Raw genomic sequence first — 62,984 nt, forward strand, 5'->3', positions numbered from 1 at the left:
CTTAGGAAAACCCAGAAATAGGTGTATGCTTGTGATGACTGGCTTGTGACTTCTGAACTCTTAAACTACTTCCTGGCCTAGTTCATACTGTATTTATCTTATATTGCCTCTGATTATAGTCATTTGCTTGTTCTTGTTTTCTTCTCTAGCTTAGTTCTCCAAAGGGGAGGGATCCCAGTTTATATACTCAGAAAGGCTCAATATATATATATATAGCACACTGGAGAAGGAAATAGCTAACCACTCCATTGTCTTTGCCAAGAAAACCCCATGGACAGTATGATCCACGGGGCCACAAAGAATCGGACATGACTGAACAACAAATATATAGCACAAGGACTTAGAGTTAGGAAGGTCTGAATTCAAGCCCCATTTCATACATTTACCAGCTGTGTAACTCTGGGAAGAGTTCTTAACCTGTCTGAGGTTCAGTTTCCTGATTTGTAAAATGGGGAAAATAATAGTACCTACCTATTGGTTGTCTTGAGAATAAAATGACACAAGGTATGTAAATCACTTTGAAAATCTCAAAGTGCTATATAAACATGGCCTATTATTGTCAAATAATGACTGAGAAAAAAGAATATAACCCCCTCACTTCATGCTCACACCACTTACACCTTTGACTTGTGACTTGTATGTAGAGGACATTCAAGGGATAATAATAGAATGGTTGGATGGATGGATGGATGGATGGATGGATGGATGAATAAATGTCTTATTAGAGCTATTACTGAAAATGCTGTTCTGATCAAGAGGCTCCAGACATTTTAGCTCTGAAGGCTAACAGTCCCATTCTAGCACCATTCCTTGAACTGGATATAGATAAATTCTGACGTCATCCTGAAAAACCAGTGGAAAAAAATTGATGCCCTTGGGTTTGATTCCTGACTCTGCTACTTACTGCTGTTATGACCTTGGCCTTAAACTCCTCATTTCTACAACGTGAGTAGATCAGGGATAAGAATAACCAGAGGTTGAGAACTTGGTACACACACACACACACACACACACACACACACACATTATATACAGCATTTCAATATAATTTGCTTCTTTTATAATCCTATATATTTATTTAAAAACATTTAAAAAACATTGTGCATTTAAGAACATTGTTCTGAGAAGGGGTTCGTAGGTTTTTTTCAGACTGCCCAAGGGTCCCATGGTGTTAAAAAATAGGGACTTTTGGTAGATAGTCTCTAAGGTCCCTTCCAGTTCTAAATCCTGTGGTTTTCTGATAAAAGGAAAAGAATAGAAAAGGGTATGGACAGATAATGCTTCTCCCATATGGCCACGAGGTGGCGTCTTTTCCCCATTAATTGCTTTGCTGACCTCAGATTAAAACAGCTCCTTTTGGCATGCCAGACTGAGCTGCTGGTCCTCTGGCTAGCAAAGTGCTTCTCATCTGAGACTCGTGAATTTAGCAGCCAAACAAATGTTGTAGGATTCCCAGCCAGTTCTGCAATGAGGCTAGGGCTGGCCTAGAAGATTGCATGAATCATCTCTGCTCACACATGTTGGTGAAAAGTCTGTTATGGGAGGAAGGCCCTCATTTTTTAATATGATAGGATAATCTATTAGAAGATAAAAAGAGGAACCTCAGGCTTATGACTATACACACTTAATAAAAGTAAAGTTCAAGACATAACTATTAATTTGTTTTACTTGAACTTTTTAACATTTTTAATATATTTTATTTTCCCCAATTACATGATAAAACAATTTTCAACATTTTTTTTTGTTTTGAGTTCCAAATTCTAGCCTTCCCCCCTCCCTGAGACAGTAAACAATCAGATGTAGGTTATACATGTCCAATCATGTAAAACATTTCCATATTAGTCATTATGTACGAGAAGACTCAAATAAAAGGAAAAGAGTGAAAGTGAAAACAGCATGCTTCAGTCTGTATTCAAACAATACCAGTTATTTCTCTGGCGGTGGATAGTAGGCGTCAACATTAGCCCTTTGGGATTGTCTTAGATTATTGTGTTGCTGAAAATAGCTAAGTCATTCACAGTTCTTCATTGTATGGTATATGCTGATACTGTATACAACATTCTCCTGGTTCTGTTCACTTGACTTCACATCAGTTCATGCAAGTCTTTCCAAGTTTTTCTGAAATAATCTTGCTTTTTGTTTCTTATAGCACAATAATATTCCATCACAATCAGCTTGTTTAGCCATCCCCCAATTGATGGGCATCCCTTTAATTTTGAATTCTTAGTCACCACAAGAAGACTTGCTATAAATATTTTTGTACAAATATATCTCTAACAAAGAACTTTATAAATGAAGAACACCATCATTGCCACATTTGCCTTTGTGGAAGATATGTTTTATTTCCCAGACTCCTTATTTATGTCCTCTATCTGTCCATGTGTTCAGTAGTATTATAACAGTAGGTGTTTAGAACAGGTGAGGCTTATGGTATTACTGGGAAGACTGAAAAACTCAAATTCATAGTAATTCTGCCCCTAGAAGTATAGTTATGAAATATATGAATGACTTGTGCTTATGTCTCCAATTACAGAGAAGAAGTTCTAATGATAGTCTGGGGAGTGAGGGGAAGAGTGTTGGGATCCTGGTCTTGCACTAAGAAAGGTAGCAACATCTTGTAAGACTCTCAGAGTTGCCTATACCTTCATGCTTTAAAAAAGGAATTTAAGAACATGCCCAGGACAGGGTCAACAACAAGTGTTTATGAGAAAGATTTGATCAGTTAAATACAATCATTAACAAAATAAAAGTACATGTTTAGAAAGAGGTACCCATCATACCTAGCTGAAGTAAGGCAGGGGAAGGGGATGAGGACTGACTGTCAGCCACTTTCTCCAAATTCCCCACAACAAATCAAACAATGCTCAAGATATTTTTTAGAAAATTCTTATACCTAGCTGCTTGAGAGCTTTTAGCTCTTCTTTCTCCATGGAAACATGGGGTTGAGGAGGAGGAACTGGCAATGATATCTCAGATGTTCCTGCTCCACATGACTGGGGAAAGTACCGTTACCTCTCTCCTCTTGTTTTCTCTTCTTTCCTCTTCTTTTTTGTGGGATATACCACCATCCCAAATCATGTGATATTTCGTTGCCTTGTGATGAATGCGACTGGGGAAGAAGCCAGCACCTTCATGCAGACACTCCAGGTGATACAGGAAGCTACCTACTTCTAGGCAATGCAGGATCTTGGTCCTGGATTCAAGATGCCATCTCAAGGCCATCCTCAAACTGCCAATTCTAGAGTTCTCCAGAGGATAGTCTGTGACAGGTCCTTGGCTTGAGCGAAAGCAGACATTTATTTGAGCTTTTGCTTTTTATTTTTAAACATCGCTGTCATTTTTCAAAATACCCTCTTCCCCATAGATCCTTTCCTTGTAACAAAGAATTATAATTATGCAGAAGAAACTAACACTGACCAAGTCTGATCGCTTATGGCTCATTATGCACTGTTACCCATGACCTCTATCAAAAGGATGTTTCATCATCAGTATTCTGACATCATGGCCTTGATCCGAATTCTGATGTCTGTTACTGTTCTTTCCTTGACTGAATTGTAGTCACTTTGAATATTATTCTCAAACAACAATGACAACAAAAGGAACAAACAAAATATAGTCAATATATAGCTGTTTCTTCACTTTGTAGCAGTTCAAACAAGTCTTCATAACTTTTTCTGAATTCCTCATAGATGTCTGTAATGGGAATGCAAATTTGGAAGATCTTCCCTGCCCCTAGGCTAAAGTGCACCTGAAGCCTGGGGTGGGAGGCTTGTTTTTCAGTAGATATTTTTTGATTGGCCAGTGGGTCCAAAAGGTTGTTACATTCTCTGAGCCAGGAGAAGGCTATATAAGCCCTGATGTGTAGCTTTGTTTTGGGACTCACTTTGAGAAGTGTTCTGTGATTTGATCTGAATTCTGGGAAGCCGTTGTTGAGAGTCTCCCGGCTTTGAAAAACCCAGATGTGGAAACCCAGATGTTGACTGGGTATGGATGTAATGGTTGGACAGTTTGGAAATCTGTCTACTTGATCTGTTTCTGTCTTGATAATTCTGCCTGTATGCTTTGAAGTTCGGGGTGCTGACCTTTTTCCCCTGACCAAGGTAAACGATATATGTCTGACTGATTAAAGTAAGCTTGTTAACCCATTTTGAGTTGTTTTCCTTTAACAAAGCAGATCTAAGAACCTGTATGGGTGGCCACCCTGAGGACGCTTGGGGTGCTTGCCACTACAATGTCACAGGGCCTTAAGCCATAAGGCAGAAGCATCAAACTCCCTACCTAGGGGTGATAAGCTTTGTCAAAACTCCCAATATGGCCTGATTAAAATATCATTGGGAAATGTTTAGCTGAACAAATACAACACAACATAGATAATATTCATCTGTTGTTTTCCAGGTTGATATGCTGTGAGAATCCTTTTCTATCCGATTTTGACACCGCTACCAGAAGGGACTTTCAGTCATTTACTCCAACCCCTCATTTTATAGACGAGGAAATGGAGACCTATGGATTGTCTAAGGTCACGCTCATAGTAACTATCTGTTTCTTCATAATATTCCATTACATTAATACACCATAACTTTTTTAGTTATTCCTTAATCAATGGACTTCTACTTTGTTTTAAATTTTTAGCTGCCACAAAATAAACTGAGCTGAATATTTTGATATATGTAGAACCTTTACCTTTGTCTTTGATCTACTTGGGGCGTGTGCTTTGTAGAAGAATTAGTGGGTCAAAAGGTAAGGGAGATATATTGTTCGTCTTTGTTTCTCTCCTAGTATGGGTGGCTGACCATGGTATATAATAGGAAGAGGATTCATGCTGGAGCTGGAAGAACTTAGATTTAAATCCTGCCCCTGATAGTCATTGCCTGTATGACTGATGGCAAGTCATTTAACCAGTTTCTGCCTCAGTTTCCTCATCTATAAAATAAGAGGGTTAGACTGGATTGCCCCAGAGGCCCCTTCTAGCTCTAGATCTCTGATCCAACACAGGGCCCTATGAATTCAATTCCACAAACATTTAAGTACTTACTGTGCGTAAGGAGCCAGGGATATAAATATGAAACATAGTAGACAGCTAATAAATATTTGTTGAATGAATGAATGAATAAAAATATGCCCTTATACCAAGGATGCCTTTAAGGTCCTTCAAGTGGAGTCAAGACAGAGCAGCCCCTTTGCAATGAGTGGAAGTTGCAGAAGCAGACTGAGGTTTGATATAAGTGAAATTTTTACTGATATTCTTTTCTCTCTAGGTATCTGAGACACTACTCTTTTCTGGTTCTCCTCCAACCTATCTGACCACTCTTTCTCTGTCTCCTTTGCTGGATCCACATCCAGGTCATGTCCTCTAACCACAGGTGTCCCATGGGGCTCTGTGCTGGGCTTTCTTCTCTTCTCCCTTTATAATTCTTCATTTGGTGATCTCATCAGCTCCCATGGATTTAATTACTATATGCTGATGATTTTCAAATCAACCTATCCTGGCTCAACGTCTCTGCTGGCTTCCAGTCTTACATCTCCAAATGCCATTCAAACATTTCAAACTGGATGTCCAGTAGACATCTTAAACTCAATATGTCCAAAAATGAGCTCATTATCTTTCCCCTAAACCAGGGGTGGGGAACCTGCAGCCTCAAGGTGGCCCTCTAGGTCTTCAAGTGTGGCCCTATGACTAAATCTAAACTTCACAGAACAAATCCCCCACCCTTGCCCTAAACCCTGATTCTTACCTTCCCTATCAGTAGGGAAAGTGTAAGGGCAACACCACACTCCCAGTCCTTTCGGCTCTCAATCTAGGTGTCATCCTGGATTCCTTACTATCTGTTATCCTACATCCAACTTGTTGCTAAGGCCTATTGATTTCACCTTCATATCTCTTGAATATGCCCCCTTCTCTCCTTTCATACTGCTACCACTCTAGTGCAGGCCCTCATCACGTCATGCCTGGATTATTGCAATAGCCTGCTGGTGGGTCTGTCTGCCACAAGTCTCTCGCCATTCTAATCCATCCTCTATTCAGTCACCAAAGTAATTTTCCTAAAGTGCAGGTCCCACCATGTCATCCCCTACTTAACAAACTCTAGTGGCTCCCTATCACCTCTAGGACAAAATCCTCTGTTGGGCTTTTAAAACCCTTCATAACCTAGCCCCTTCTCCCCTTTCCAGTCTTTTTATACCTCACTTCCCACCACATCCTCTTCCATCCGTGATGTTGGCCTTCTGGCCATTGCTCAAACAAGACTCTATCTCTCAGCTCTGGGCTGGAACGCTCTTTCTCCTCCACTTTCACTGCTAATCTCCCTGGCTTCCTTTAAGTCCCAACTAGAATCCACCTCCTTCAGGAAGCCCTTCCCAACCCCTCTTTATTTTTTTAATTTATGTAGTATTTCATGTTTCCCTAATTACATGTAAAAATAATTTTTAACATTTATTTTCAAGATTTTGAGGTTCCCAATTCCTCTTAATTCTAGTACCTTTTCTCTTTTAACTATTTCCTATTTATCCTGTGTGTACATACTTGTTTGTACATCACCTCCCCCATTAGACTGTGAGAACCTTGGGACAGGGACTGTCTTTTGTCTCTTTTTGTAACCCCAGCGTTTGGCACAGTGCCTAGCACACAGAAAACACTTAATAAATGCTTACTGAGGGGCGGCTAGGTGGCGCAGTGAATAGAGCACCGGCCCTGGAGTCAGGAGGACCTGAGTTCAAATCAGGCCTCAGACACTTGACACAATTACAATTAAGCTGTGTGACTTTGGGCAAGTCACTTAACCCCAACTGGCCTCCAAAAAGCAAAAAATAAAATAAAATAAATGCTTACTGACTGTCTGATAGAGTGCTTTAAAGTCTGCAAAGGGCCGCAAGTCATTCTTCTCAGACTCGGTTCTTTCTTTACATTTTAAATACATAAGGATGAACCCTTATCTCCCACATATTATTTTAGATAAGATAAAGTAATTTAGTTTTCTCTCTTGCAGAGCATGCTATGAGAGAGGACTAATTACCTCCTCAAGAGTTGTTTCTTCCTCTTTCTAAAGAATTTATGGATTCCTGGGCAAAACCAAAGACTGGAGACCTTTAGATTATTGATGTAAGTTCTGGTAGTTAGGCAGGTTGAGTGATAAAAACGACCTTCTGTCACTCTGTAATTATCTGTATTGAAACCAGGGGAATTTCTTTATAGCCATGTCTAGAACAATGCCACACAGTTGGACAGGCATAAAGGAGATAAAAGCAACTTTCTTTGCCAAATCTGGAGTTTTGCGTCTAGTTTTTGGTATCTGATTTTAGGAAAGATATTGACAAGCTGGAGCAAAGTTATTGTTTTTTTTTAAATTTCAATTCTTCCTTTGAAATATATTTCTAATGGAGGTATTACCAGGAAGATGACACCAATTTATATTGGCAGCCTCAATGTATGACTATTTTCTCACATCTGTTGGTGAATTTTATTCATTTTATTTATTTTTGTTAGTTTAATGAGGGAGGGCTGTTACCTTACTTTAAGTGAGAACCTGTAAAGGCTTTAGCCTAAAAGGGCTGGGGTCTCCCATTGCATCCTGGGTCATCTCCAGGCATCCTGATGAATATCTGGTCACAGGATCCAGGTGACTCTGGAGGAGAAAGTGAGGCTGGTGACCTTGCGCAGCCCTCCCTCACTCAGATCAAAGTCACCTGCAAGTCCTGTCATCATCTCCCTGATGCCGTGGTCCTCTTCAAGATCGAAGGACAAACACAACAACATCCAGTTTAATAATTGGGATGTGGGCTCTCATAATTAGTTTTAGATTGACTTTTCTTAAGGAAAATGAGGCTGGAAATTTTTTCAAGAGGCAGCCAGATGGCCTAGTGGAAAGAGCAATGGACTTGGAGTCAAGAAGTCCTGAGTTCACATTTTGTCTTAGAAACTAACTAGTTGTGTAAACCTAGTTAAATTACTTAATGGTAGGGGCGGCTAGGTGGTGCAGTGAATAGAGCACTGGCCCTGGAGTCAGGAGGACCTGAGTTCAAATTTGGCCTCAGACACTTAATACTTACTAGCCATGTGACCTTGGGCAAATCACTTAACCCCAATTGCCCTACCTTCCCCCCTCCAAAGAAGCAAAAAAACCAAATTACTTAATGGTTCCCAGTCTCAATTTCCTCATCTATAAAATGGGGACATTAATAGCACCTACTTCATGGGGTTGTTGTGAAGATCAAGAGAGATTATATGGAAAGGGCTTTCTAAACCTTAAAGTGCTTTATAAATGCTGGCTATTATCATTAAGTTATTGAGTTCAAATCTGACCTCAGGCATTTACTAGTTGTATGACCCTGGGCAAGTCATTTCACCTTGTTTGCCTCAGTTCCTCATCTATACAATGAGCTAGAGAAAAAAATGGCAGACCACTCCAGTATCTTTGCCAAGAAAACCCCCCAAAATGGGACCATGAAAAGTCAGACATGATTGAAATGACTAAACAGCAATAAATTGTTATTGTTAATTTATTATTTGCATTTCCTTTATGAATTATCAATTCCATATTCCATGATGTTATCTTCATTGGAGACCAGGTTTTACCCTTGTAAATACCTATAAATATGCCTGAAAATTCTTCAAGCCAAGCTTTTATATGATATATTCAATGAAACTACTTCTGCTCTTCTCTCTTGGAACCATTTTGTTGCCTTTCTATTTAAGTTAGCTCTCACTTGCATTGGTACTTCCTCTTGGAGGACAGCTGCTATCTTGAGTTCAAAGAATACTCTGTGGGTCCACCTCCAGACTCCAAAAAACTATAGCTCGTGAACTCCAGCAACAATGCTCACCTTTCATAGTCAGCAAGTGGACAAAATTCACTCAGGGTAAAGGCATTTTCTAAGATGTCAAAACAAAATTTTTAAAAAGCTACACAACATTCCTGGAGTGGACATTTCAACAAATACAGAGCTTCCCTGGGGAGAGCTGAATCAAACTTAGAATACACTGGTAGTGTAGCTCTCTTTCACTACTGGAGGTCATATTCCTTGAAGCGGCTTTGCTTCTGACCTTCTGTGTCTGTTTAAGTTTTTTAATACTATCTTGGGGTGCGGCTTATCCTTGGTCATCCAGTAATAACAATAGCTACCATTTATATAGCAAGATGAACATGTTATGGTAGGGATTCTTTTCTAGTTTTGCTTGGATTTGGTGATATCTGAGGTTCCTTCCAACTTGAAAATCTTGTGATTCTCTGACTCATGAAAGAAAATCGGCTCCAGGTTCAACAAAATTAGGTGTACTTCTTACACTGACCTTGTATGTTTGAAAAAGCAACCTACAATAAGAAACCTATGGCTTAAAGTTTAAGAAAATAATGCCCTAGACACTAAAGCTTTGTGTCCTTCTCCATGAAATGGGATAAGTGATCAGTAATAGACGCATCTGAAAACCTGAGGGCAAGAGGAGAATCACTGTGGGGAGGAGCCTTCTGAAGGCAACTTGACCACAGAAGGGAATCACTTTGAATGTATTTTGCCAAATATCCTAGAATTGTGCCTCAGTTTGTCTTCTTGTTATTTGAAACCTTAGTTTCTCCCACCTATCAGTACAGACACACAGCTCTAGTCAGTGGGCTAAGTGAGTACTTCTCCCTATGGTGTAAGGACCCAGACCTAGGCTACCTGGGGCTTTTCAGGCTCCACAGTAACCAAGTCAGGAGAAAGGAATCTTGGACCTAAGGAACTAAAACCACACTGGCAGATACACCTCCACAAACGACCCTCCCCCCACTATTCTTAAAAGGGACTTAAAAAATAAAAAGGGACTCTAGGCTCACACTGACCTGGATTCATTCTGGGGGAGGGCCTGACCCCCAAAAAAGGGGCCAGGTGTCTTCTTCTCTTTGGCTCTGCCTCCACTCTTGAGCAAAAAACTCTTGAGAAAATCTCTAAAACAAAGCTAGGTGTGCCTACCATCTGGGATTTTACCCAGAGGTGGGATCCTTTCTAGAAAAGATACAATATGGATATCAGATATAGGACAGACAGTGGATTATATCCTTCACCTCAGAAAATGCTTAAGCTACAAAAGGAGGCAAAGGCATGCACGGACAAATACAGACAGGAAACCTTCAGGTGGCTCATTATACTCATTACATTCCCCTGGAAGACAAAAGCCTTTAAAAGGACTGTGACTAGTGGAATAGATATTTTACTTTTGCATCACCTAGGATCTGCCCCAGCCAAACGACTTACAAGATCCAGGAGGAATTCTGGGCTAGGTATTACAGTATAGTTTATAGAATGACTAGAATCTTCTCCTGACTCTCAGTGACCATTCACCTTAGAGACAACCTTCCCTGCCCCCAAGTCATAGAGAGCAATCTATGACTCTATTATTCTAGCAAAGAGAATCTGCTTCAGGAAGGAGCAAGAATGTATATCCAGTCCCATGATGATTATCCTTTCTGATAGCAGTCCATATCCTATAACTTTATCAAGTAGATGGGGGTGGGGCAATTTGACCCCTGCTATACAGAGAGACTTTCTTATATATATACTCATGACCTTCTTGGGAGAAAAAGAAAACACCAAAACCAATTCATAGGCATAACACCGAGGTATGTATTATTCCAGGGCCTAAATTGGGTTGAATGGAGTGAGCCATTAATAAAAATATCTCATGGAGAGCTCTTTTCTTGTAAAGCCACATTCCCCAAGAGCTTTCAGAGGAGAGGTTTAATGGAGAGAGTCCTGAGTAGTTCCTTGTTCTTGAAAGTTTGCAGCTAGATCTTTACATCCTATATTTTTGGGAGAATGTTTCTAGGGGCATGACTAATACTGTGCTCAATGTTGCTGGGTGGATTGAGGATGCCACTCTTGATATCAACCACATTGCCTCCTGGAATTTTTTAGTTCCTCTTTAAATCCAACTCAACAAAAGTATCTCCTATATGTGAGACAGAGTAGTGAGACCATATTTACTGGATGTATCATAGGATCATTGGAAGAGATAGAGGTCATCTAATCCAGTGGTGTCAAACTCAAATAGAAATGGGGGCCTCCAAGCCATATGTAAGGATCCCTTGGGCCCCATATTGACTTAGAAAACCACACATTTATATATTTATTTTTTTTAATTAATACAACACATTAAAATCAAATAGGAACTACATTTCAGTTTGGTTCAGTCTGTACCCAGGAGTGTTGTGGACTGACTGTATAATCTCTGACTTAATCTATTTCTTTCAGAGGAAGCTAGGTGGCACAGTGCAAGGCTGGAGTTAGGAAGCCCTGAGTTCGAAACTGGCTTCAGACCCTTCCTAGCTGTGTGACCCTTAAGTTACTTAACCTCTGCCTCAGTTTCCTCAATTGTAAAATGGGGACAATAACAACACCTACCTCACATAAGCTATTGTGAGGATATTTGTAAAGCACTTGGCATAGTACCCGGCACACAGTAGGTTCTATATAAATTCTGTTCCCCTTTTATTTTACAGATGAGGAGAGGAAAGGTAAGATGACTTGCACAGAGCACCCAAATTGTAAACAGCAGAGCTGAGAGTTGAGTTTAGTTATTGCTAATTCTAGAGACAGCTGGTAGCTCAGTGTATAGAGCACTGGGCCTGGAGTCAAGAAGACCTGAGTTCAAATCCAGCCTCAGACACTTCCTAGCTGTATGACCCTGGGCAAGGAACTGCTGATTACATGACAGAATGGATTCTCTGGAGAAGGAAACAGTAAACCACTCCAGTATCCTTGTGTGATAGTAATGGAATGTGGAGATTCCCCTGTATTGGGCTTGGTTTTCAAATTGATTGTATTAAAACCCAGAGCTTGTTAATCCCACCTGTGGGATGGACTTTTTGATGTGAAAAGAAAGTCCTGACTGGGAGGAGCTGGTGACGTAGATTTGGAGAGACAAGAGAGAGGCGGAAGTTCTTTTTGGAAGCAGCACCTCGTGTAGGGGGAGAGACTAAGAGATTGCTGGTGGCCGCTTTGAATTGCCCTGGACTTTTGAGACCTGCCCCCTGAGCTGCCAAGGACTGAGGAGACATGGCTGTTTTGCTGGTACTTTGTCTGTCTGTTTTGATGTTATTTTGCCAGATTTGTCCACTGGTGAAAGACTGTCCTGTTGAAGAAGTCCTGGAACCTGGCATTTGGTTAAGAAGGCCTGAGACTGTCCTGCAGACAGAGAGTGAATACTGTCCACTGGTGAGGGACAGTACTGTTGTTGCAGGGGTCTGGAGACTGTCCGGCAGACAGAATGAATACTGTCCACTGGTGAAGGACAGTGCTGTTGTTGCAGGGGTCTGGGAGCCTTTCTGTTGGTTCAGAAGCCCTGAAGAAGGATTTTCTTGTTGTATGTTTACAGAAATCCTGGGAGAGGGCTTTGCTAATGTGTTCAGGGGTTCTAGGACTGTTCTACAGACAGAGGATAAATTCATGAAGGGACTGGCAATGTATCTTATGGCCTTGCTAAGCCTTGTCTCCCCAGGAACTAAGATTGCTGAGAACTTGCCTCGTGTCAAGATGAAGAAAAGACCTCCATTTGGGTATTAAGTGCGGTGTTTAAACTTGATGTAACTCTGGGGTAGATTCAATTGTGATCCAGGGGTGGGGAACTTTTGACCTTTTTGTGTTCTATGGTTGAGCAAATGAATGTATTTTACTTATGTTTGGAAACTAATCTCCATTTGAGAAGAGGGGCTTTGTGGTGGACTTAATTAAGGTATAGCCTAGGGGTGGAGAAGTATTTGGAACAGAGACTTTGTAATTGATTGAATGATTGGAAAGTCCTGGGGTGGGGTAGGCCTTGGAGATGATTTAATCACACTTAGTAAATGCTGTATTTTGAATGATGTCATGTTTTGATCTTCTCTGTTCTGGGTTTGTTACTGAATAAAATAGAGAGCACCTATGCTGGTATTTTGAACCTGGGAAGTTGCCTTTGCTTGGTATTACATTACACCTTGCCAAGAAAATCCCAAATGGAATCACAAAGGGTTGTATACCATTGCATAACACAACAACTTCTGACTCTAACTACAAGATCTTACATTAATATCACGGGTGCTTCAAGTTTAGGTCAAGTTACTTAACTAATGCTCATCTCAGAGTCAGGAGATATAATCTCTCTCACTGCATTGTTGTATTTAAACTTCTCATGTAGTTGCGTGTGTGTGTGTGTGTGTGTGTGTGTGTGTGTGATCCTATAATGTTTCAACTTTTGCTGAAAAATCTAAAATGAAACTGTCAAGCTAAATATGAATCTTTCTTTGACAATTGGTAATTTAGGGGCAAGTGATACATAACAAGGTGCTCAAGACCACATCATCTTCTCTCTGGCTGTCAGATCTACCTCTTCCCCACTGGGACCTTACATTCTGCTCCCAGAACCACCCTGGGCTCTGATAAGTGACTTGGGTGCTATATGCTATCTTAATAACTGTTTATTGAATTGAACTCACTTGGGGGGCAGGGGCAGCCTCCTACATATGTTTTTGTCCTATAAGACTATACCTGTAAAAGGGATAGAAAACTGGGCAGAGTTTATATTGATCAGAGGATATTCCCTGGAAAATTAGATAAGTAAAAAAAATCCTGGATAGGGGTTAATTTTATTGTGATTTTTCTTTTTCCTAAAAGAAAGACAGATAATTTCTAATTGTGAAATTTAATTATTGCTCCTAGGATACACTGTTGCTAGGTTCAGTCTACATGTGATATGGAAAAATTATAGTAGAAGGTTCTGACTACCTGAGTTCTAATTAATTTTGTTTTTTGGCACTGCAACCTTTGACCAATATGGACAAGTTGCAGTCTGTGTTGGTGAAAGGAATTCCCACACCAACTAAATCAGATTTTTGACATATGAATGCAGGTTGACTTTCAGATCCAGAAAACAGTGCAAATTCAATTTGGAGACAAGCCAACCTAGGAAATCTAGGCCCAGTTTGTCTATTTCACTCAAACAGAAATCTGTATGGCCTAGTCCCAAACCCTACCCTGCTTAACATGTCTACAATCAAGAAATCAAAAGGCTTATGGGCATGGTATGGGTTGTTTTTGTTTTTTTTCCTCAGGACTACATAACACAGAAAAGTGAAGGTAGCAAGGAATAGTGGAAGAAGGAATTGACTTTGGAGTCAGGAAGACTTGAGTTGAGGCCTTGCATGTACCATATACTTTCCTTCTTCCTCTGTACCTGTGGCCTCCTTCCCTTGGCCACTTCCTCCTGGAAACTCCATTTTGAGGAAGGGTTCAGATCAGTCCTGCTTCTCTCTCTAGATTTTGACACCATGTTTCAGGTGTCTTCTCCCTCTATTCTGGTGGTCCCTTTCTTCCATTGGTGAATTCCTCCCAGAATCTCCATTTTGAGGAAGGGTACAGACCAGCCACCCTTCATACTCTGAACTTCTGCCACCATATCCCCTGCATATGAACCCTCTTCCCCCATTTGAATGCAAGCTCATTAAGGCCAGAGACTTTCTTTTTGTTTGTATTTAATGATTAGTACAGTGCCTGGAACGCAGTAAAAGCTTAATAAGTATTTGTGATTTGACTGGACTGTGTGAGCTTGGGCAAATCACTTAACTTTTTGGTAACCTAGGCAACTTTCAGAGTCTTAAGTTGAAGAGAAGGGCCTTGGTAGATGGAATTTCCTCTATCAAAGAAATAGATCCAGTTAACAAACAAACAACTCCAAAACAAAACAGTGACCACCTTCATGTTCCCTATCTTTGCTTGGACTATATCGGTGGCACAAAGTTGGCTTGGGGAACAGCTTTCTTTCAGTCATTTAAATAGTTTCTTGGGGTCAGCCTTGCCTCCATAGTTATAACTGATTCTCTTTGTGGACCAGAGCTGAGGCATACTGTATGTAGGCTCTTGGGGGTGGGAGTGGGGGTGGGGTGTCTTCCCTTGCTAAGAAGCTGAAACTAAAGCCAAGGGAGATAATTCTTGCACCTAGGAAGGATTGTTGGCCTTCAGCTTATTCTGGGGCTAGTAGTGGGGAGGCAGGGTGGGAAATGGGGGTGGAAACAATAGGGCCCAAGGATGCAGGAAGGCATGGACTGAAGCCGGTGTGAGCGACAATTCTGTTATAAAGCCCGATTCCTCCTAAGCAGCTGTCAAAATATTATCAGGGCTACAGTTTGGAATCGCCACCCTCCCATATTGTGGAAGCATAGGCTGGCTGAGCCGGCCAGATTGTTGGGATGTGTCTTCCTCTTTCAGGCTCCCTGAGTGAAAAAGGATACAAACACTGGCAAGTGGAGAAGCATTAATGACTTTGACAGGATGTAAACTGATTCAGGACTGTTTGGGAAACTCTGGGGCTTTGTGATTAATTTGTATGCTGATTATTTAAGTTGGCTAATTCTGACATTTAAAAGTCACTAGGCCAGGAGCACAGCAGGAATAGCTTTCTTGGAATTCTATGATGGAGCCTAAACTTCAAATGTACAGCTATTTTTAAAAATTGGGATCAAATCCAATACGTGTATGTGACCACAATTTTAACAGGCTCTGGAGGCCCAGGAGATCATAAAAGATAGCACTTTTTATACAATCAGTAATCTCTTCAGATTCAGCCACCAATTCAGTTTAATGCAATTCAGTTGAACACATTTGTTGAGGGCCTACTCAATGTTAGGCACTGTGTGGAGACAAAGACAAAAACAAAAAATGCACCTACACTTGATCTACCCTCAAGCGGCATATACTCTATTGTGGGGGAAGGGAATGGGGGGTTGGGGTCTGAAACTTGTATACCAGCAAAGTAATTTCAAAAGGCAGAAAGTGCTCAATATCCAGGGGCATAGGTGGGAAGCCAGAGCAGTCTACCAGTTTGGCACTTGAGCTGGGGTTTGAAGAGAGCTCAGGATTCTAGGGGACCAACATTTACATAGTGCTTTAAGGTTTGCAAAGGGTTTTACAAACATTATTTAATTTTATCCTATTGTCCTTGTTATAGATGAGAAAACAGAGGAGGCCCCGGGATATTGATTTGGACAAGAAGCATCCAACCAGGAAGGGCAGAAGGTAGGATTTGAATCTAGGTTCCACTTGACTACAAATTCAGTGTTCTTTCCATCCAGTGACTATGGGGAAGGGGTGTGTGTGTGTGTGTGTGTGTGTGTGTGTTGTGTGCCTAGCTGGCCTAAGGCATGAGTAGAGAAGGGAAAGGAAGAAGAAATTGACCAGAGGACAAAGGGATAAAGGGAGGGAAAGAGGAAGAAAATTTACATGAACAAGCACACACCAAAGGTACTGTCTTACTGGGTTCAACTCATAGCCCATTCCATTCAGAATTTTGTTGCCAGGGGCAGTCAGCTGCAAGGAAACTGGCTAGAGGAAGGAATGGTTCTCTTCCCTGCTATCAACTTTAAAGAATAAGTGTGTGTATCCCAACCTCTTGGTGACCCTTTCTGGGTTCTGTCACACCAAATCTAGCCATATCTTTTGGGAATCCATATGCATGTCCACTGGTACCACCTCTTGGTGGTAAGGGATTCCCTAAGTTTATTATCCACAATGTCAAGTGATTCTTTCCATAATTTGAGTTCACCTAGCTCAATCTGAAAGACTGCCACTTTATCAAATTGCTCAAGAATTTGAAGAACAAGATCACTTGGTCTCCATCATTAAAAAAAAGAAAAGACTGGTATGACAGACGAGGCAGGCTACCACTATGATGGAGCTGGAAATTCCCACGCGGCACTAGGAAGCGACAGTTATTATACCCCAGCTGGTGGGCTCCCAGGCACCCAGGGGTGCAGTGTCTGGACCACCTGACAAGATGGCTGATGGATGTTAGGTGTGTGCTGCCTCCATCTGGAAATTTTCAGCGTGCTTTCGCAGGGCAAGAAGCTGCACTCAACATATATCTTTGAGCTACTGCTTGTTCTATCTTTTCAATCAATCATGTGTTACCAAATTCTGGGGATCTGAGTAGGCACTGCCCGATCACATGGCCCGTAATGGCATGAAGCACAGGTAAGGCTATCTCAGGTACCATGCGGAGCTGCTTTGATGGGTTACTTCCCCATTGTTTGACAGATTAATTAGTCCCTTCTCTGTTAAAGACAGTACACAACCTATTAAACATGCGTTCTGAATTAGTTATCTGTTATAATTTATTTTTGGTATTACTGGTGTTGTTTTAAACATTTGTCATGTATTAATGAAGACAGCCTTTGCTCTAAAGGTTTTACAACCTAATTAGGAGAATTACTCATGACAGCCAGCTGGACTTGTTTATATTTTTGGAAATTTCCTGGGCATTCTCTTTGCAAAACTTTTGTTTAAAGGTGAGCACTCTATACTGGCCAGGAGCAGGATGAAGTCCCAGAAATGCTTCAAATACCATCTCTCCTCTTCCTTGCAGACTTCATACATTTTTCTGCCGTGCTCGGTATCCACCTCTCTGCCAAAAGCTTGCTGCCGTTTAGGCTGCCTTTATCTGTGGCCTTTGCTGAACTAAGTTACATAAGGGCAGAGGTTACCACAGATGTTTGGATTTAGTAATTTGCAACCACTGAACCACAGCCTTGGACTGGGCTCAACAATCAGGCAATAGATAAAACACGCCCTTGAGATACTTCCCCTCTGCCATTTTCTACTATGAGTTACCAAAAGGGTAAAGATGCTATGGTACATGAGATGGTATCCATTTAACCAAGGGTGAAATGGGCCATCTTTTCACATCTGGCTTAGAACAGTCCAAGTTAGAATGCCCCCAACCATATTAATGCTAACTCTGAGCATTTCAAAATGGGCCAACCTGGGGCTAAGATGGACTTAGACAGAAGGAGAACTTTAGGTGCTCAAAAAGCATTTGCAAGTAGAAAGGGAATAGCAAGAAAACACTTTTCATAAACACAGAATCACATCCTGGTTCTAGTTGTTTATCTTGTACCCAAACCTCCTGATGCACTTGCAAAAGTCAGGAATGGAAAAGGAAATTAAAATTGTTATTCCTTTTCCTACCATCTCATTGGCTGAATTTATTCACTGAAAACATTTTTACCTTCCTGGACATATGGGGCCCTGCAATGGTCAAATTAACTTAAGGATGCCAAATCATAAACTAGTAGCACCAGCACCCTTTGCATTGGTAACAGAAGCCAGTGAGGAGAGCTTGGTAGTTGAGTCATTCCCATGAGCCTGAATCCTTTGGTGCCATTTACTTCTAAAAGACTCAACTTTGAAATAAATACTCACTGCCATTAAAATAATGAGTGAAGTCACTCTCAAAACATCACAAGCTGACAGGCTACTTTTGTCCCCTTATGAACATCTTCAATCCTATGTTTTGATTGAAAACTCCAGTGTCAAGTGAAGAGACCTAAGTCTAGATTAAGTGATATTATACATTAGCCTGGATTTGCTCCTTTTACAGCTACATCACTTGAAATCCAGTCCTCCAATCTTCCAGGCTAAATTTGTAGACTAATTTTTATTATCTAGAGGTTATTTTTATCACCACACAGAATCTCTACTTGTGCTGCAATTTTGTGTGAATAATGAAAGGAAGGTGTACAGCACCAGTTGGGGGTTGGCCATTTTTTTACACCCCAAATCTTTAGCTCTAATTAGAGTCGTTATGAGATGACTCAACCTACCAGTCAACACAGAAAGTTGACCTGGAGATCCATGCTAGTGCCAATGGCAATTCAAAATTGTTTAATTGTTTCCTAATTTTTTAAAGAAGGAAATCCAAGATTCACTGGTGGCAAGTTAATTATTACATCTTGAATTTATGTCACAATAGCTTTGTTATTCAGTCACATCTGACTCTTCATGACCCCATTTGGAGTTTGTTTTTTTTTCAAAGATACTGGAGTAGTTTGCCATTTCCTTCTCCAGGTCATTTTACAGATGAGGAAACTGAGGCAAAAAAGGTTAAGTGACTTGCCCAGGGTCACACAGCTACTAAGTGTCTGAGCCCAGTTTTGAACTTGGGAAGGGAAGTCTTCCAATCATAAAATAAAATCATTTCATAACTTTTCTCTGGAGTATGGGGGAACTGAGACTTGTTTGTCACCTCTACACACTCCTTAGTTCTTTCCTTGACTCCTGCCTGGGCAGAGGTCCAGAGTACACACATCTACAAAGAGAGGATGTGTGGAGGAGGAAGGAGGGATGGATTCTTCCTGTCCCATCTTCCTCCTCCTTTCCACCCCTTTCAATCATTCAAAAAATTTTGAAGATTGGAGTCTTCCTGACTCCAGACCTGGCATTCTATACCACCTAGCTGCCTGTCACAACAGCTACCCTTTCCTTAACTTTGCTTACACTGACTGCTCCAGGTTCTCATATGGTATTCTGGGATAGTACTGAGTAATATGTTCCTCTATGGAGGATTTTTTTGGGAGGTTCAAACTCGTCATTGATGTGAAGAACTTCCAACGTGGAAAGCTCTTCCACTTTTGCAACTGGCCACACTCTTCTGACACTTATAGTCTGTGGCACCAAGAGGTTATGTGACTTCCTCCTGGTTACTCAGCTGGTATGTGTCAGAGACAAGACTTGAAGCTTTCATTTCTCCCCATATCCTATATTATGCTTCTCACTGGCATAGGAAAGCATGAAAAATCCGAATATAGGCTCACCAAAGGCACCCAAAAAGATGATCAACGGGTCTTCCTTTTAGTTTGAAAACTCCATTAAATCTGATCTCAAAACACGGCCTGTTAGGATGAGTGGTACAGAGAAGGAAAAGAGGCAGCAGAAACCAGTAGAAATTATGTATTTGTTGGCAAAGACTGTGCTCTGTTTTAAGGCAAGTCACTCACACGCACTCACACACACACGAACCATCAGAGAGGACCACCGTTTACAACAACATCAGAAAAGCACAAGTAGGGAGCCTTTGTCCTGGGCACCGAGAAGGTGATGTCTTAGTCCTAGTTGCACATTTTCTACAGAGAAACCTCCTGGCAGACTTGGGGTGGACAAAAGCAAAAAGAAGTCATCAAGTCCCATTCCTTTCAGTGTCTCAAAGAGGGTTAACAGAATAGATTGACTTAGATTCCCTTCTCTTCCCCCCCACCCCAAGCTTCTACGGTCAGGCATTGACACATTATATGATTGGGTTTTATTTGCCCAGCTCTGCTTTTTCCTTACTACAACATAACTGCCTTTGGCTGAATGAGTGAATCAAGGGGGAAATTGGGGACCCAATCGGGGCGTCTGGCCATTCATTTCTGGGGCAGTTTAGACCAAAGTCCAAGCAAGGAAGGGCTTAATAGATAGAAACTGTTTTTCAATGGTTAACTAAAACAAAAAGCAAACCATCAATGTGCACGTAACATACTTTTTGGGGCAGGAAGAATGGGAAACAGGAAGAAAAAAAAAATTAATTAAATTAATTAATCATTAAATATCTTCCCCTTTGAGTCTAGGAATATTGCAATGAACTCCCTTATGTCTAAAAGAGAGAAAAATGTGCCTGCCCCTTGCTTGCCTTTCTCATTGACTTTTATTCCATTTAAAGAACTGGCCTTGGCTGTCATGGAACTTTAGGAGAGGACTGTTTTAGCTAAGCTAGCTTCGAGTGAGCTACACAAGAAAACTTTTCTCTGGAGTATGGGGGAACTGAGACTTGTTTGTCACCTCTACACACTCCTTGGTTCCTTCCTTGCCTCCTGCCTGGGCAGAGGTCCAGAGTACACACATCTACAAAGACAGAGGATGTATGGAGGAAGAAGAAGGGAGGGATGGATTCTTCCTGTCCCATCTTCCTCCTCCTCTCCACCCCTTTCAATCACTCAATAAATCAAGACTTATTAAGCACCTACTATGTGCCAGACACTTTGCTAAGCACTGGAGATACAGTGCATCTTTGTGAGAGTTTGCCTGAGGCTCTAGGGTAAGTGAGAAGGATAGGTAGAAAACGGGCTGGATCTGGACCAGTTTGGGTTGGGAAATGGGGCCCACCTCAAATGCAGCTGAATACACGCTGTGATGATTACTGCCTTTAACTGTGAGCTCCAGCAAAGCCAGGCAGTGACAAACTGCCCTTTTATTCACCCCAGTGAAGAGAAACCAAGGAGGTGGGAGAGAATGACAATGATTTAAAGGGATAAAACCTGGCATACTAAGAAAATCCAGCAACCCATTCGACTGAACTCATCATAAAAAACATAAAACAAAATTTCATGAAACACAATGGAGATTTGTGTTTACACACACACACACACAAACATGGAACAAAGCTCTGCTTATAAAAATCAGTCTGAATGATTATGATTGATGCCTGTTTGGACAAAGTTATTACTTGGCCATTAAATAAAAATACCTCCCAGATATTTCCTTCAAAAGAGCTCAGTGGTCTTTTCTTAGATGAACTCGGCTGGCCTCACCAGATTCAAGATTCCTGTGAGGTAGGCAACAGACAGGTATTGTCATGACCATTTACAGACTGGGGAGGAAGGAGGGAAGAGTGAAACACAGAGACTTGCCTAAGGTCTCACAAGGGTGAGGTACCAAAGTCAGAAGTAGACCTGTGGTCTCCTCCCTCTAGAATCTAATTCTTTCTAAGAGGAATACCTTGCCTTCTTTGCTCAATGCACTGAAACCTCTCACAAAGTTTGATTTGGGTGGAGCCAATATGTCACTGGAGGCATGCTGGGCAAGTCGTTCAGTTTCTGATTTTTTTTCCCATCATTTCCTTTTAAAGTATGTTTGGCTCCTCAAAACAGCCAACTCAAATAAAAGCCAGGCGACCTGGGATTAGTCGGTACCTTTCTTGGTCTCTAGGGGAGGCTTTTTGGCAATGGGTCACCTTAAGGAATGGAGTAACAGAATTAAAATACTTTGATGAAATATGTAATTCTCTCTCTCTTCCTCTCTCTCTCTCTCTCTCTCTCTCTCTCTCTCTCTCTCTCACACACACACACACACACACACACCTAAATGAGACAGCTGACATTATACCATGGGTACAGCACCACAGAGAGTGTGATCTTGTGACCTTCTGTCACACTAGAATTAATTACCAGACACACATACAGCTGCAGCATTGCCAAGATTCAAGCTTGCCAACCTCAGGGAAGTGATTAGCTTTGACAGGTATTGAGGTTGGGGATGGATAGACTGAACTAGTTGGGACTCTGGGCTAGAAGGGAGTCTACCTCTGTCTCCCTAGAAGACTAGAGACCCTGTGTCATTGATTGGCATGTGAACAATGCTGAAGCTAAATTACCATGGTCTCATTTGGCCCGACATGACCATGGATAGAGAAGCCACACACACTAGTCTTATGGTACAACCTCTCCAAACAACACTGGCATGCTCTTGGTTTACTGATTCTACTTGCTGGGGAGGTTGGAAGGGTAGGTGGGGAAGAGAGAGGTGAGAAAGCCAATTTCTTTCTTTCTTTTTTGTTTCCACTCATTAGGCAATGTTAGGGAGTCCCTAGGGACATTAACCAATACCTTGCCTTCCCACATAGCTAACTAGGTTTCAGTGGAGAATCTATTTGCTCTTTTCCAAGCTTTAATCAACATGTGCTGGTGATAGGTCTTGGGAATGATGTTTAGAAATGGATATTCACATGTATGCACATACAAGAGCAAACACACACACACACATACACAGAGCAGCATCTGTACATGAATAGCAAGAAACATGGAAGTGTTTGTTCCGGTTCAAGATAAATGGGTCCCACTGGGAAGCCCCAGGGCACACACTAAGTAACACAAATCGCCTAGGGTGTCATCCCAAAGCATCATTCGGGAGGCACAAAGGTCCAAGAGGTGCTTGGTCCTGACATGACAGGGCCAACTCACTGGCACACCCCCTCTGGCGGGCCCAGCAAGAGGCTTTGCCGCTGCTCACAGGACTGACTCCTTGGATTCTAACTCGGGCACACTGGCTGGAGCAGGGGCTGGGTTTCGGTGGGTCACCAGAGGGGAGGTCTCATCCTCAGACTTGCAGTTGGGGACCGCTTCTACTTTCACTTCACTGAGTTCATGGTCCACCTTCTTTGTTGCCTTCTCATTCAGGTAATGGAGGATGCCAGCACCCAGGGCATCCCCTTCCACATTCACCACGGTGGTGGTACGGTCCCTGTGGACAGCCAAAAAGAAACAAGAAGCTATCATGACAAAGCCATACTCACGTTGATCCTGAATGTACAACAAACAGGGAAGTATTCCCTGTCTCAGTATTATAACTACTGGTTATAATAGGTATAATAAAACATAAAATATCATATATAACATCATAAAATTATTATGTTAATTATAGTTTATATGAATATATTACATGATAAAACAAAATATATAACACCATAAAACCATCATATTAATTATAATTTATATGAATATATTATATGATAAAATATATCTATCATAAAATTATTATATTATAGGTTATATGAATATATTATATAATAAAACAAAATCCTATACACATGCACACATGTACACAGTGCATATGTGTATAAAATTAATAATGTGAATATATGTGTATCTACATTTACATGTGTATATAATTAATATATGCATGCACACACATGCATATATAATTATATATGTGCATATGCATACGCATGTATGTACACAATTAATATATATGTGTGTGTATATGTATGTATGCATACAGATATCTCCAGTGCTTTGGAGTCAGAGGTCCTGGGTTCGAATCTTAGTTCTGTCATTTACTCTCTATGTTACCTGAGGGCAGGTGACACAGAGCCCCAGGTTCTTCATCTTTAAAATGAGGGAGTTGGATAGATTTACAGATGGAAGGCACTTTAAAACTATGATGCCATGATGATTATGGAGAAGCTGTGTTTTTTGGCATGAACTAGGAGTATGATGCCTCCTGATTCCAATGTATCCTAACACCGAATCTGTTAATAGTAACTGGCTCTCAAATAGTTCTTGGCTAATTAAAACTGGTTTCTCATAGACATAGCCTCCCATAGCTGACCCCTCTGTGGGAGGCAAGGGGTTATCTTCACCCCATTTTATAGACAGAGAAAACCAAGACATTAACTTTTCTGTAACACCTGAGGGTGAAATGAGACCCTAACTCTAACAAGAACCCTAACCCCAACCCCAAACCCTAATTCTACCCTGAACACTCCTTCTAACTCTAACTATAACCTTGAGGCTTTATGTCTATAAATATCAATTATTTCCAAGGCTTCCCACCTTCCATGTTGCTAAGGTCAGCATTCCTAAATTACTGTTTGGTCTCCTCCACCATGTTACTCCCTTCCCCTTTTGGAATCTCTCTCCTATTCGTGTCAGTGGATTGCAGAGGAAGTCGCCAACTGGGGAAAGATTCTCTCCTTAGCACTGGCTTTCTTCCTAGTGGGTGGTGCCCTTCAGCAGCCAGGACTTTTCCTAAGCCTTTGTTCCCTGGGATTACCTCTATCCCTGGCTAACTGGAAGGCTGTGCCATTAGCCTTCCCCACAAAATGCTGGCACTGGAAGGAACCCTAGAGATCCCTTTGTCCAGCCTGCGATTTTGTAGATGACGAAACTCAGACCGTAAGATGTTAAATAATTTTTGTAAGGTCTCATAGCCGTAAAGCGGCCAAAGTAGGATTCCTGACCAGGTCATTACATCCCACAGTTTCTGTTGGCTTCATGGTCATGGGGCCATATTTAGAGTTTGAGCAGTTTCTTTCTGGGGTGTCCTAAGTCCGTGGTGAATGACCCTTTGAGAATTATCATTTGGCTTTAGGAGAGGGAGCCTGATGTAGGGGATACAGGGCTGGATGTGGAGTCAGAAAGCTTGGATTCAAATTCTACCCTCAACATTTCTTAGCTGTGTGCTTCCTTTTCCTCATTTTAAAAGGAAGATAATTCTACTTGTAATTACAAGATCCTTTGTAATAGGGACCTCACAGGGTTGTTAGGAGACTTTAATATATGCAAACTACTTTGTAAGCTTAGAAGGACTACTATATACACATTAATGGTTATGAGCATTTGTCTTTTCTCATTTATTTGACTTTTCTGATACAGAAATCTTATTTCCCTGCTAGGCTGTGACCTCTGACAAGGAAACAGCTATGACTTACCTTTTTTTTTCATCCCTCTCCCTGCCTGACAGGGCTTGATACAGAGCAGCTGCTCCATAAACAAAGGTATCAAAGAAATGAACATAGGGATTCAGACATAGAACTGGAAGAGGCCTCAGATGCCATGTAAGCCAATACTTTCATTTTACAGATGAGGAAACTGAGGCTCAGGGATGTGAAATGATTCTTTAAAGGTTACACAGGTATTAGATAGCAAAGGTGGGATATGAACTCTGGTCCTGTGGCTCACACCTTGGCTGTCTCCCATCTGCACACAGCCCCAGAGGGTGGGTACTTACACAATCCAGTCCACTGCCAGAATCAGGGAGAGATCATGAGTGGGCAGCCCAATGGCCTCCAGGATGATGGCGATGGTGAGAACGCCTCCTGCTGGCACTCCCGCAGCTCCAACGCTAGCAGCTGTGGCGGTCACCCTGCAGGAGGGCAAGGCATAGATGGTCACTGCTGCTACATCCAATGTGCTTTCATTAAGCAGAGAGTGGAGTGGCTACACAGAAGGTTTTCTATACACATCGATACCAAGGTGGATGCACGCATTGCCAGAGTTAGCTCAATGTTTGGGAAGCTCCAAAGGAAAGTATGGGGGAGAAGAGGTATTAGACTGACTACCAGACTGAAGGTCCACAGAACCACCGTGCTGACCTCATTGTTGTCTGCCTGTGAAACCTGGACAGTCTGCCAGCACCATGCCAGGAAATGAAATCACTTCCATCTGAATTGTCTTAGGAAGATTCTGAAGATCACCTGGCAGGACAAGGTACCAGACACCATGGTGCTTTCTCCAACTAAACTGCCAAGCATTCAAACTCTGCTTCAGAGAGTGCAGCTCTGATGGGCTGGCCACATTGTTCAAATGCCAAATGTAAGCTTGCCTAAAACACTCTTTCATAGACAACTCACACAAGGCAAGTGCTCACATGGTGGTCAGAAAAAGTGATACAAGGACACTCTCAAGGTCTCCCTTAAGAACTTTGGAACTGGTTGTGTGACATGGGAGATACTGGCACAGGACCTCTCAGCATGGTGTGTCCAAATCAGAGAAGATGCCATGCTCTATGAGCAAAGCAGAACTGAAACAGCTCCAAGGAAATGCAGGAGGTGCAAATTCAGAGAATCCACCCCAAGCGTTCACATGGACTACGTGTGCCCGACCTGTGGTAGAGCATTCTGAGCTTGTACTGGTCTGATCAGCTGCAGCCGGACACATGAAACTTGAGGCTAGCATAGTGATGTCATTTTGGTCCTCTCTGAGAACAAAGGACAGCAACCAACCAACCAATCTATCACAACAGCGCAAATTACCATTTAAACACTATTATCTTATGATTACTTGAAGGATCCACGATTTGGTCAAGGTGATTACTGATCACACAACTCCCCTGCCCCTTAACACGTGTATGAGAATGGGTGTGGCTAGAGGATGGGCCACCTCAACAGCACAGTGCTCTGCAGTCAATGAGACGTGAGCTCAAATCCTGCCTCAGACACTTATTATCTCTGTGACCCTGGGCAGGTCACTTCCATTTCTGTTTGCCTCAGTATCCTCATCTGTAAAAGAGGGATAATAATAGCATCCACCTCAGAGGATCCAATGTAATAACAACAACATATGTAAAAAAAGTGTCTTGCAAACCTTAAAGCACTAGCTCTTATCATCATATAAGCATCTCAGAACTCAGTCTTCCCCCTGGACAGCAGGCTCAGCATCTCCTGCCAGGCCTGTGTGTGACGCCTTTCTTGCTCGGTAGGACCTGCCAAGGCTTGTGCCCTGCTGGCACAGCCTTTGAGAACCCACATAACTATTAACTACATCTTGCCTGCTCCGCTCCCTTCCATACCTCGTGATGGCGTGGAGGTAAGTCTGGGTTCTGAGCAGAGGGAAAACTGGCAGGTTTTACCTTTCCTGGAAAGGCTTCAGGGACCTGGAAACTGACCAGGTTGGCTTCAAATTAATCTGGCTAAATCATACTTAGCCTAAGTACCGAGTGAGAGGCTAGTCAATGGGAGTCTGGCCACTTGGGGAGGAATTCCTTGGCCAGGCTCTGAAACAAAGAATACAAAATGGCTCTAGGCAGAAGAGAGTGCTTTAGAACCACACCACTGTTAGCTTGCTTGTTAACATGAACTGTTGGTACCCTAACTAATAACAGTAATGATTCCTAACATTTATATGGCACCTACTATATATATGCCAGGCACTGTTCTAGTAAGTGCTTTGCAATTCCCTCATTTTATCCTCACAGCATCATTGGGAGGTAGGTACTATAATTATCCTAATTTTACAACTGAGACAACTAAGGCAGACAGCTTGAGTGACTTGCCCAGGGTCACACAGTTATTAAGTATCTGAGTTTGGATTTGAACTTGGGTCTGCCGGCCTCAAGACCCACTATACCACCCAGCTGCCCTAAGTGCGAGACCTTTTTTCATTGACCAACTCACTGATTATTCACAGAATACTGGACATGGTCTGAAAAATCCCTTCCCTGTCTCCCATTTTCAAATCACAGACCTCAAAGATGAAACAGCCTTACAGGGATCTCCTGATATAGTCCCCTGTGTCAAGGGAATAACTGTGAGAAGTCTGCTATGTACTAACAGAAATATGGAGTTACTTATGTGCTGTGGCCTTAACAGCCAACATATCCCAGTATGATAGCTGGCAGCTATAGCTGACTTCCCTCCCCTGTGTTCCTAGAAGCAGAAGGGGGTGCCAATGTGCAGATGAGCCAACCCTGAATGCCTGCTGCTAGAGACTGACACCTGTACCCCATCTCCTCCATGCAAATGACCACACTGGCTGATCCCCTTCCCCTGTGGATTGCATTTCCCCTTCCCCTTACTAACCTGCTAGCCACAATCTTGCTTCTGTCCTATGCCTTGCTCTGTGCTGAATAAAAATAAACATGGTTGCAGCTGCTGAACCGTAGTCCACATTCTTCAAGACTGTACACGACCATGGTGGGGGAACAGATGAGGACACTTAAGAGTTTCCCTTAGGGGATGGCACACTCTGCCCATCCCTGTGAGCTAGTGTTCAACCTTAACCCCCATTTGTTACACCCTTGTTTTCAGAGAGTTGATTTATTATTATCATTCCTACATTATAACTGAGTCTCAGAAATATGATGTTAGCCTTTTGGGTTGACGTATGGATTGGAAAAAGTCTTTTTTTGCCCATGGATTCTTTCATATTTGGAATGTTTTCAAAAAATGTTTACCAGAAAAATCCCTAAAATTCTGACCCAGCTTCAGAGAAGATAGTCACTTACAGAATAGTGAAGATCTGTCCTGCATTCAGGTCCACGTTATTAAGCTGGGCAATGAACACAGTCGCCACACACTGGAAGATGGCGGCCCCATCCATGTTCACGGTGGCCCCAATGGGAAGGATGAACCTACTGATCCTCTTGTCCACACCGTTATTTTCTTCAATGCATTTGATCATGGATGGGAGGGTTGCTGAGCTAGAAATGAACACAAGAAAGGAAGATGGAAACAGTGTCTAGTCAAGTCCAATTCAGAATCTCTTTGTGGGTCTTAAATGATCCCCAGCATAACAGATTTACTTTTTTTTACCTCTTCTTTCTTTTTTTCTTAAGCAATCGGGGTTAAGTAACTTGCTCAAGGTTATACGGCCAGTTATTTCTGGGTGTGGTGCTGAGTATCTGAGCCCAGGATTCGATCTCCAGGTCATCTCGACACTGGAGCTGGTGCTCTTACTCGCTGAGCCACCTGGCCGCCCCTAAGCAATTGGGGTTAAGTAATTTGCTCAAGGTTACATGGCCAGGTGTTTCTGGGTGGGTGCTAAATGTCTGAGCCCAGATTTGATCCCCAGGTCATCCCGACACTGGAGCCTGTGCTCTTACTCACTGAGCTACCTGGCCGCCCCAACTTCTTCTTTCTTTTTAAAAAAATCTATTGATGTTTTTGAAGAGTTTCAGAGAAAGCTGGGGAGAATCTTGTATAAAATGATACAGTGAGATGAGCAGAACCACGAGAGCAACTTATACAACAACAACATTAAAAAGACAAACAACCCTGAAGGACTTAAGAACTCCAAGACAATGATCAGCCGTGACTCCAGATGACTGATGATAAAGCGTGCTAACAGAGAGGGGATGGATTCAGAGCGCGGTGACTGAGACACATGTTCATTGGACGTGGCCAATGGGGAAACCATTTTGCATGACCATTTGTTATAAGGGTTATATAACGAGGAGTTGGGGGTGGGGGAGAAAATGGATTTTTAAGCGAAAACAATAAAATGTGATTTAGAAAAAATACTAACTAAGCTCACCTCCTCCTTTAATATTAACTAAGCAATCCTTTGGTACTATTTCATACCATTATTTTGGGTAGGCAGTAAATATCCTACCATAATCTTTTCATCTTATTTCCTAAATTTATACCTCAGAGAATTAAGAGTTGGATGGGAGCTCAACCCATAACCTGAACAAGAATCGTTTCTGTACTATTGCTGGCAAGTGACTCTCTAACGCTGTCTTGTTCCCTGAGAAGGCAGCTCCTACTTCCTAGAACAGTCCATTCTACTTCTGAACACCTCTAATTGTTAGAAAGGCTTTCCTTATACGGAGGTCACCAATGCTGGCCTTTTTGATGTACCTCACATAAGATACAACATCTTCCAGCTCTGGACATTTCTCTTGACTCTCTCCCATGCCTAGGACTCCTTCCCTTCTTATCTCTGCTTTCTGGTTTCCTTTAAGTCCCAGTTAAGGTCTCACCTTTTACAAGAGGTCATTCTCAATTCTCTTCGATGCTAGAGCCTTCCCTCTGTCAACTACCTCCAAATTATCCTGAACTGATCTTAGATATACACAGTTGCTTGCCTGCTGTCCCACATTGAACTGAGAGCTACTTGAAAGTGGCACCTGTTTTTCTGCCTTTCTTTGTATCTCCAGTGTTGCTTGCAATGGCTTCCTATTTCTCAGTTCTTCCCTCTGGGGCCAAAAGCACACCTAAGCTCCTCTCAGGGAACGCAAGACTGACCACCCCAGGCACTTACCCAGAATATGTTTCCTTACTGAACTAATCTGTTTACTTCACACAGGCCAAGTTTTCATTGGCTGTAGTGAAGGTATGCTGCTGTTCTGGGCAACATAAGTAGACTATTCCAGATTATTTCTGTCTGCTCCCTCTAGACATGAATGGTGAGAAGGGAATTTGATGCTGTATTCTGGAATGCATTTCCCTCTCCCCATCTACACCTCCAAGAGTTCCAAATTTCTTTCCCAAGTATAGCTCACATGCTACCTTCTGCAAGAAGAAATCAATAAGCATTTATTAAGCACCTAAAATGTTCCAGATACAGTGCTAAGTGCTGCCGTTATAAAGAAATCCAAAAGTCACTCCTTGCCTTCAAGGAGTTTACAATCTAATGGGAGAGACCACAGGAACACAACTATGTACATATGGGATAGATGTATACACATACAGAGGATTAATCAGGGATAATCAATAAAGAAAATACACTAGCATTAAGGGGGATTGGGAATGGTTTCTTATAGAAAGTCTTTATCTAGGGCTTAAAAGAAACCAGGGAAGCCAGGAGGTGGAAATGAGGATGGAGAGAATTCCAGGCATAGGGGATAGCCAATGAAAATGCATGGAGAAATCCTGTCCTCCCTGACCTTACCTCTGATCATTAGTCTCTGTCTGTCTGTCTGTCTCATTAGTTTGTACTACTATATACATATATATATATATGAAAATGTATATATACACACACACGCATACACATATACACATTTGTATTTCTTTGCGTACATGTGTTTATGTCATATCCTAGGAGTAGACAGAGTACAAACGCCTTGAAGGCTGAGGCTGTTTTGTTTCTGTCTTTGTATCTTCAGAGCATTTTTGGCCAATCCTTGGCATAGGGGGCTTAACAGATATTTAATGAATTGGATGGACAAATCCAAACATACAGCCCAAGGCTACTAATGAAGTGAAGTAGTCAACAACCAGAAGAGAGAAGACCGATCTAACCACTTTGTGGCCCTGGAATCTGTTTATATAACTGTCCCCATCTCTGTGCTTCCTCACTTAAGTGGATATTTGGGGGAATTGGGTCCTTTCAGGGAAAAGGTGGGGACACAGAAACTTGTTCAGTTTTCAGCTGGCGTCAGTTTAACGATGGCGCCTGGAGTCTACTCACCTGGAACAAGTTGCAAAGGCTGTTGCAAATGGTGTGAGGAGTCCAAGAAGAAATCGGAATGGGTTTTTCCGTGTGAAAGCAAAATAAATGAGTGGCAGAACAATCCCTCCATGGATGATGTGGCCCAGAATCGATGCAAAGATGTACTTTCCCAGGCTGGTCACCAAGGTGACGATGTCTTTCATTTCTACAATCTTACTTCCAACAAGGAACATAATGCCTACAGGAACATACCTATAGGACAAATATAGAAGATTCTTTAGAAAAGGTATCTGACCTTCAGTTTAGAAGTATCTATGCAGGAAATGTATTTCTGCTACAGGAGTCAGAGGGCTTTCATCTCCTATCTTTGCAATATCCATGTTAAAGCAGGATAGAACTGGTGGCACTTCCCCCATTTTATAGGTCAGGAAACTGAGGAAGAGTTTGCTTTACGTACTGGCCCAAGGTCTTGATTAACTGGTAGCAGACCCATGACTAGAATTTTAGCTTCTTCTCCAGACTGTCACTTTTGTCTTACTAAACTAAACAACAGAACTCAAATACAATTACCTTCTCCTAGCGGGATGAAGTATGAGGCCAGACTCTGGGGTTTCTGAGCTTAAATTTTGCTTCTGTTGCTGCTTGCTTTGTGACTTCTGTTAAGTTATCTAAACCCTACTATTTCCCTATTGGTAAATATGAGTGAATAACAATATTCATGATGAGACAGGGGAGTGTGAAAGGTATTTTTTTTTCCTATTTTACAGACCAGAAAACTGAAGATGAGTATTATTCACTGATTGACTCAATGTCATGATTAAATGGCAGTATACCCATGACTGCTATATGACCTTTTTTACCCTAAAGAATGGAACTCAATGAAATACCTTTTCAAAGTAGGATGAAGGGTGAGATCAGACCCTGGGAGCGAATAGGTAACTTCTCCCTGTTTTGTAACCTTGGTTTATGTTTGTCTTTTGTTGCCTATTTCCCTAATGATGAACACAAAGGATTCCTAATGGAATTGCTGTTGCAAAACTGATTTTTTGGAAAGGTTTTCTGATTCTTTTCTGACATAAGAAATTGATTTTGTGTGAAAGGTCTACTGATTTTGGCGTGTGTATCTATTTAAAATAATGTCATGCATATTCCTAGGGTAGAAATTATTACTCGGAGGGTTAGGTTAAGGAAAGTCAATTAATATCTAGACTAGAAAGAGTAATTTCAATTGTTTTATTTATTATAGGAAATGAACAGGGAGTTTTTGTTTTTATGCACTTAGGGAGAGAGAAGATGGGCATGATGGAAAGAGGAATTAATAGCAAAAGTGATTAAGATCTTTCCTAGAACTGGTCAAGGCACCTGATGGTTAAAGTATTTTAAATGACAGTTTTATGTAAAGTCTGTTTATTGAGTAAAAAATATCAAGCTGCCTGGATAGCCTGGGGACTTGCCTGACTGAGTATCACCACCTCATCCACTTGAAAGAATGAATGACTGTGCAACTGTAGGTTATGGATAAAAGGGGCTTAATAAGACAGGGCTGCCTTCTTGTGGAGGGCTGCCCCAGGCCACCACCCTTGGGAGGATAACAAGCCAATAACCTCAAACTACTAATACATGATTTGAAAACCCCACTAGCTTCTTCCTTTCGGAAAGTGTCAGATCTTTCCCCAAACACCACCAGTGATACAAAGCTTAAATGTTGACATGGGTAAAATCAAAACCAACACAGGATGTTTCAAGTGGGTAAAGATAATCATGGAATGCTGTGGGCTCTCCTCACCTTCCCACCCATTCTTAGAATTTCCAATAGCTTCTAAGCATCTTTCCTTCTTCATCTACAAAATAGTAAATAAAACATTTCCTTTCCAGGAATCTCTCTGAAAAGGGGAAGGGCTGGGAATCTTGTAAGGGTTAACAAAGAAGAAAGTGCTTTGTGGATGAAAGGTATAAAGGAGGATAAGCCCCGGATGTTATGACTGATTATGGGAGGAAGTTAACACACAAAGAAACTGGGTTCTGATAAGCAAATTATCCTGGTCATTGCAAGCCAAAAATCAGTGTGTGGTATTTTTTTAAAAAAGGTTAAGCTCTTGGCATTAATAAAAATTATAGTTATTTTTGAAGAACCAGTTTGATTCAATTCAAATTAGCATATTTAATTTATTATATGCTCAAAAAAAGTAAGCTATATATAACTGAGATAAGTTTCACATATTATCCTCTTTTTTTGTCCTATTGAAAAGTTTCCATTTTTTGGAGTTTGTTAAATTCAGAATCTTTTTTTTAATTTATTAATTGAGAGTCAAATCAAAGTCAAGTTGGAAAATCCTTTTTTCCCAACCTTTCCAAACAGGAAATGTTTTAAAATTATTTTTAGTGATTAAAAAAAGAACCTTTAGTGTAGGAAAACTATGACAGGATATAATCAAAACCTTAAAAATTATGGAGCACATAAACAACTTGCACACTGCTTGTGACTGGTTTTCTTAACTCCTGGAGACCAGAACAAGGGCCCTTGAAACAGGCAGTTTTAGGACAAAACTGCTTTATACAGTAAATTACAAACTTATAAAACTCACTGCTACCAAGAGATGGTGCTTATTGAAAATATAAACAGATTCAAGATAGGTTTAGCTACATTTATCAATGAAAAGCCATACCTATAAATGGGAAATGAGGAAGCAATTTGGTTTTGGCAGATGGGGCACTTCTGGGGTTGAAGTTGGGGGGACAGGTAATAAGACCACAGGGTCACAGATCTATAGCTGAAAGGGACTTTGAAAGTCATCTCGTCTGACGCCTTCATTGGGTAGATGAGGAAACTGAGGTCCAATGAGGTTGTCATTTGCCTAAGGTCACACAGACACAGGCACTAAGCTTCACAGACAAGAGTTTCAGAAATGGTGCTGCTCCCCCTGTAGCACACTGTCTCTGTGGGTTCTTGTGAAATACGCCTTGGTACCACAGATGGCACCTATGGCTAAGTGTCCTGAATATGTGATCCAGTGATAAGATTCTACATTCTTATCTAGGGGAAGGGCAGGACGCACCTGGGGGATACGAGGAGGAAGTTGCACTTACCACATGATCCAAGACACTAGCACCATTGTTGCCTCATTGAAGGCATTGAAGAAACGGATCAGCTCTTCTCCTTCTGAGCCTAGCTTCTTCAAGGCCACTCCCAAGACCAGGGCAAAGAGGACCAAGCCCAGGATATTCATCCCTTCGATCTCTGTGCCATAGGGGACCTGCACGGAGAGAGGAGACACAGCGGTCAGGCCTCAACCTTGGGTGAGAAAACGGGAGATATTTAGATCTGCCCTGTAGGGTTTTCAGGTCACACGGAAACACAGCAATGGGGAAGAAAGAAAGAGTTGGTTTTATTTCATCTTCTTCTATAAAGGGAACTGTGAAAGGAAGAAGGAAGCTCAGGAGACAGAAAAAGAAAACTGAGAGGGCTGAATGGGAATAATGAATTAAGAGCTCTGGCTAGGGACCAGTCCCATGAAATGTCATCATAGAAAAATGGGAGAAAGAGAGAGACAGACATGACAAGAGTGTGGAAGGGCAGGCAGAAATGGGAGAGGAGGCTTTTGATACGCAAAATAAATAAGGTGGCTGCAGGCATGTAAAGGGTACAGACAAGACAAAGAATGAAGAGAGAACCATTCTTCAGAGAAGCCTCTTTAGAAAACTGAGTTGTATAATGTTTTGGTGGCCTTAGTGAATGAACAAAGCAGACAAAGTAGGGGAAAGAGGAAGAACATGAGAAGGAAGGAAGGAAGGAAGGAGATAAGCGTTTATCACAGTGCTAGGCACTGTGCTAATCATTTTTTCCCCCAAATATCTATTTTGATTCTCACAACAAGCCTGTGAAATAGGTATTACTGCTGTTGAGCCATTTTTAAGTAGTGTCCAACTCTTCATGACCCCACTTGAGGTTTTCTTGGCAGAGATACTAGAGTGGTTCGCCATTTCTTTCTTCAACTCATTTTACAGATGAAGAAACTCAGGCAAATAGGGTTAAGTGACTTGCCTGGGGTCACACAGCTAGTAAGTGTCTTAAGGCCAGATCCAAACTCAGATCTTCCTGATTCTAGACATGGTGCTCTACTCACTGCACTACCTACCTGCTATATGGTTTAGGGGCCCCCATTTCTGTTTGAGTTTGGTACTACTGTGCTAGGCAACTCTGAGACTAAAAATTGCTCAGATATCATTGCCCGGCAACAGCAGAGAAAGTTTCTCAATGAGGACTCCCCATCCCAGTGAAAGTGCAGTTCCAGTCCCTTCACTATCCCAGTATTATTACCAAATCACCATATAAACCCATTTTCTCCTGGCATTGTTCTCTGAGGGAGAGGTGCTACACGAGACGAATTATTTGCCACTGTACTTCTATGACCCTGGAAGACAAAGCGAGGCTGATGACTTTGTGCTACTCTGCCTCACTTAAATCCAAATGACATGCAAGTCAAGACATCACCCAGCAATGTCAATGGTCCTCTTAGAAAATGAAGGACAAACATTAATGTGTCTTTCTTGGTATCCACAGTCTTTATCACTAAAAGAATGAATCGGAAATAAATTCAGAACTCTCTTTGATAGAACATGGCTGTACAGTGTACAGATTCTACATGAGTAATAAAGTAACTGATTGACTAGTTTAATTGATTCTTGTCTGTTAATTTACATTATGACTCTGGGTGATGAGAAAGAATAGATTAACACCAAATCTAGTTACCCAATACATTCATACCAAATCTAACACAGGGAAATTGGAGCTCCAGCTCATAGAATTATAGAATTTTTGTTAGAAAGGAAATAAAACATCATCTAGTTCAATCTCTCCCTACTGTAGTAACTCACACAAGGTCACATTCTTAATTAGTGACAGAGCTAAAATCAGGACCCAGGTCTCCTGACTTCAGCGCTCCTTCTGCTGGGGATCTCTTTAGCCAAATTCCTGATAAGAGACAATCAGGTGAAGAAACCTACAAAAGCTTTGTGATTAAAGTAATACATAGGGTTTGGAGAAGCAAGATCCACAGTTATGATCCTAGAATTAATGTGACATCTCCCCATTTGAATGGAAGCTTCTTAAGAGCAGAGGTTGGTTTGTTTTTCTACTTGTATTTCCATAGCTTTGTATATAATAGTACAAATGGTACAAAGCACATAATACTTTCTCATTCATTCAACGTTCAATTCAACAAGCATTTATTAAGCACCTACTCTGTACCAGGAACTATGCTAAGTGCTGGAGGAGACAGAAAAAAACACCCAATGCTTTGCATTCTAATGGGGAAGGGAGATTCAACCTGTATAGTGCAAAGTAGATAAAAATACTTGTTGAATTGAATGTTGGTAGAATTCCCTAGAGGGTGAACAAAAGGTATAGTTTTCAGTTTTATTATTAATTTATGATGATGCTGCATTCAGGTTTTCAGCATGTTTCATGTGCATCATATATAGTAAGGATTAACACAAAGCAAAGTACCCACTGGTACCCAGAAGAAGGAAAAAAAAGCTTCCTAATCCTATGCTAATTGTACGGATTGACTGCATACATCTAATGCAGTGTAGATTGTTGGGTGGTGTTCTATATAGTAAGCAGTTTCCCTCTTCTGCTTTACCAGCAAATCTCAAAGAATGAAATTTTAAATGGAGGTTTTCTTTTAATTTTCATTCTTTGTTTCCCAGGGTTTCTCCAGTTCCCTTGGGTGTTCTGAAATTCTAGAAAAAGAGAATGAATTTTAACTTACTTCCATTTGAGAAAAATCTAAGTCCCACTTGGCATTTGAAGAAAGCGCAGAAATGACCCTAATCCAATAGGGCTAGGATGTCACAATTTTAAAATGGTTGTAATTCACTGCCTTAGCATCTGGCTACTCAAGACCTGAACAGAATTACAGAAATTATCTAGTTTAATCCTATCATTTTACAGGTCAGTCAGTCAGGGCTTATTAAATTTAAGCCACGAGGCTAGGTACCAAGGCAGCTCAATGAAGTAGAGGAGAGAGTGCAAGATTTGGAGTCAGGAAGTCCTGAGTTCAAATCTGCCTGTGCTCTTATCTGTAAAATGAGGGAATTGGGCTTGACCATCTCTGACTGTGGAAACATGCAGTGTGCTTTATGGATGGGGGAAACATATAAGACTAAAGTAGGCCTATGAAATGAAGCAGTCAGTTAAGTAAGCAGTTCCCAAATGGCCTGAAGACAGCAGTTGCCTATGGTGTTTAATTTTGACCTGATCCCAGGGCCAGACTTTTTTTTTTAAAGCAATAGGGGTTAAGTAACTTGCTCCAGGTTACATGGCCAGTTATTTCTGGGTGTGATGCTAAGTATCTGAGCCTGGATTTGATCCCCAGGTCATACCGACACTGGAGCTGGTGCTCTTACTTGCTGAGCTACCTGGCGGCCCAAAGGGTTCAGAACTTTCTGCAGAGCCTCTTTTTTTTTTCAGGGCCAGACTTTTGTCCCAAAAGAATCTGATGTAGTTTTTGCTGGTGAAGGAACTGCTTTTCTCCTAGGAGATCCATGGGTGATCAGTTAGACCTGCTAATTAGCCAATGGGATAGTCTTCTGCCCAGTGCATTGATTAAAGTCACTGTTGGCCTTGACTGGGTGACTGAATGGTAAAGTGGAAGGATCTCTGCACTCAAAATAAGAAGACCTTGGGTTGATTTCCACCTCTCCTACTTACTGCCTTGGTCACCTTGGATGCCTCAGTTGGCTTCTTTGGGCTTCAGTTTTGTCATTTGGGAGATGATAGGCTACAAAAAGTTGTAAAAAATCTTGACAGCAAAGGGCAGAATCTTATGGTCAGAAGGGCTCTGAGAGGCCACCTAGCCTCACCTCCCACTCATTGCAAGAATTCCCTGTACAACATCCACTGTCTTAAAAGGGGGCTCAGCCTCACAAGCCCATTCCCTTGTTGGACCAGGAATGATGTGTCCAGTACTTAAATTTAATACTTAAAAATGATATACTTAATGCTTTTTTACATTTTAATACTTAAAATACTTAACACTTTTTAACTTTTAATACTTAAGATCCTTAAATTTAATACTTAAAAACAACAAACCATACATAAGGATCCCTTTGGGCCACAGACTGACTTAGTTTTAAAATGTAATATTATCTATGTTTTGTGATATTTTTATTTCTTGTTAAATATTTTCCTAATTACATTTCAATCTGGTTAAGACCCTGGCTAAATCACTTACCCTCTTTCCCCTCAGTTCCACCATCAGCCTAATGGGAATGATAATAGCAACTACCTCACAGGACTGTTGTGAGGAGCAAATAAAATACGTAAAATGATTTGCAACCCTGAGAATGTTATCTAAATGCTAGTTATTACTATTACTATTATTGCTGTACTCTTGGAACAATCTCACCTCAAGCTTAACCTGTAGAACATGGGAGCAAACTTTGGAAATACCATGCAATGAATTTGGGAGGTCAAGCAGAGGTAACTTTCAAACTGTAGAGTTATTTGTATGGCTTGGTGAATTTAAAAAATTACTTTCCCTTAGGATTGCACATTGCTTTGATGATGGCTGAGCTTAAAGTACATGACTTTGGGCATTAGAGCCAAAAGAACAAGTATAATTGTGTTTTGGAAAAAAAAATCTTTTGTTTTTTTTTTTTCCTTTCCTTTTAGAGGGGGAAAGGCAGGGCAATTGGGGTTAAGTGACTTGCCCAAGGTCACACAGCTAGTAAGTGTTAAGTGTCTGAGGTCAGATTTGAACTCAGGTCCTCCTGCTTCAGGGTCAGTGCTCTATTCACTGTGCCACCTAGCCACCCTATGCTCTGTCTTAAGTAAATGTGCGTGGTCCACCAATTCTTCCTCCTGCCTGCCTTCCAAGCTCCCCAACCAGAATCTAGTCCCCTACTCACCATCTGCATCAGTGACCAACAAAAATCCAGAGTTATGAACTTTCAGCCAAAAACCTTTGAAAATCTGTCTGTTAAACAATTCAGGGAAAAGGTGGCAAGAAGAAACTTCTGAAGAATGTCAAGTGCTTTTCAGAGCAAGTGAGCATAGCTGTCATTACCGTTTCTAAAGTGGTGTTCCCAAAGGTTGCGTTGTGGATGACCCTCTTGTAGTCAGTAGCGTACTGTAAGCAAGAGAAAAACAAACCTCAGTTCAGGTGGTCACAACTCTCGCAGAAGAATGAACACAAATGTGGCTATGAGAGCTTAATGATTTCCTTGTAGACTTCCTGGTTGACATCCAAGCTGAGTCATGAAGGGGAACTCCTGACTCCGGTGTGCTGGACCAAATCTTGCTTTTGAAAATGAGACAAAAGTTTCAAAAGGAGTAAGATGTAGGCTTAGACACCACTTCTACAAGTGGTCCCAGAAATATGCAGGGGCAGGGCAGGGGCAGGGGCATGGGTAGCAAAGCACTGGATGAAAAACTTCCTATGTTTGTGGAATGTTCAAGAAGGAGGCTTTTGTCAAATTTTATTCCATTGAATTGCACATTATATTGTCATTAAAATATATTAGTAGGGTTTAGCTATGATTAATTCTATTAATAATTAATTCTATAGCAGAACAAAGTTCACTTATTAATCTGCCATGGCTTAAACCAGAGACAGGACTCTTGACTGAATTTTCAATATTCTTTTCAGATCTGACTTATTTAGTCCAGGGATTTTATATTATTTTTATGGGCTGGTTTAACATTTGCCTTTGCTTTCCACACTGGGTAGGTAGATTAGCAGTAGCATATTTCTTCTGACACTTTACTGCCATATTTATCTGAAATACTGGTGTTGTTCAATCATCTTTAGTCCTGTTCGACTCTTCATGACCCCATTTGGGGTTTCCTTGGCAAAGATACTGGAGTGGTTTACCATTTTCTTCTCCAGTTCATTTTACAGATGAGGAAACTGAGGCAAACAGTCTTAAGTGACTTGCCCAGGGTCACACAGTTAGTAAGTTTTAAAGCAGATTTGAACTTAGGAAGATGAGTCTTCTTGATTCCAGGTCAGGTGCTCTATCCACTTTGACACCTAGCTGCCCTATCTGAAATATAATCATTCCCTAATTTCTGTCCTATCTGTGGCTTGGGAATACATTTGCCTCTTAGAGTCTCACTGTAATAATACGCACTAGAGAGCAGGATATTCAGTAAGGTAGAGTCTATCTTGGGTGCCATTCAAGATTTGGATACGAAAGGAACAAAAGCATCTTGGGGACAGCATTCAGACTAACTGATGGTATACACCATTCATTAACATCAATTTTACCTGCCTGGATTTTGACAGACTCTGAAATATTCTGTTAGATTTTGTGATCAACATAAAAAGAAAACAAAGTTGCCTTCTCACCTCAGGAGAAACACGGGAGGTTCCACAAACCTTCCATTTTTCCATCTAGAATGCTTCATTTAAGCCATGCATAAGTTAAGCATCACACCTTTTACATATGATCCCCTGATTTTATAAGCAAATAATCCTTAACAATAGAAGAACGAGGCAAGCCAAATGGTGACATTTAAAAAATTATTTTACTGTAATTTACTGTAATTTCTTCTATCCATGAAATATACTTTAAATATAAACAATTATAAGCATATATTGCAATAAATAGAAACATTAAATATAAATAGTTGTAAGCATATGATTATAAATTATTTAAAATTATAATTTTACTTTAAAATAAAAAATTTTGCTTCTTATTTTGCTTTGGGCAAAAAGAAAGAAATAAACTGTGTCAGTAGACTCAGTTTGGTCCTCCTGAGGTATTCATAAAGTCTGGTTCTTCTTAATTTGAAAATGATTGCCACATCTTTATAGCTCCATCTAAATAGATAATCTAATACAGGACATAATTTTCAATTCTGTCCAAGGAAAAAGGTAAACATACTCTCCTGTGAAAAACCATGGGAATACTTGAGGACAAGTAATGAAGCACTTACCACTTTCTGGAATGTTTTAGATCGAGTGGCTTAGATCTTTGGAAAAAAACAAAAAAAACTTAGCCCAGTGCTATCAATTCAATCCTTGTTGAGGCCCATCTTACACAGCAAAATTTTGTACAGCTTTTTTCAAGGTTGAGTTCTTTTTTAAAGTTTTTAACAATTTGTACTTCATTAAAAAAAGTATTCTTACCGTGCGGAAAGCAGCTACCACAAGGTTAGATGGAAACAGGTTTCTGTTGGAAAAGAAAAAAGCATATTGGGTTGATGAATATTCTACAGAATTTTAAAGTAGAAATACATCTGGTAGCAGAGACTCTCCTAGGATAGCTAGGTGGCAGAGTGGATAGAGCGCCAGTCCTGGAGTCAGGAAGACTCATCTCTGAGTTCAAATCTGACCTCAGACACTTACTATAGCTGTGTGACCCTGGGCAAGTCACTTAACCTTGTTTACCTTAGTTTTCCTGATTTGTAAAATGAGCTGGAGGAGGAAATAGCAAGCCATTTCAGTATCTCTGCCAAGCAAACCCCAAATGGTATCTCAAAAGGTTGGATACAACTGAAATGAATGGACAACCACAACAGAGATTCTCCTAAAAAAGGCATCTTCAACAAACGTTGAAATCAGTCTTTATGAAGCATCTATCATTTTTAAATGTATTTGTATTAAGTACAAATACAGTCATGATATAGAATACATAATTATACCAATAAATATATCATTATGGTATAGAATAATTAGTGTTAATAATGTTACTGTGCTATTATTATTATTATTATTATCTGGATGGAATGAACCTCAAAGGAGCAGAGGTTGCTGACTGATGGTGGCAGGGAGAAGGGGCTGCAAGTGGCAGAGGGGACCAAGGAATCTGCTTCTTTTTCCTCATGGCTCAGTGCTCCTTCAGCGTGGGGGAAGGCCATGCAGCACTGGAAGGGGTGGCCCACAGTACAGTGTCATCTGGAGAAAGCAGGGTTTGTAGGACTGCAAGGAACATAAGAGTGGGGGGGCTAAATATCAAAGACAATGAATTAACAATGGAAGGAGTCTTCCAGAGGGCATGAAGGGAAGGGAGGACAAAGTAAGATAAGGGCAGGGTTAGAAATAATGGATGAAGCAGATGGAGATTAGGTAGCAGAGGGAGGAGCTTCCCAGGTAGGCAGCCTTCATTTAGCCAGCAGGGGAATATAAAATAACACATGATCACACCCTTCTCTGTGAACAACCATTTTGTACAAGGTTTATACTTGGATGTTGATTTGATTTTCTCTCCCTAAAGAGGGGTCAGGGCTCTGAGACAATCTGGGTGGCTGGTTGTCAACACACCTAATGTTGGGAATATGAAGGCTGTCCCTCATTGGCTGTGGAGGGTTGAAGCAAGATTGATTCAAGCAATTTCCTTGGCAGGTCCTAGTACAAGTTGACTTAATTTTGGTTGAGGGGAGGTTCTAGACCTAGGCCAAGGTGGCCTTGTGGTGAGAGCCTGGCCTTGCTGGCTGGTGAGATACAGGGTATAGCAATGCTGGACTTCGTGGCTAAGAAGGTTGGAGAGTGGTGGACAAGGGAGCCTAGTCTCTAGTTTCCCCTATTTGGTTCATGGGAGTAGGAATCTTTCTACCACCTCTTGGTGAAATGCTCTAGGCTGGTGAGGCTGCCTCATGGAAATCATGTCCTAGCTAGCTCTTGAGGGGATGCCCTGGACTGGGAAGGTAAGGGTAGGCACTCCAGGGTGGAGTGTCCTGGGCTAGCGGGAGTGGAGAGAGACTCTCTCTTGGTATAACATCCTGTGCTGGGAGGGCAGGGGTAGGCACCTCATGGGGGAATGTTCTGAACTGGTGAAGGCTGAGGGGTAGCTGCCATATGGCAGCATGTGCTGGGCTGGTGGGATTCTGTAGGCTTGCTGGAGGGAAGGACACTTTATGGAGGTTGTTAGGACCTGGCTGATGATTGATGTAGTATCCTGGATAAGTGGGGGAGAAGGTGGTGGTGAAGGGAAGACGTTAAGGTAGAATGTTCCGGGCACTGAATGTCCATGTATGAGCAGGGAGGCAGAAGCAGCTCTACATGACGGTTATTAGGTCTTGGCTGACTCTTAGAAATGTCCTGGGCCGATGCTCCAGGCTGCTGAAGCTGACTCGTGTTATGTCCTGGCTACTTCTTTGTGTAATGCTATAGCATGGGGGGGGGGGGGGGGAGGAGCCGAAGAAAACTTTCCTTTTCCTGACATTAGAGCTCAGAGAATTCTGAACTACTATAGGGCTGATAATGGGTCCCTGACAGGATTCAAGATTAGACAACCCTCCCTGCTCACTTCTCGCCTTCCCTTTCCACCCCACCCTGCCTCCAACAGGTTCATTCTGTCCCCAGAGTACTACACTGGGCAATCTGTGTGATTCTCTCCTGCTCCTTTCTTTGCAATGTGCCCACTTACTTGAAGTAATATTTGATACAAGATTCTAGCATAAAAGGACCCCAGAGAGTCTCCTAGAGTTGGCTGGGCAAAAGTTTGACCGGCAATCCTCATGTTAGTCCATGGTTTGGCTTACTGCCTATAATAGCCTTAAATCAACCCGGTAGCTTCAAAGGCAGGTGATGCCGAATGTTGTTCTACTCTGTTCACTTGGTGATAGTCCCAACGCAGGTGCGTAGACAACAGGTGACAGCTAGCGGGGTCGAGTTCCTTTGCAGAGTGGCAGATAAAAGCTGACCATAGTTCCTCAGGGTCAGATAAAGAAGGGGAGTTAACAGGACCTCTAGGAGTAGACAAGAATGGTGTTCAAAGGCGGGCAGGGGCAGCTATCCCAGGACAGTCACAATGCAAACAGGAAGAGACAAGGAGAGCTGAAGTACAAACAGAAACAGGGGTGGGCAGAGTCCAAAGCAGATCAGGACAAAGAGCTGAGACTTGATAGGGTAGCTTTGTGCTGTGGCAGGAGGGCTAGGGAATTATTGTGACAACCCAGCCTGTACCATGAGGATACCGAATGGGATGTCTGGGTACACCAGCCTCGCCATGTGGGGCTGCCCAAATCTGAAAAACGTCCCAGGATCTGATAAAACGCCATCTCAGCCCCTTGACCCTAAGCTCCCTCGGGGCTGTGATCTAAGATAATTCCAAAAGACTCATGATGGAAAATGCTGTCCACATCCAGAGAAAGAACTGTAGAGTCTGAATGCAGATCCAAGCACATTGTTTTCTCTTTCTGGTGTGTGTGTGAGTGTATGTGTGTGTTTTTTCTTTCCCATGGTTTTTCCCTTTTTGGTCTGATTCTTCCATCACAACATGACTAATGTGGAAATATGTTTAAAAGGATTGTAAATGTATAGCCTGTATCAGATGGCATGCCATTTTCGGGAAGGGAGGGACATTTAGAACTCAAAATCTTATAAAAGTGAATGTTGGAAACTAAAAATGAATGAAGGAATGAATACTAAATCACAGCTACCTAGATGTCGAATGAGTTGACTTCACTATAGGTCTTCAAGCAAAAGCTTCTCCATTAAGCCCTTCTCTTGATCCCCTCAAGCTGCTGGTGTCCTCCCTCCCAAAACTAGTCTGTATTCATTTAGCATGTCTGTCTGTCTGTCTGTCTGTCTGTCTGTCTGTCTGTCTCTCTCACACACACACACACACACACACACACACATGCGCGCGCGCGCGCCTCTTCTCCTAGAATGTAAGCTTCTGGGAGGCACAGACATTGCCTCGTGCTTCTGTATCCCCAGCCCTTAGAGTAGTGTCCGGCCTATTTACTAATAAATACTTGCTGACTAGAATGGCAGAATGGTTTCTATTTAAATGTGGGCTGGACTAGACTCGAGCCTCTAAAATCCTTTCTGCCTCTGGGCATCTCCAAGGGGAGTCTTCATAGGACAGGGACTCATGTCTAGCCCTGGAGTCTCTGTCTATTCCTCCTTGCAAGGAGTGGAACTTGAGCACTGATCCATCAACATTCTTTAAACACAACTAACACATCTTCATAAGGTCTTCCAAAAAAAAAAAGTCAGTACAGTTTTAAGCTTTAATAGCTATTATTATTTGGTTATGGGCAACCTTACAATTTATTAGAGAAATATGAGGTCATCCTGACTTCAGATAATTGACAACTTTTAGCTAGGGCTTTTTAAATTGTTAAATAGGCCTATTAAATTGTTTCAGTATTATTTTAATAATTGCATTTCAATATATTTTTTCCTTTATTTGTTTCTTTTATAATCCTATGTATTTTATTTCATGCATTTAAAAACATGATTCTGATAAGGGATCCTGAGGCTTCACCAGACACAAAAAAGGTTCAGAACCTTGTTCTAGACCAAATGGTAAGCACATTAAACCATTCCAAGGAATCACAAACAGCCAGGGAGTGGCAACCACTGACAGCAAAGAACAGCAAATAGAAGAAAAAGGGCAAATATTTGTCCAATTAAGTTTATTCCAAATAAGTCAGTAAAGCTTTACTTAGTAGACAACTACTTCATCTCCCAGGAATCATCTGCTTGTGTGTAAAATGTGGGATTTGGACTGAATGACCTTTTAGATCTCTGAGTAGATCGGATACCCTGTGAGTAGATAAGGTGATCATGGGGAACCACTCTTGTCTGCAGAAATTAACTGATGATGGATGTATTTTGTAACACAGACTTATTATAGAAGACCCCTGCCATTTCTTTAGTATCTACATTTCTCTTTGTGGGACTATAAAACAGTATGACTAACTGTTGCATGCAGCTTATAGAATCTTCACTGTTTTATAGTTCTCCCTAAAGGACAGGCCCAATCATGTCACACAGACCCCCTCTGTCCCCTCCTCCCATAATTTTCAGTCATTTCCAGTTACCTCTATGCTCTGTTTGGCATTCAAGGCCCTTCATAGCCTAGCCCCCTCCTATCTTTCCAGGCTTCTTACATCTTACTCCCCAACATGTATACTCTTTGATCCAATGCCTCTGGTCTCCTGGCCGTTCCACGGACAAGACCCTTCATATCTCAGCTCTGGGCATTCTCTCTGGCTGTCCCTATGCCTGGAATGTTCCTCCTCTTCTGCTCCCAACTACTGACCTCCTTGGCTTCCTTTAAGTCCCAATTAAAATCCTACCTTCCCCAACCCCTCTTAATTCCAGTGTCTTAACACTGTTAACTGTCTCCTAGTTTTACTGTATATATGTTGTTTTGTATGTTGTCTCCCCCTTCAGAGTGTAAGTTCCTTGAGGGAAGGGACTGTCTTTTGCCTTTTTTTGGTATCTCTAGCTCATAGCATTACATCTGGCGGGGGCCACCTCCAGTAGTCTTGATCTGTATCTTGCCAAGGGACTCAGATGACTCCAGAGGAGAAAGTGAGCCTGGTGACTTTGCACAGCCCTCCCTCACTTAAATCCAATTCACTTGCAAGTCATGACATCACCTTCCAGATGCCATGGTCCTCTTTGAGAACAAAGAACAAACAACAGCTACAATCTGGCACCTGTTGTGGTTGAGTCATTTCAGTTGTGTACAACTTTTTTGTAACCCCATTTGGGGTTTTCTTGGCAAAGATACTGGAGTGGTTTGCCATTTCCTTCTCCAGCTCATTTAACAGATTTGGAAACTGAGGTGAGCAGGGTTAAGTGACTTGCCCAGGGTCACACAGCTAATAAGTGTCTGAGGCCAGATTTGAACTTAAGAAGATGAGTCTTCCTGACTTCAAGCTTGGCACTCTATCCACTGCACCACTAGCTTTACTTGTCTGGCACATAGTAGGCCATTAAAAATTATTTACTTAATAAATGTTTGATTCAACTCCAAAAGGCTCATGATGGAAAATTCCACCCACATCCAGAGAAAAGAAATTTGGAGTCTGAGTGCAGATCGAAGCAGACTATTTGCTCTTTTTTGTTTTTTTTTTCCTCATGGTTCCTCCCATTTGTTCTAATTCTTCTATACAACATGACTAATGTGAACATGTTTAATAAGAATGTATACATGGAGCCTATATCATATTGCAAGCCCTGTTGGAGAGCTGGAGAAAACTTAAAACTTATGTAAGTGAATGTTGAAAACTAAAAATAAATTAATTAAAAAATAAATGTTTGATTGATTCTATGTGTTAATACATGGAAGAATGCCAGTGAGAAAAAAAGAATAGTTACGTAGAAAACAAAACATTTTGGTTTCATCTTGGGTCACCTGGACTTCTGGATGTTCTCAAATAAGTCTAGAAGCTCTGCTGACTGGGAGAGTTCTTGAGAGCCAAGTCAATCAAGAAATACATAGTAAATGCCTACTCTAAGCTGTGTCATCCCCCAGCTCCCACTAAAGTATATAAAGATACCACACTGTGCTTCTTCTCTTTGCACCACATAACCTTGAGCCCACAGGTTTTAGTAGATCCATTCTGGGAATCTTCTTTTAACTCCCTTTCTGCACCAATCTCTTTCCTTTGGCTCTAGGACCCGATTGGCCGGCCGAATTCTGCCCTCTTGCTGCCTCAATTACTTCTATGGCTACTCTATCCTAAAATCACAGAATCTAGCGCTGGAAAGGGCCTCGGAGATCATCTGTACTGATGTAAAATCACCTTTACTTCTATTCCCTGGCTACTACTTCTTATACCCCAAGGAAAATTTTCAATCTCAAAAAATCTGATTTATCTAATTCATCCTTAGGGTAGGAATGAATGCCAAAAAGCTCCTTAATCTTACTATGAGGATGCTTATTTCTCAAACCAAATCAATCTCTAATTGTTAAAATTTCTGGCAAAGTCAGAGAAATTGGGGGGTGATTTGAGGAGGTGCAGAGGGCCTTTCATTAAAAACATCGCAGCTTATTCCTCTCTATATATGTCCCCCCCCCATAATGCTGACTGTAGGAGGAAAGAGATGAAATAAGAGTTTGTGGGTCCCTCCCCTTTGTCACCCAACTCCCTCTCCTATTGGACAGAGATGCTACACCTACACAGTCCAGTGGATGAAGAACTGGACTTGGATGAAAACCCAAGTTCAAATGCTGTCTTAGATGTTTCACTGGCTATGTGACTCAGGGCAAATTTATTCACCTGCCAGTCTCAGCTTCCTCATCTGTAAAATGGGGACTGTAGCACCTAACTCAGAGGGTTGCTTGAGAATCAAATGAGGTAACAGATGTAAAACAAATCTTGCATACTTGCAAAACTATACAAATGTCAGCTGCTATTATTATTATCTTCATTTGTCACCTGCTTCCTTTCTGAAACAGGAAGGCCCAGATCTTCGATGAAGGAAGGCTTTGCCCACTGTAGAAAAGACTGCCCTGCCTAAATCAAGTCAAAGCAACCTCTGAGCCATTCTAATTGTGTGGCCAAGGGACTTAACCTTTCACGTCCCCCAGGAAAGTTTCTCTGCTTAAATTACAGGCAAATTGGGAATCTGCATTGTTAGAAGGAAACCCAGGCACAAATAAATTCGTAGGTCCAGAACAAAAATAATGATACCACTCAGTCTAAAATGAGTGTTTAAAGAAACCTTAACTAATATCACCTTATCTAGATCATCTGGTATATGACTTTGGGTAAGCCTAACCTCTCTGAGCCTCAGTTTCCTAACCTATAAAATGGGAGGGGGGGAATTAGATCAGTAGCTCTATGGAGTCACTTTAGACATGGAAAAATAGGCCCCTTCTTTGCTGCTGGGCCTCCCCCTGGAAAAGAAAAAACAAAACAAAAAACCCTAGGAACAGCAGATAAAATCACTGAGCACACTTCCCCTGCCCACGATGACAAAACCTGAGCTACCTGGAATTAGCTGAAATTCAGCAAAGTCCAAAGGAGTCCCCTGAGACCCAGAGAAGAGATTTAAAGGGAAAAAAAGAGCAAAAACGGTGCCTGTGATTTTTAATTTTTTAAAAATGGTTTAGGCTATACTTCATTCAAACTGCTCACAGAGCACTTTCAGGGCTTCCAAAACTCTCAGCTTTTAAGTCTGGTGGCTGTTTGGTGTTTTAAGCCAATTCTCATTGTCTGGGGCCTACTGTAATTCGACTAACCATTTCCTTGTTATATAGGACAGGAATGTACAACTATTTAACTTATCCTAGAGTATATTTTTATGTTCCAGGGCTGTTTTCCTTTGCCAAAAAAAACCCACCTTTTTTAATGTTCAAAAGATCTTTACTGAATTAACTGAAAATTTCAAAGGTGACCTGGGAAAGGATATGGTACTGTATGAAATACATGTAAATATTTATTATCCTCAGTGCTCATTGTTAAAAAACAAAAAAAAATGTGTCAGTTCTCTGCTTATCTTGGAGTGCAAAATGGGCTAGGAGTAGTCCTAGTCTGGGGAATGTTCCTAGCTATGGGGGAGTATTTGTATGATTCTTTTTCTCTAATACCTTGATGCCTTCCACTAATGGAAACCCCTTTCCTCTGCAGCAAAGGGTCTGCAAGAGTGCTGTGCTATGATTTAAGAATTCAGGTTATGCTCCAGGAAGGAGGCAGCTGTACCATGGCAAGAAGCCACCTATTGGCAGGCCCTCAGTGGAACCTCCTCACCTAGCCATCCCGCTCTCGGCCACTCTGCACAGCTAACATTCCCGCCTCTCACCTCTTTGCCCTGGGCCTGGATGTCTCCCAGACCTAGGATGCCCCCTCTCACCTCTGCCTCTTAGAATCTCTGGTTTCCTTCAAGAGCCATTTTTTATATGAAACCTATTCTGATGCCCCTGGTCACTATTACCTTGCCTCCCCAAACTTCCTAGGATGTGTTCTATGTGTATGTCTATAAATTAGGTATGTGTCTTTCTCACTAAGTACGGGGGCTGCTCCATTTCTGTTTTGGGTCTCCACCTCTTAGCAGAGGTGCATAGCAGGCACTTAATACATGCCTGCTGATTGAACAGATGGACAGAAGGACGGATAAACCGTAAACCTACTTATGCAATTTCCTTACAGTAACCCTTTGAGGGAGATGGCACATGGATTATCACCATTTTATAGATGAAACAACTGAGGCCTAGAGTGGTTAAGGGACTTGCTCAAAATCAAATAATCCTCAAGTTACAGAGTTAGCACAGCGACCTGGGGTCTTTTGATTCTAAAATCCAGCACTGTTTATTTTTTGGACAGGTATTTATTCTGTAGTTCACTGACTGTTCTTTCAATTAAATCATAATAATGTTATTTCTTCCCTGGGAAAAGACTGACTCTCATTTCCCTGAAATCTTCAGGATATTTTCCCTAGTGGCAGACTGATGCTGTAGAACAGTCAATAATAACAAGCTATATTCCTAAATTCTTTTAGGGACAAGAAGTCCTATACTACCTTAAGTCTCAATCAACCACTGTGAGACTTAATAATTATATCCAATTCTCCTTCCAGTAATAAAAGACAAAAATATAGGAAAGTCAATATTTAGAAAGGAAAAACTTCCCAAGTCACTTTTTCCAAGTGTCATCTTTGTGATCATACATTATTACATTTTTCTTTTTTTAAACTTATTTTAAATTTATTTTTTTTTTATATTTTTCTTAGGAAGGTGCAGTTATATTCTCTGAGCCCTCATTCTCCTCCTGAAACAAATTAACTCCTTACACACTGCTTGTGAGTAAACTGAGGGCCTGGGAATTGAAGGCACTTCCTTGTTATGATTAGGCAGTACGGCCTTTGGTGTTTATAAACTTCTGAGAAATGAAGAGGAAAAAGTGAGGGAATAAATGTCCTAAGAGACTAGAAGCCAATGCTGACATACTACAAGGCTGCACTGTTTACTCAAAGGGAGGAGAACTCTCCTCCCATCTCTACTAGTCACTCTTGTAAAGACTGGGCTCTGGGTGGTAAAAAAGAATCTTTCCTATGTTTTACATATTTGCACATGCATAACCTATATCTGACTGCTTACTGTCTCAGGGAGGAGTGTGGGGAGGGATAGAGGGATAGCATTTGGAACTCAAAACTTCAAATAAAAATTTTTGAAAATTGGAAAAAAAATGTTTCCTTTTCCTTCCAAGTTGACACAATGGATAGAGTTCAGAGAGGCAAAGTTCAGTAGCAGAATGATCCCACATCAGTCAGTCAGCCAGCATCTCAGCACTACAAGGGGCCTTAAAGATGCTGGACCAATCCCCCCCGTTTTCCAAATGAGTAAAAGTTAAGCCCAGAAAGGTATCTTCCTTTAAGTGGGTTTATTCACTTTGGTGCCTACAGGCAAAAAGTATAAAAAAACTTTTAAGGTGGGGAAAAAGCCTGGATATCAAAGACAGAGATTGTGATGATGATTTCTTCACTTTCTCATTTTTAAACAATTTGTTAAAACTCCATTTTTGTTTTCCAAGGAAACTATTCCTGCTCCACCCCCAAGGTTAATGACTCACTCATGGGCCGCATCAGTTTCAGCTGCTGTTTTGCTAGGCCCCCCCCCCCCCCCCAGCCCATTCCACTCCTTGGGACCAGAGCTCCTTGTCTTTTTCAATTTCATTTACCCTCATTTTTAATCCTATTTAAACAACGAAAAGAAAATATCCCTATGATGGTGTCCCATTTATAACTTCTGAGGATTGAATCCAGGTAACTAAAGTTTACTTAAACAGATACATAACAAAACAATTTCAAAGCTTTTTAAAACTATTTTTTTTGGATGAAAATCTCTCAAAAACAAATGATATTTTTTCCTGCCTGCCTTAAACTGGGTATTCAGAATGTGATTTATCCTTTTCTTGATGACTCAGGGTGATCATCATGGAAAATTAATTATTGGCCTATGCCTGTAAGGTGTAAGCAATACCCCTTGGTAACTATTTGCCTAATACACCAAATGATCCCCAAAATATGCTGAACAGTTCAAGATCTTTGAGTTCTTGCATCTGATCATTTCTTTCCCCCAATTTCTCCTTTTCTGTTAGCTATAACTTGCTGTTACTTCCACAATGCCAACTTTTAGTACCAACCATGTCTAGTCCTCAGGGTGTCCAAATCCTGCCCCACAGGGTTTAGTACTGGGAAGTCACATAACTTGTTCGAATGATGTGGAAGAGAAAAGCTAAATAGTTTGAGAGAGACTGGGGTGCTTTCCTGCCAGGAAAGCGCCCCAGTCTCTCTCAGAGATTTAATGTCATTTACTGTGACTGCCACATAAAATTGGAATAAATGACACCTGCACTGCCTATACAGCACTATGAAGGTGTTAGCAATTATTCTCATCATTTCCATTTCCAGGTGAGTTCTAAGACAGGCAATTGATAGGTGAGTGGGGTTTTGGCTGCATGTACTGTATCTAAAAGAATAGGTGGGTATCTTTGTTCTACTCAGACTCCTGTCTAGTCTGACTACAGTTTGGCAAGGAAGCCTGAGATTCCTAAATTGTCAAAGGACATGTCTAAAGTCACATAAAAACCAGTCATGCATTACAACATTTCTTTTAATGAATATTTACTCATAGACTACTGAGTTTTAGGAAAACATTTCCACATGGCTCAGAACTCAATGCTTTTTCTTTTTTTCTTGTCAACTACTTTGCTTTGGTCTGACAGCAGTATCTGAAGTGATCCCTAGTAAACAGAGGAGGCAGCAGCATCTTGGATAAAGAGCTGGCCTCAAAGCCTAGAATGCTAGGGTTTGAGTCTGAGCAGGAACCTGTAACCTTGAGGCCACATGTGGCCCTTTCACTGAATCTAAACTTCACAGAAGAGATCCCTTTAATAAAAGGATTTGTTCTGTAAAACTTGGACTCAGTCAAAAGGCCACACCCAAGGACCTAGAGGGCTACATATTCCCCACCCCTGGAACCTTTATCAGGCAGTGGCTCTGGGAACCTGGGAAAATCACTTACTTATCTTTACAATGTTCCAAGAAAATCTCTAAGATTATAAATCAAAGAGACAGAGCTGAGTCACAACTGGACTGGAAGAAGAGTTTCCTATTCCAGGAGTTTCTTGTATCAATGAGATCACACGTCTAGCCCCTATACCCTCAGACAAACATAGAGGTAGACATGTTGATTTGTTCCATCAATATAAAACACACACACACACACACACACACACACAAGATTGGAACAACAGATAAGACAGTAAAAAAGCTCTGAACCAAGAGGGAGATGATCTTCCCCCTTCCCATACTCTTCTGTCCAAAGCTGCTTATTTGCCATTTCCGCTATGGACCACATCACAGATTATTCTCTCAATATATGTTAGAATAAGTCCCCCTGGGGCAGTAAGGTGGTGCAGTGAGGACCTGAGTTCAAATCCGTCCTCAGACACTTGACACACTTACTAGTTGTGTGACTTTGGGCAAGTCATTTAACTCCAATTGCATACCAAAAAAAAAAAAAAAGAAGTCTTCCCTTATGCTATTCAACCTCCCACCTCCAGGTCTTTGAACAGGCTGTTTTATATGCCTAAAATGTTCTCCAGCCCCCCCCACCCCCCTTTTGGAATTACTACCTCCATTGAAGGTTCAGTTCCGGAGGCCTTTCCTGATTCCTCTAGTAGCTAGATCCTCCTCTCCTCCCTAAATCACTCTGCCTTTACTTTTTGTACTAACTCTTCTGTGTATCTATCAACCCCACCCCCACAGAACTCTAGCTTCTGGAGGGCATGGCCTGTTGTTTTCACCTACCTGATGCCTAGCACCTGATAAAAGCACTGATGAAATGTTTAACAACTAGCCTTACCCATACTGATGAAACCACAAGTTTATATAATACACACACATTCATACTCAAGAAGTTGCTGCTATAAATCCAAAAGAAACAAGGCATGTGATTTCTTTTTTGTCTTCTTTCTGTAGAGAAATGGATCTTCATTGATTTCCTCCCTACAACCTTGGGATTGAAGATTTACATTTTTGGAGATGAATGGCCAGGAACTGGGGGCATGGTTAACAGTCTCACACAGGCTTCACCCTCCTGACTTTGGCCTCTATGGCCAACCAGGACAGCATCGTTCAGTAGAGCAACCACTAGACTAAGAGTGAGAAACCTGGTTGTTAGTTCTGGCCACAGGACCACAGCCAAATCCCTTAATCTCTCTCACTCCATTAGTTCAACAATAAAATAGGAGGTCTCCACCTGCCCTACCTGCATTACAGAAAGGTGCTAGATGAAAGGAGGTAACATATGGGAAAGTGGTTTTGAAAAAGGAGAACGGCATTAATTAACTCAACTAACCTGGAGAAAGGAAATTGATGCTGCAAACTCCATGGGTTACTCTCCCACTTGGTTCTTAAGTATTTACACTAAATCCTAAATTGTTGTTGTTCGTTTGTTTCAGTTGTGTCTGATTCTTTGCATGACCCCATTTGGGATTTTCTAGGCAGAGATCCTGGAGCAGTTTATCATTTCCTTCTCCAGCTCATTTTACAGATGAGGGAACTGAGGCAAACAGGGTTAAGTGTCTTGCCCAGGGCCACATGGCTAGAAAGTCTGAGGCTAGATTTGAACTCAGAAAGAGAAATCTTCCTGATTCCAAGCCCCATGTTCTATCCACTGTACCACCTAGCTCCCTAAATCCTAAACTGCTTCCTCCTCATGAACTTTTTTTTTTAAAGCAAAGCTATAAAAACAGAAAATAAGCACTGTGGTACAGTGGAAAGAGTCAAAGGATCTGGGGTCAAATTGCATCTCTAGTGTGTGGGTCCTTGGGTAAGTCACTCAACCCTCCCCGACCCTCTCCTCATCTGTAAAATGAAGGGTCATACGGGAATGACCTCTGAGCTCTCTACTAACTGTGGACTGATGAATCCCTGTGCATTCTGTACAAAAGTCAAGACCATTTTACAACAGGTAACTAAAATGCACATTCTGGGCCCGAATTCCTAGGTCCCCTGATAACTGGATTTGAACAACCAGTTATGTTAAAGTTGCACCTATAGAGAAACCGGCTAAAGTAAACTAGAGCTTAAGATGCTCACATTCAAAGCCATCCAACCAGGATAGGGAGAGATCAAAGCATAACCGGAAGCCCTTTACCCCACAGCTGGTGTTGCTGTGACACAGGGGATTCTGACACCCCTTCCCAGCCTCCACTGCCCAACTATAAGGCAGCCCTCACTTTGTAGAAGCGGGACCTCCACTTTGATTACCCGGCCACACTGAAGAGGAAAGACATCTACCATCACTCTTATCCCCTGAGATCAATGACAGCCAGCAATTACAGATCTGCCTGTTACTCATACAAGCACTATATGAATGTGAATTATTATTACATGTCACCTATTTGTTTTGCTCCACACCTAAGAGTTTCAGAGGTTTCTCAATTCCTAAAATCTAGTTGATGTGCCGGGATGAGTGAAGCCGGCTACCTTTGCTTTCCCCCTCCTCTCTGTCCTAATGCTCAAGGCCTGTATAAGCTTTTATTTGTCTCAAATAGTTAGTATAGCTAGGTGGGGCAGTGGATAGACTGTCCAGTCTGGAGTCAGGAAGGCTCATCTTCATGAGTTCAAATCCAGCCTCAGACACTTGCTAGCTGTGTGACCCTGGACAAGTCACTTAACCCTGTTTGTCTTAGTTTCCTCATCTGTAAAATGAGAAGGAAATGGCATATCACTCCAGTATCTTTGTCAAGAAAACCTCAAAAGGGTTCACAAAGAGTGAGACATGAACGACTATCATCCTCTCAAACCCAGAGTAATTAGTTTCCCAATCAGGACAAAATGTGTCAGGTTTAAGACTCTTTCATTTGGGGCTTTGAGAAAATACTCTGTAGTAGTGGGTAGAAGGAACAGAACACCCCTCCCCCACTTTTAGATCTCTGCTGGGGGTGGAGGGCTTATCCAAGATAAGGGAGGAAAGAATCATCCTAGCTCAGAGCCCTATAGGCTCTCTCGTGAACTATTTCAACAACCTCAGAACTGGTCTTCCTGCCTACAGTTTCTCCCTCTCTAATCCATACCCTCCACAGATGTCAAACTAACCCCCAACTCCATAAACTCCTGAATGGCTCCTAGTGCCTCTAGAATAACATCCAAAGCCTGGCAATTGAGCCCTCTGTTACTGGCGGCCTTTTTCTTATCTTTCATCATTTCTTACTATTTCTCCTCATGTACTCTCTCTGTTCTAACCAAAAGGAGCCATCAACAGTGCCCGGTACACACATTTCATGACTTTTCTGTGTCTCTACACAAGTGAGTGTGTCTCCCCCACCCCAGGAAAAGACTCCTCATCTTCTGGATCTGGAACATGTATAGCTTCCTTTCAAAGGACAGCTCAGGTGCCGCCTTCATCTTCCCAGGGGTGGGGAACCTGTGTCCTCGAAGGACACATGTGGCCTTCCTGCCCTTGGTTTTGGCCTTCTAAGTCCAAGTTTTACAGAACAAATCCTTTTATTCAGGGGATTTGTTCTGTGAAGTTTGGATTCCATCAGAGGGCTGCACTGGAGGACCTAGAAGCCAGCCCAAGTTGGCCATGTGGCCTCACTTCAGGTTCCCCACCCCTCCTTGCCAGTAAGTTATTAGTGCTCTCCTCCCACTGAAAGCAATTACTTAAGCACCTAGTAGGTGCTTAGTGAATACTTTTATTTGAATCTAGCGCTTCCTATTTTAACTAAGCATTTTTTGCTTACTAGAGGCTAAACTCAATTGTTTCTACATTACCAAAGGACTGCAGGAGGCTGTCATTACCTTCAAAGTTTCAGCATCTTAGGACAACTTATGGTCCTCTCATCCTAGCTACATATTCTTTCTCTCAGTCTCCCAAGAATCGGGAGGTAAACACATGCTCATTTCATTTTCTAGACGAAGAAATGAAGGTACCAGATCACCAAATCATTCAACCTCAGGGTACAAAAATGGTTCTTTACTGTCTCCAACCTTATCTGTTCGGGAGTAAGCTTCTATGACTCAAACCACAAGGTCCTTCCAAAAAAGAGGCAAAGAACCTGACTCTTTTGCAAGGTGGTTGTGCAAAGTCCGAAGAAAGTATCCGCAAGCCGTTCTAGTCCCTAGGAAGGCAAAGAGGCATTACAATCAACAGAAGCTCCCAAATGCTCGGTCCTCTGACATCTGTGCTCAGGAAAGCATTTCATCTTAGCTTAAAGCAACCCTCACCCTCCTGCTTCACCAGTATAACTGGGAAGCTTTGTTGGCCTCTTCAGGGAAAGGATAGAGTAGTTATGACTGGATATAGGAAGATTTATGGGAGGATACTACAATTTCACTTTTCTGTTGGGTAATAAAGGCCCTGCCAGGGCTAGATTTACAAAAGATAATTTAACATTATGTATAAATTGGTGACTTTTAATTTTCATCTTTGAAAAATCAGTGTAGCCAATTGCAAAATTAGGATGGGGGGGGGGAAGTGGAGGCAAGGTGGGGGAGATGTGAAACTTTCTAATAATGGCAATTTAAACTCGGCTTCCTGGGGGCTCAGGGTCTTCCAATACAGGGGGAGGCGGGTGTGTGTGATGGGAGGGAAGGCCAAAAGAAGTCTGATTACCTGACCAGGTCAAGAAACGAGTCTACGGTTTCCTTGGTGACTGGGGGTGTTTCTGAGCCCTCCAAGCCCAGGTCGCTGGACAGGAGGGCCCCGGCGCCGGCTCCCGGCCGGATGATGAAAGCCAGGGCGACCGCTAGCGCCGAAGCGCCCAACGTGGTCAGCAGAAAATAGGCGACCGCGATGCCCCCCAGGCGGCCCAGCGAGCTGGCGTCCAGGCTGGCCGCGCCCGACACCAGGCTGCAGACCACGAGAGGCAGGATGACCATGCGCAGCATGCGGAGCAGCATCTCCCCGGGGAAGGCCAGGTAGGTGGCCTGCGCGGGGCTCAGAGCCAGCCCCCGCAGCGCCGCGCCCAGCCCGGCGCCCGCCAGCACCCCGGACACAGTGAGCAGCACCAGCGCGTTGCGCCGCAGGAAGCCCCCGCAGCGCCGCGCCTGCCCTGGCGCGCCGGCCTCGGCTGCCCCCGGCTCCGGGGCGGGATCCTTGCCCTCAATGTAGCCGTTCGTTTCGTTGCTCTTCTCCATGTTCCCCTGCTGGCTCTACCGGGGCTGATCCCGGACCGCGGCTGGGAAAGAGGACTGAAGTGCCCCGGGGATGCTTCCCCAGAAGCCTGGGTCGGAAGGAGCGGGCGGAGCGGGGGCAGCACGCAGCTTCGTTCTCCTCCTCCCTCGCTGGAGCGCCGGGGCAGGAACGTGCGGGGCAGGATTGGGCAAGGCTGGGCCGGCGAGGAGGCCCCGGGAGCGGGTTGGAGCACGGGAGGAGTGGTGTGTGCCGCACCGGGCTTCCCAAAGCAGCAGCCGCGGGCTGAGGATGATGCAACGAGCAGAGAAGCCAGCCCCCTTCACACCCCTCTAGCTTGGACGCCCCGCCCCGCCGGCGCGGTCTCGACCAATCAGAGCCCGAGAAGCGTCTCCTCCATCCCTCCTCCCTCCCTCCTCTCCTGGTTCCCGAGCCAGACATCCTCCCGCCCGGCTCTACTCGGAGCTGGGGCGGGGTCTGGCGGTGGGCGCTGTCTGAGCCCGCGTGGGGGCGGACCCCTCTGGCCAATCGCCCGGTAGCAGCCTCTTTCCTCGGTGCTGGACGTAGGGATGGAGTTGAACACTGTGGCTTTGGAGACGGGGAGGAGGCCCTGCACCTGTTCGAGCTCCTCTATTTGAGGTCAAGGTCTTGGGACAGAAAACATTCCGAACAGAACACCTCCGCACCCCCTTCGGGAGTACATAGGGGCTGTGCAGTCTGCAAAAAGCGGGTCTAATGAATACACGAGGCGTGACGCTGAGCCCCGGCGTTTCCTCCAGAAAGTGAGATTAGGAGGTTGGGCCGAGGAGGTGATTTTCCCATAGAGGTGTCTCCGCGTGGAGCCTCCTTAAGCCAGCTCTGCCGGTGCCCCAGTCTCTGCAGGGCAAGCCTGGGCCTCTCCGGAATGGGGCCCTGGTGAGGACGGCGGGTCCTGTGTCTGATAAGAGGGAGATAAACGAATAACAGTGTCCTAGGAAAAGCCTGGCATCGACTTCTGCGCTTTAGCGTTAGCCTTGGGGAACGAAATCCAACACGCGTGAATTAAGGATAATTACAAAGCAAAGACTAGGTAGGAAAAAAAACAACGAAAACTACAAACGGCGGTACGAAATCAGTTCTCAGCGGTGAGAACAGGCGGGCGAGGTTTAAGCAGGGAATTAAGGCTGAAGCTCCACTGAGCAGATGGGTCATTAAGCATCCCCCAGACTAACAGGCTTTGTCTGGTTGAATGGAAGCGGAAGAGGCCAACCCCCTTTGTACAATTATTACGGGTGCAGAACTTAAAGCAGTTCATATCTCCTGGTCTTTCCTCTTTTCTCTAGTTAGATTTCTTTATTTACGTATTTGAAATTGTGTGACCTGAGAATATGCTTGAATGCTCACAGTGCAAATAATTCCCCGACAAATCGCTTTGCATGATTTTAAACACCCTCCAAAATCCGAGCCACCCGGGGTACACAGTAGGAACCTCAAAAACTTCCCGAGCAATGTTTCCTTTTAGTCAGACCTTGGGAAAAAAATTGCAGCATGGTGTTTCACCATCACACTTGTAAAACTGCTCAAATTTTCTATTTGTATTTTCAAAAAGGAATTTTAAATCGCTTTCCTAAAGCTAATAGGCACTTAATAAGTAATTTTGGTTGCATGGAGATATCCTGGATTGATGGAGAAGCTAGTTTGCTATGATGCCAGATGAAGATTGGCTGAAGGAATAAGGACTGTTTAGTCTGGACGTGATATTCTTCAAACCTGGAGAGGTTGTCATGGGTTCTGTTTGGCCCAGAGGGCAGAAGTCGGAGGGGAAGTTGCAAAGTGACATATTTAGACTTGATGTAATGACAAGCTTCCCCTCACAATTAAAACTATCCAGAAGTAAAATGGAGCTCCTGCGGGGGTAGTAGGTTTCCCTTCATTGAAGGTCTTCAAGTAATGGTTGGTTTTCAGTTATGGGCTGAACCAGATGGCCACAAAAGTCCCTTCCAGTTCTAACATTTTTATTTCAGGCATCGGATGGGTATTTCCTACACAGAAAAGAAATGCTGAAAGGCTTACAACATGCATTGGCAGGCCTTAAACAATCAGTATTTTATAAGTTATTGTTACAATTTGCCAGGAGGTAGCATCATAAATTCTGCTGGGTAGGATGGCTGAATAGGCATTGTTACATTTCACCTTGGTTCTGCCCTCTAAGTCTCAAAGAGGATGTCCCATTAATCTTGCCAATCCAGGGCAGGGCTTGGACTCATCCCCTGCCAGTGGTCTCCTTTGAAGAAATTCCCCTTGTCACTAGTCAGTTCTAGCCAGTACACTCAGTTTCTCTCAGCTCTGAAATCTGAGGGAAATAAAGTATCATAAAAAGATAAATACTATCCCATGTGGAATACTGCCTGACTGTCCCACTGATGAACTCTTTGACCCTGGACAAATTACTTAACCTTTCTGGGCTTCAGTTTCTTCCTCTATAAAATAAACGGTAGATCTGTATTGCTTCAGGCACTAACAGTCCATCATTCCATGATAACCATATACATACAAAAGATAGTACTGATTATGTTGAACCAGGGAAGACTACAAATTATCCTCAGTCTAACTCTAGTAATACAAAAGAGAGGTTAGTCTACCCATCCAGGAAAATGAAATAGAAGAAAAATCCATATTGCCCAGATTGTGACATGAAGCTAGATGGACAGCCTGTTGAATTAGTCCATCGATACATGCAATTTGGACAAATGTGGTAGATAGATAATAAATTGGGACCAATGTTGATAGAGTACTGGGCCTGGAGTTAAGAAAACTCCCCTTCCTGAATTTGTCTGGCCTCAGACACAGTAGCTGTGTGACCCTGGGTAAGTCATTTAACCCCATTTGCCTCACTTTCCTCATCTGTAAAAATGAGCTGGAGAAGGAAATGGCACACCGCTTCAGTACTTTTGCTAAGAAAACCCCAAATGGGGTCACATAGGGTCAGATGTTACTGAAATGACTAAACAACAAAGCCCTCCATGTACAAGATACGGGGTCCCAAATGAGGTCGCGAAGAGTTGGAAACAACTGAACAAAAACTACCCTAATTTTGACCCCACTCTCATCCCCTACCATCATGATGTCACAGAGCTGAGAATGATGGAATCCCAGGATCTCAGAGTCAAAACTACAAATAAATATAAATGAGGGGCTGTAAGCAGGCTGTAGCACATTGTTAATGATAATATACATATGAAAAGTGGAATAAAGTTAATGCAGAATACATATGCCTATAGAAGAAAGAGGAAGATGGCCAGCATGAACACTACATTGGGATCCCAGAGACATGAAAAGAACCAAGAGGAGGCCTCCAGTGCATTGATGAGATCATGGGGAATTTTTGGTAAAAGTCCGACAGAAGCGAAAGCTTAGAATTGGTTATGATGCCCTCCACAGAGTACAATGGAAGTAGTGATTTTGATGAAATCATAGCATTCCAAGTAATCATATAAAAATGCCCTTATGAGAACTTTAATTACAGATCTAAATGTTATTGTCTTTTTAAAAAATTTTTATCAACTACTGCGTGAATTAAGCAATTGAACGGGACTTAGGAATCTCTTATTTAGAGATGTGGATAATGGTGTTTGTTTTAACAGATTTTTACCCATTTGCATACTTCAGGGTATGGTGTTAGAGGATAAGAACAGTGGCTATGTGAAACATACTGTATTTTCTCATAGGATGCAAAGCCACAGGATTTCTGATTTTTACTTAGACCAATCTTGTAAGTACTTCTCATATTTCCCTAGGCTCACAAAAGATTATCACATTGCTCAATCAATCCACAAATATTTGCTGAGTGCCTAACTCATAAGGAACATTGTGTTTTTATTTTTATTTTTTTCAATTAGCAAGCATTTACTTTCCCTCTGTCCCACCTCCAGCTCCCACCCCCCTTCCCCCTTTCTGGGGGAGGGGGAGCTGGAAGAAATAAAACTCTTGTAATAAATATACCTAGTCAAAGCAAAACAAATTCTCATTTTGGCCATGTCCAGAAACGCATGTCTCCTTGTGTATATAAAATCTTTCACTTCTCTTTCAGGTGGGTAGCATTACCCAGCCCCACTATTCTAACTTCCTTATAGGCCCCACTGAACAGTAGGCCTATTGCCACTTCCTAGTCACTGCCCCCTCCCCAATCCTAACTACTTCTTCATATATGCCTCACTGCTCACTAGAACAGCAGGTGTATCCATGAACTCATATTTCTCACAGAAACAGCAGGTGTGTCCATGTGATGGGATCCCAGCCATTGTCTCTATCTAGGCACTGCCCCAGATCCATTCCTCATATTTTCCACATAAACAGCAGGTATTTCCATGTATTTAACCACAATGATACATATTTGACTGATTAAAGTAAGCTCGTTAACCCATTTTGAGTTGCTTTCCTTTATCAAAGCAGATCTAAGAACCTGTGTTGGCAGCGACCCTGGGGATGCTGGGGAGCTTGCTGCTACACCTAGAGTGAACTTATGATATAGAGAGGCTTATTATAATATCATTATCATCATATATACCCCCCCATGGGTTTTTCTGTATTCACTGTGGGTAATTGCATACACAGTTCTACTGAGACTGGGACCTCTCCCCTATCAAACTCCTGTTTGATCCCTTAACAAACACCTCCTGCCTTTTTAATATTCATAATTTTTATTATGCAGTTGTATCTTTACACAATAAAAATCCATCTTGCTTTCTCCGAAGTTGCTGGTTCCTTTTGGAATTTAGCCCACTTCATGAGAGGCATTACTCTCAATAGATGCCTATACTTGGATTAGAGGTGGTTTGACTCTGAATTCTTTGAGACAGTTCCACCATAACACATCATAAAACCACAACAGTTTTTGGCGTCCTTGGGTAGGCAAAAAAAGATAAATACTATCCCATGTGGAATACTGCCTGACTGTCCCAC

The 62,984-nt window shown here is 42.1% G+C and overlaps 1 protein-coding gene across 1 annotated transcript; it reads right to left on the reverse strand.

Annotated features, from left to right (window-relative positions):
* Positions 1–19,711: 19,711 nt before the first annotated feature.
* SLC1A4 (solute carrier family 1 member 4) lies at positions 19,712–58,342 on the reverse strand. Its single transcript, XM_069068962.1, has 8 exons — positions 57,525–58,342; positions 41,339–41,381; positions 39,272–39,334; positions 34,290–34,456; positions 31,221–31,454; positions 28,312–28,506; positions 25,318–25,452; positions 19,712–23,049 (listed from the first exon to the last, which is right to left on the reverse strand). The coding sequence occupies exons 1-8, from the start codon at positions 58,046–58,048 to the stop codon at positions 22,815–22,817; spliced, it is 1,596 nt and encodes a 531-aa protein (XP_068925063.1). The 5' UTR covers positions 58,049–58,342; the 3' UTR covers positions 19,712–22,814.
* Positions 58,343–62,984: the final 4,642 nt, after the last annotated feature.

Source organism: Petaurus breviceps, unplaced genomic scaffold, assembly GCF_028583685.1.
Source record: "Petaurus breviceps papuanus isolate PSGF00001 unplaced genomic scaffold, PetGlider_PUasm1.0 90775, whole genome shotgun sequence".
In the NCBI taxonomy this organism is placed as follows: domain Eukaryota; kingdom Metazoa; phylum Chordata; class Mammalia; order Diprotodontia; family Petauridae; genus Petaurus; species Petaurus breviceps.

What these genes read in the sequence shown, in the direction of transcription:
- SLC1A4 (XM_069068962.1), bottom strand. Translation starts at nt 58,048, where the DNA reads ATGGAGAAGAGCAACGAAACGAACGGCTACATTGAGGGCAAGGATCCC. An exon ending in TGGTAGCTGCTTTCCGCACG is followed by an intron (nt 39,335 to 41,338) that starts GTAAGAATACTT and finishes TCTTGCTTACAG; the next exon opens with TACGCTACTGACTACAAGAG. An exon ending in GGAACACCACTTTAGAAACG is followed by an intron (nt 34,457 to 39,271) that starts GTAATGACAGCT and finishes CTCTCCGTGCAG; the next exon opens with GTCCCCTATGGCACAGAGAT.